The 72089-nt window shown below is 39.8% G+C and overlaps 1 long non-coding RNA gene across 1 annotated transcript; it reads left to right on the top strand.

The window, feature by feature from the left end:
• Window positions 1-16481: 16481 nt before the first annotated feature.
• Window positions 16482-54207, top strand: LOC148219854 (uncharacterized). Its single transcript, XR_015799208.1, has 3 exons — window positions 16482-16570; window positions 18169-18271; window positions 54149-54207. It is a non-coding gene; the product is annotated as an uncharacterized LOC148219854 (long non-coding RNA).
• Window positions 54208-72089: the final 17882 nt, after the last annotated feature.

Raw genomic sequence — 72089 nt, 5'->3', positions numbered from 1 at the left:
TGTTGCCATCACACAAATCAGTTGCAGATTAATGGAGTCAGGTCCCTGTCTGTAATAGGGAGAGATGAAAGGCCCAGTCAAATATAAAAGCAAGTTCTGAAGAGTTATTGTAAGTTTAAGCAGTATTTGAAAATGTTTTTCCAACCACAATACAAACTGTAATATGAACCTGGAATTGCTTAACTATATGGTGATTTGGCAATTCTATATATAATGGATTGACAAAGCTGAAAACATGGATAAACATAAAAGAGCACAGTCTATTGTTTAGAAGGTGAGACAGAGGTGAACATTTTCACTCCTATTATTTGCTTTGATGCTGAACTATGTCAGTAAAGTTGTCCAGGCCTCTGTTTCTCAGTGTAGTTCTCAGGTAATGGTATAATATAATGGTATGTATGTATGTATGTATGTATGTATTAATTATTACTGTAATTATTCTTGCTGTTTTTGCAGTAATATAGTTACTACTACTACTACTAACTGCTGATATTTGGCAACATGACCAAATAGAAAGTAGAATAAATTTTCTTTCATTTCTGGCACCTCTTGCCTGCTTTGCCTCCTTGGAAGAAGAGTTAAGGAGTAAAAATTTTTATGCATTTTCTGAATGTTTCCTGTAATCTCTGGAAAAAAGCAAAAATATAGGCAATTTTAAAGTACTGTTATGGCAATTCTTATCACTAACAGTGTAACAACATTTAAATGTAGGAGTGTATTCCCAACCATAAGCTGGTGAGTCACTTTTTATATGCCTCTCTGCTGGTTGCAGTGAGCTTGATGGTAGTGATCGGCTTTCCTGAAGACAATTAATGGATTAATCAAAAAGTAGTTCCAGAAAACACAGGAAAAATAGGGCTCCTGTGAATCCATGTCTGAAAGATGAGTTGTCTGAAGCCTTCTGAAACATAAATGCTGACCAAGGCTTTTCCTCTCTTTAGGATAGTCACATTATCTTTCACCCATCTGACTCTCAGAGGACAGACCATGGCTGAATAAAGCTGTAGCCACTGACTCATTGCTCGCTCCCCACTATTTTACTATCTCTTTACAGAAGATGCATGAAAGTGTTTTGAACTATGTCCTCTGCACGTTGGCTGAGACTGACAAGCAATGGCAAGGTAGCAGCGCTCAGAGGTACAAACAGGCAGACGAACAGAGGCACATAAAAGCACATTCCCTCAGGAAACAGGCTAAAACTGTTTCCTTGCCTTGTTTCTACCAATCCATCTGTCTTCACTGGCTTTGCTTTCTGTCTCATACTGCTTGTTTCAATAACCATTGAGAAGGATTATACTGAAAATAATAATGGGTTAGACAACAGTTCTAAGGATTTTAAAATTTTATTTATATGAACCCATTTTAGAAAGTAATTTGGGATCTCTTTGAATCTTATTTACCGGGAAAAAAGTCAGCTCAGGCTGAGTATTTCCAGACTGGCAAGAAAATGCTAGCCAGACCCTTTTCTTGTGAAAATGGAGACATTTCTGTGGCTGGTATTTGATTCAGCAATTTCACAGCAATGGGTCTAATGCAATTTATCTATGGTTTTAGAGCATCCAATTTCAGTCACTCCTAAAGAATGCCATCATGAGTTTATTACGCAGTAGATATGATTTTCTCTGTGAACACGAGAAAAGGAAACACTTGGCTAGAGAGAAAGTATAGGAAATTAGAATTAGTGTTAGAATCCACAGAATGATACATATAAATGCACAGACTTTATATTTCTATTTACATATATTTGGACTTTGTTGCTTAGTTTTTTACTATTGACTTGTGTTTGGGTTACTGGAATGATTACTGTTTGAATATGTGTACTTAATTGCTGATTTCTGGTAGAATGAGCAAAAAACCTTACTCATTAATATATAGTAGAGGTATGAGTGGTCTCAGAGTTAAGCACTTAGAAAGCCTAAGTTACCACATATGAGCTATTATTTGGGGAAACCCTACTTCTTTGATTATAACTAAATGTGGCATTTTGAACATGTGGAAGGCACAACAGACAGCAAAACCATCTCATTCTGTCCATAGGATTCTTGCAGAACTGCTTCTTGCATTTCTTTGCAGTGTGCAGAAACCAGACTTTTCCTTGGGTACCTCAACTTATTTTAAGGTGAACATGAGTACAGGTTTTTATTCATTTATAAACTCTTTCTTCTTAAATCTTGTCCTGCTGTTTAATATATGCTATACTTTGACTGAAATTGCCTAGTTGTTTTAATACTTATTGCTGATGTTATGCGAAGGAAAAGCAGCATTTTCTTAAGTCTGGCTGTACTTTACTGAGAATGCTGACCAACAAGACGAAGCACAAGAGCAGAGCTTTGAAGGAGCACTCCAAAGAGGTTAAAAGGGTGGATAAAACTGTGAGTTATAGATATGCGGCAACTGGCCTTAACCTGAAACCGTGTTAGGATGAGTGGTGTGTGTAGAATCACATCAGTTCCAGAACATGGAGTTCAAATCCATGATGCTTCAAAGCAATGGTTTCTATTTCAATGCAAATTTGACAATGATAGATGTTAATCACACTCCTTAACGAAGAACCAGAGGCATAAAAGTGAGTAGTGTGGCATATGAATCCCATAAAATAGAAAAGAACCACATGCAGTAGACATACTTAACTTCTCGGGAAACCAATCAACACCTCTAAAATGTGGCTACATGGTAGCATACAATACTTCAAAGTTAGCATAGTCTGCAGTGAAAACAAGAATCGGGTTTTACAAAAATGTCAATTATAACTGCAGGAAAAATAGAGCAGAATTAGTTGCTGAACTGAAATAGTTTTCTTGATAACAGAAATGTTAAGAAAATGAATTACTAGCTCTGAAAATCAGATTTTTTTTTTTTTCATTCACCATTCTTAAGTGGAAAAACTTAACATATCTGCTCTAACCCTGATCCTGAAAGGCTTTAATTTACTTGCCCAATTTCAGACATGAGTAGTCTGACTTCAGATGGAGGGTAGTCCTGCTGAGATCAATGGTGGTATTCACATATATAACGTTAAGGACATGCATGCATCTTTTCAGCACCCAGATCTCAAATGCCTACCAGAGAAATAAGCACACCTGGAAATAAATATCCATGTGCAAAGAGAATCTTTTTTCTGGACTGAGATGAGTATTCAGGAAATAGACACAATAGCTCATATGTGATACATTTTATCATTTCTGAAAAGCATAAATGGAATCACTTGTGAAAAGCGCAGGAAGATTACAGTGCAAGATTTAGGGAAATTGCAGTCCACGAGTTTCCCTCTCTCACCAATCACACGTTTGCTGGGATCATCAAAGTTTTCCCAAATGTCTTTGTGAGTGGGATTTTAGGTGAAGTTGAACATTTATAGGCTCAGAAATTTGTCCAAGGTTCTCATTTTATTTCAATACGAACTCACGTTACTTCTGTTGAAAATTCTACTGACAGTCTCATACATGTAATTTATGACATTTCCTATCAAGATGTTTAGCTAAATTAGAAACACTTGTGAAGAAGCCCGCTGCAGCCAGTTAAAGAGCATTTTTGTAGCAGAGGTGAGGGCTGTTGAGGCAACAAAGAAGGACTCAACTTACTTTTATTCCAATGGCTGTTGACCAAGCAATTGCAGCATAAACTGCTTACAGCTGTGGCTTTTGTTACGGTGACAAAGGACGTGTTTAAGGATAGACAGAAAGCTATGCTGTATGCTAGTTTACAATGGCCATGCAGTTTACACACCAAACAGCACAAAGCATGTTTCTGCAACTTACAGATTTCTTGGTGAAGTGGCACTGATTTGTTCTCTCTTCTTTGTATTTGTTTTACTGAGGTCTGTCTCTCCTGCTTTCCCACCTTAACACCTCGGTAATGCTTCCTAGCTCATAGATTTGGTTTTAGGCATGTGAGCACTTCTATTTAAAGAAGTAAAACTAATTAAAGATGCCCATAGGTTTGAAGGGCATTATGGCTTAGCTAGTGCAGGGAATATAGTTGACACCAAATGAGAGCATTTTAATTGCTAAAATTCATCGATCTGAATCCTTTAAAAAAATCAGACAGCTTATTCGTCTGTGCAAACCAGAGTTTTAACTCTCTGTTTTAATACAGTTGCCTTTTAGTTGGGTTCTGTACTTTCCTTCAGAGACGCAAAAATTTCACAAGAAAATATTATGAATGGGCTTCCTTGCAAAGTTGAATCATTGTCTGCCTTCAAGTTGTCCTTGCCTGGGTGCAGAAGCCAGCACATGAACACTCACCCCTTCATCCCTATTGTATTACCTGGGTGCACAATGGGACACAAGCCAAATTTATTTCATGTTTAGCTGTCTGCAACACAGCTCTCTGTTGTAAGTCAGTAGTCCACTCTGCCTTCATGGTTAGTAGATAAGCAGCTCCAGAATTTGCCTGTCTTCAGATGAGATTTACTGCCCTCTTGAGGTATTTATCTTTCTCCTCCAAGAACTGAAGTAGCTTAAAAGACCTTGTGCCCTTGTGTAGGAAGTTTGTATCAACAACAGCCAGCTGACATAACTTGTTGCACTAGGGAGCACAGGCTGCAATCCTCTGAAAACCTCACCATCTTCTGCAGAGACACTTTAGAGACTGTAGAAGAAACTGGCAAAATTAGCTGAAATTGGTTTGGATCACGCTGTTATGCTGTGGCTATATGGTATCTCCTTATGTCAGTGCTCTGCTGTATGGTAGGATGCTGCAATGAAATACCCAAGAAATGATTTATGGAACACAAGATTCATGTTTGTTCTTACATTGACAAGCGCTGCCTCTGAAGACTCCAAGTGCTAAGTCTTCTTGAAAATGCGCAACAATGAGTTGGAATAAATGGGCTCCTGGCAGAATTTTCTAACTTCATTTACCAATTTAATTTTTCCTCTAGCTGGTAAGATCTACTTCAGTCTGGATCCTATCTTGTACTCCACTGGATCACTAATCTGATAATGTTAGTTTGAATATCTTCTTATTGATGCTGCCTGGATTTATTCGGACAGCAGTGGATGCACTCAGGCCTTTGAAGGCCCCCAAAATTACACCCAAAAGTCTCAAAACAGTTTTGATAATCATGGCCACTGGGATGGTAGTAACCTGAGGGGATATAACTCGTCACGCCTTTCTGCAGAAGACTCTGTTGTCTCTGAGCCTTCTGCTTTTGACTTCCTTTTTGTTAGAGTTTGTTTCAAAGTTAATTTCCAGATTAGAAACATCATACTTTGATCCATGAAAACCTTTATTTCACAGAAGTAATTTAGTTTACTCCTTTTAGGTACAATCATACATGTCTGATCTTTGATATCAGGCAAGTTCTAGTCTATGTATATAGTACAGACTCTGCTTATGTAATTTTTTTCTATGAGAAAAATATATTAAAACTAACAGAAGAGATAAATTTTTGGTGAATAAAAATAAGAAAGAAATTGGTAAAAACCCCCTTGTATAATCCCTAATGACTACCTCTTAGAAAAAAATATACCTGCAGAAAACCATAGAGGAAAGATACTATGGGATAAAGATATCATGGGAATCTTACACTAATCAAAATCTTCTGTGACTACCTTATTAAGACACTTGCTTTAAGAACAACATATGGTAGAAGCTTCAAGGAGATAGACTCTTTAGCTCACCACCAACAAAAATGTAAAATGCTCCCAGTTCCTTCAAATAATAAAGTAATGCTTGCTTAGGGTGTTTCATTCACTAGCAAACATGGTGATTTGTGAAGCACAACTAATGTGTCCCTGGGAAGTTCCAGCATGAAATAAGACTAGGTGTGAAAGCCTGTCAGGGTCCAAAGAGATATGATTTAAGGGGAAGCACTCCCTGAAAATGTGAGGATGAGTGTTACTAACTTAATCCATATGATAATTTCTCCTCCCAAACATATGACAGAATATAGGGCAGAAATGCATGAGACAGACATTAGTCATTGTCCACAGGTCATATTTTTTCCATGAATTTATCAGCAAGGGTTGCCATGCTGTGTTTAAAACATTTGTAGAACAGATTAGTTTGCAAAGATGAAAAGTAAAGGAGCCACCCTATATTTACTTGCAGATGCACACACACTTGGAAAATTTAAAAGGACCTGTTTTATTACAAATGTATCTCTGCAGTCTTACACAGTAATAGAAATAACTGAAAGCTAGGTGTCTGGGCAGGTATAGAAGGGCAAGAATGTGGCTTTTTGCCACCAATGCTGTTATACGTATAAGTAGATGTATGATATAATTGTCTGAGGTTTCTCTTTTCCTTTTGTAGCATGAGTATTGTCAAAAGTAGAATGCTGTGGTTTTTTCTGGGTAATCCTAGATTTACTATTATCAGCACAAAACCATAATATATGCACTTACAAAATAATCTAATATTAGACTGTACAGAATACATCTCTACAAGCACAGGAAAAAAATACATCTTCCTTTCAACATGTAAACTTGGGAGAGAGCTAGATCTGGGGAGAGCTGTGGAATCATCTAGTTGATCCCTCTAAACTGTAAGGCCTAATTTTGGTAGTGGAAGGTATATGGGATATTATTAGTTCATGGCACAATTGAAAGAATACATCCTGCTTTTGGGACATAGTATGAGATGTGCCAGAGAAGCCTTTGCGTTGTAAGGTTGACTCTACACTACGGACAGAAGTACCTGAAAAAAGGGACAGAGGAGTGCCAGAGAGAGCCTTAACTCTTCTGTCTAAGTCCTTATCTGGTCCCTGCCACATCTGGTCTGTCTGACAGTAAAAGAGGTGACTTTTGAGCAAGTCTGACATAGTTCTGTCAAAGGTTGTTATGGTTGGAGGAGGCGGACCAGGAACACCCCTGCACGAACCCAGTGCCCCAGGACACCTGAGGGGATACGACTGTGCACGTAAAGGAGAAGTGCTTCTGTCAGCTGCTGCTCCAGCTAATGTGCCTTACCCAAGGCAAAGACACTAATCAGTTCCTTCAAGAAACACAGGTAGGCACTGGGACATCTTTATGCAAAGTGTCAAGTGACTTGTTCCTGTGTTCTAGCTAATATAAGCAGCTTGAATCTCAAAGAAAGCCTCTGAATAAGTCACAAATGCAACAGAAAAATTGCTCCTGGCTATAATAAGCCAATATCTTACATACTTTTAGAGTTAAAGCAAATTGGTATTACAGTAGATGAATTCCCTTAAAGTACAAGCCAGGAATTTCAAAGTAAATCTAACATCTTTCTGCTGCTATTCTTTCTCTTACAACCTGATAAAATGTGATTCACTGCAGTCTTCTTAAAAATATAGAAATAAAATTCAAGTAGTTACTGCATGTCAGAACTTAGGCCTTGCTGCTCTCTCCCTGCCTGAAATTTGATGTAATTCTAATCAAAAGAAGGCCTTTAAAGACCTTTCTGTGGTTAGTAGAAGAGGGAATAGCACCTTTGCAGTGCTGTTTCTATTTTTCCTCTGTATTGTTTTCTTTGATATTGAAAGTTTATTTGTTTTAAATTAAAGAACAAATGAAATAAAGTGTGCAGCACTGTATCAGCAATTTACAACCTCACAGAACACAATGCAAAGGACAATGGCTGCACAGAATCATCTGTATTTAAAAATATGCTATGCTGACAATATGTTTTTGCTGTTTTTACTGTGAAACAAGAACAGACAAAACATCTGCTTCCTCATCCACTGATGTTTCCTTGTTTTATATAGCCGAAATAATTTCACCAAAATAGTGAATTGAGCTGCTATGTTTCATCAAGCTGTAACTGTGCCACTTCTTATGATTTTGTGATTCAGTCTGAACACACGGATTGTGTATTGGTATGGGGAAAAAAATATACTTTTACTGGGGGAGAAAAAGCACTCTAGGACTTAGAAGAGTATTCACAATACATTGTAAAGGGTAAATGAAGGGTACATGTGGTAAGGTGGCTTTGATATTTGACTTCCGTTGAAAGTCACACATCTTGCAATTGTCTTCTGAATTGAGAAGCTGTAACAGTAAATAAAGCTGCTTCTCTCAGGCAACCACAGGTTGATTAGGTTCAAGTGTGATACAGAAAATATGCTAAAAATAATGTGTAGTGGCTTGATTCTGGCCAGATGCCAGGCACCCACCAAAGGCACTCACTCACTCCCCCCTGCAGCTGGACAGGAGAGAGAAAATTTAAAAAATGCTTCAATTTAACAATGGATTGCGATAACGGCAGGGAGAGATCCCTCATCAAATACCATCATGGGCAAAACTGGCTCTAATTAGAGGTATGAACTGAATTTATTACTCGCAAAATCAGAGCAAGATAATGAGAAAACACCTTCCCCCTGCCCCTCCCTCCTTCCCAGCTCTACCTCCTCCCCCAGTGGCACAGGGAGACAGGGAGTGGGGGTTATGGTCAGTCCATCACATGTTGTTAATGCCACTGCTCAGGGAGAGGAGTCCTTCCCCTGCTGCCCTGTGGGTCCCCTCCCATGGGAGACAGATCTCCATGAACTTCTCCAGTGTGAGTCCATGCCACGGGCACACAGTCCTCCCCAAACTGCTGCAGCCTGGCTCACTCTTCCACAGGGTGCAGTCCCCCAAGGACAGGCTGCTCCAGCCTGGGAGCACGGCCCCTCTCTCCATAGGTCTCCCATGGGGTTACAGCCTCCTCCCAGGCATCCACCTGCTCCAGCGTGGGCTCCTCCATGGGCTGCAGGTGGATCCCTGCATTCCCCATGGATCTCCATGGGCTGCACGGGAACCTTAGCAATCTGGAACATCTCCTGCTCCTCCTTCTTCACTGACCTCGGTGTCCACAGGGTTGCTCTTCTCACACGTTCTCACTCTGCTCTTCTCTGGCCGCAATTACAACTGTGCAATTATAACAGCTTTTGTCTTTCTTCTTAAATCTGTTATCACAGAAGCATTACCACCATTTCTAACTGGCCCAGCCTTGGTCAGAAGCACATCTGCCTTTGGAGCCACCAGGGATTAGCTTCTTATAGAATCCACCCCTGGAGCCCCCACCCCACCAAAAAAAGAAGTTATGCAAACTCAATTCACAATGGAAAATAATTTATAAAATCAAGAATCTGCAATGAGCTGCTCCTGAAATGGGACTATAAATGGCCGTGATATTTTGGAAATGTTAAATACAGTGGAAACGTGTCCTAGGAATCTAAAAGGAAAATTTTTCCCTGTGTATCATACTTGAACTGATACTTCTGCTAGTTACTAAAAAACACTGGATGGATGAAGGTGTTGTCTATGAGATTTGTTAATTTAAATTTCTTCTGATTTTGAAAGTACTTCAATTCCTCAGCTTTGCAATAAGTTGTGGGAATGAACTCTATAACATATTTGTGTGCTCTCTTTAAAATGACTTGGTTTTTTTTGCTCTAAACCTAGCTTGTCCCTGTGTTATGCAAAAAACAAACAAACAACCAAACAAAACCAACCCCAACCCCCCAATAATTTCTTCAAAATATTCCTGACATTTATTACCAGATCTGGGCCATCTCCTCCCTTGAGCCTTCCCTCCTTTTCACTGAGGAGTCTAAGTTCAGGTTTTTTTCATATGGAAGCTGTCCCATATCTTTGATCACACATGCTGCTCTTTTCAAGCTGTATATCTTGAGGCACAAATGGCCATTTAAACAAAAGGGCATCATCTCTGAGGGCTTCACTCCTCTCTGGCAGCAGGTGAATAACATCAAGTCACAAGAAACTGCTAATATGTTCCACCTTGGCTCTGACACAGCACTGATGGCTTTCTATTTCCCCCGGCATCTACATGCTGGACCAAATGAACAGTGTTTCTTGTGTGTGGTTAGTGTTTAAGGCCTCATTGTGTACATGGCCTTGAAAGATATATTTTTATAGGTAAGCACCTCATAAAATATTTTTCTGAAGACATTTATCAAGAGAGACTTTGAGGAACTGTAAAGGAAGGAGAAGGTGGGGGAAGCACAACATGTGCTTTTCAGCTGCCACAGGGTCCTGCAGCAGCAACCTTCATGTGAGAGGCGACACTTTGCACATTACAACAGGGAATCAAAAGATTTATACTCAGCACTCCATATATATGACTCTCCATGGCATAATTTTGAAAGGGTGATTATTGGTTTGACATGAGGGAATTTTTTTTACATTAAATGCTGAAAGTTCTCTATGTACGTAGCCATAATCACCTGATGCTGCTTTCTCTTACTGCATAGCTTTTAATAATAAATAATCATAATAATGATACTTAAGTTCTCCATAATTATCCCATTTGTTTTCCAAGAACCCCCGGGGCTGTTATTTATCACTTGATATGAATGCTTCCTGCCCCTCTTCCTCTGCTTACACATGCATATAAAAGAAGTGCAGACATATGGGAAGTGCCTTATTAATTTGATGGTAGCTCTGTTTATTATTATCTCCCTGAGCTGTGTTGATTGTAGTTCAGTTGTTGAGAAATTATAAAACCAGAAGCCATAGGTCCCCTGCCAGGTTTCTCCATGGGATCTCCCGTTTTCTGCCCCTAAAGGTACGTGTTCAAAAGCAGTGCACTGACTGTGGAAAAGATGTCAGGCAACATGTCTTAAATTCTTGTGTAAGTCAAGGGGTGAAACACTCATTGAGTTTAGACAGGGCCACTTAGTAAATATGTTCTCTACTCTTGAGTTTACATGGCAGCTTGGGCTAATGAGGGTCTCCCCCTCACGCACATAAAAGGTGGGAGGATGGGGAGAAGGATACAAAAACTAGACAAGGACTTACCACAGTTAAAGAGAAAGGTCTGATTGTGGGAGGTATTACAGCAAAACACCTGCAAAATCTAGTCTTTCTTCATATCTGGTTTCTGAAGAAAAGTTATCTTTTTCTGCTAATTTGAGGTGCACACAACAGAATAATTTCTCCTCTTGGCCTCCTCTCCCCATATTATTAATCTTACAGATGAACAAGCTGGTTTGGGGTGAAAAAAGACCTGGGCTGAACTACAGTTATTTTGTGAACTACTAGTTTCAGTAGGGTGTTTCTGTCCAAAATTTGAACTTTATGCTTTTTTTTTTCTGTCATCTTATTGTTCAAACTGTTCAAAAGGAAAGAAGTCAGCAGTTCTGAAATGCCACCTGAAAAATGAAGTGCAGAAGTACATGTGTGCAAGGATTTAAATTTTCCAGAAATTGACAACAGTAGATAAAAGCCTGTCCAGCTTCCTGCAGCTGCTTCTGTAAAAGACTCGGCTGGTAAAGGCAAGACTTAGAGAAGAAATGACATGTGCCCCAGCTGTGACCAGACTTTTCCTGAGTGAAGTTCTGGTTGTGCAAGACTCCTGCTGCTGTGGCCGTCATGCCCTCCCCCATCCATGCAGCCTGCAGAAAGGGTTACTTCTCAGCAAGCAGAAAGCAGTAAGAAGTCTTTTGAATTGCTTTCTCCCCGAGTCATTTTATTTAGTTCTTACAGTCTTTTTCCCTTGCCTTGACCCAGCCTAGCTCATTGGGGAAGATCAGCCTCACCTGACAGCAGCTGTCAAATAATTTTCCTTCTTCCTGTTTTCTTCATATAAATTAATCTAGATTTTAAATCACTGGCTTCTCTTGTTGAAAAACTCAGAGATTACTTTTTACGTAGTTCACTGGGACAAGCACAAATTACAAGGGAGTTATGACCTGTTGCTAGGGTTTTCCTCAGGTCAACAATCAATATTAGAAAAAGAGATAATGATAACATCAAATCTGAAAAGTCTTTTCTGTATACCAGAATGCAAATACAATTAAACACAAGCTTTCATTTCCTGCCACATTTTCCTTCTACGTACCATTCTGTTTGTGTATGTTTTTTCACTATATATATTTTTCCTTACTTTTTTCTTTTGCATCTCTACTTTTTCCCGTATCTTCTGCAGTTCACTCTGTACGTGTGCCTTTCTTGTAAAGTTACTCTGCCCTCCTCGTTTACGATCCTGTTAACCTTTTATCGTCCATCTGACAGTCCCCTCCATGAGTGTATCTTATCCAGTCATGGGGGAAGCTGTATGACAAGCGGCCGAGGTCACTCGGCTTGCTCGGCCTGGAGGACACCGAGGGACAACCTCACTGAAGTTACAACTTCCTTGTGAGGGGAAGAGCAGGAGCAGGGACGGATCTCCTCTCTGGTGAGTGATAAGACCTGATGGAATGCATTAGGGGGGTTCAAGCTGGATGTTGGGAAAAGGTTTTTCAGCCAGAAGGTGGCTGGGCAGCAGAGCAGCCTCCCCCGTGCAGTGGTCACAGCAGCAGCCTGACAGGGTTCAGGAAGCATTGAGCAATACTCTTGGGCACGTGTTGTGTTTCTTGGGGTGTCTTGTGCAGGGCCAGGAGTTGGATTTGATGATCTTTATCAATCCTTTCCTACTCAGGCTATTCTGTGATTCTATGACTTGCTTCTTTGCAGGTATGTTCTCTGCATTCAGAGATGAGAAGTTTTCTGGTGCAGATATTTTTAATTTCACTCTGCAAAACCATCTGAGTGGTGTTGGCATCAATATATGATTTGGTTGCAGGATCTTTCTTCTGCCTTCTGAGAAATTCGGGGAGAGAGCTAATAAGTCAAGCAATAGTGAAAATCCTATCTCAGACCACAGAAGTCCTGTGGTCCTCCAGGTTTTGGTAATTATCCCATGATCCTACAGGTAGGACTAATCCTCTGGGTAGAGGCTAGGAGCATTCTTTACATAAATCATACTCTTGCCTGCTCAGCTAGCGAGTGAGTTATGAGCAGTGCTGGCCCAAGCAAGTGCTTTTCAGGACAAGATGCTGAACGCAGAAGTCCCAGCAGATGGCTTTGGGTATCAGCTGACATAGCAGAGTTCAGATGATCCAGTGCTGTATGAGCCTCTTTAAACAAAAGCTCTAACCCAACAGCACGTGCTTGGAAGTGAATTTAAACCGAAGTGTTGAGCCTTGCTGTGTTCCCCTGCTGACTAAGTTTTGTAGCAGCTTGCAGGTAATAGAGAAACTGTTTCTTTTTTCCAGCTGGATCAGAGGCAACCGGGCTCAGAAATGGCAATGAATCTCTCCAACCACGTGCAAGTGTCCCTCCAGACTGCTGACTTGGTTCAGTATTTTGTTCCCTTAAAGAACAAAGCAGTGGGAACAGAAACTTTTACCGACACCAAACCGTCCTTAGTCTCAGACAGCATCACTTTGTCCTCAAGATCACAATAATGAGAGCATTCCTAAACCCACTGCCTCACTCCCACAACATCCACTTTCCTGCACTTATGGAAAGGTACCATGATATGTGAAAAAACATGAACTTTAAAAACAAGCTTTTAAAAACAAGCCTTTTTAAAAAATTCTATTTCTTTCTTTAAGTTCTGGAAAATTCACAAAGGTTATGAAGCAGAACTTTCCATGAATTCATGTGCCTCTGTATGAAATCTCATTTGCAGTTCTCTTTACTATGGTAGTGCTGTTGCTTTTGATACAATCACCAATTGTACAGACATGGTTTTCTAAGACTACTTTGCAAGAAGAAGTCATAACAAAAAAGATCATTCAGTTCCTAGTTTGTAGGTGATGACACTTTGTGTTCTGTTTTTTCTCCCATCTCATAACAATGTTAAGACCAGGTGAAAAGGAAATCATCTATACAAGAGAAGATATTTTCCTCAGCTGGACCACTTTGAGTTACTCGAAACTGACAGCAGTCTTCAATGATTATGAAAATAATTTTTTGCAATGAAAAACTATGTGTTTTGGCCTGTCTGACAGAGGTGAGGTGTGTCCAGTTCCTGAGGTCTTACCTGTGATACCCCGAGATTTGTAGAAGGCAGCCCTGGACTGAAGACTCACAAGCTGTTGATGTAATTGTCTGCAGAGAGGTGTAAGCTGCTGTGCTGTGACTTACATGCCCAGCCATACTGATTTTGGTTACACTGAGATACGCCAAAAGAAATAATGGAAAGTAGCCCAAAATTATAATTGCTTGTTTAAGAGATATTTCACACTGAAAATAGTCTGAGAGCACTAGTAGCCCTAGGTGCAGCTACGCGGTGTCCCACACTCCTGCTCCAGCAGAATACACCATGAACACTCCTTACCCTTGAGTATCTGCTACTGAAATCGCCAAGAGCAAGTGGCAAAGATTGATTCAAATCTTGGCTAGTAAAGCAAAGGGGTAGGGAACTCCTAATGGTTTGCTGCATTTCCTGAATTGACATATATTCTCTTATAGCCAGATTCAGACCATGTTTAAAGATTAAAGTTTTTCTATTGCTGGTGAAAGACCCCCTGAACCTCACATGATCTGCTGCAAGACTGGGATCTACCACACAAGAAGTCCTATGCTTTAACTAGATTGTGCTACAAGAGCAGGGTTGTACTTGAAGGTATCTGAAAGAATATTTTTCTACTGTTAAACAGAGCTGCTCTGCATGTAACAGAATAGTTCCATTTACACTATTTATATTCTGGCTCCTTTCTACATATATAGTACCTCCAATAAAATTTTTCCTTTTGCAAATTAGAAGCTTAGACTAATGTATTTTATAAACTGATTTTTTTTCTCTCACTAGAGTTTTATATTATTTCATTTAAAACCCTGAACATTTTGGCATTTAACTACATTTCTTTTGCAAAGGTTTAAAGCAGCAGCTTTGCTTACTGCCAGCATGACACAATGCAAAAACATATTGTTCCTTACAAAAAAGAGAGGAAATTTGACAAAGCACGAGAAGGAAAGAGGGAAGCCAGGACCTCTTCTCACTGGTCAGACCATCCTCGGACTCCTTCTGAGCCCTGTAGGGGGCTGGCAGGAAAGAATTTGTAGCCACAGGGACATGTTATCCAGAACCAAGGGTTGAACCTAATTGTAAGCAGATTTTGCCCGCCTTTTTTTGGATGAATGATAGCCCACTGGCATGTGACCTGGCTTGGCAATTTCCCTGCAGTGTCCAGGCTGCCATAAGGAGATACGTAATGTCTAGAGTGATAGGAAACTCTTTAGCACAGATGGTACAGAGCTGCCTCATAAAATGACTCACTGTGAATCCTTACAGAAATCTCAGCTATAAAAAGGATAATGGAAAAAGCACAAGAAAATGCAAAATGTCTTAAGAACAATTTGCTCCATCTCATGTCTTCCATTCGATGTACAAAAAAGACATATTCTACAACCAAAGCAACAACTTCTTTCCCTTCATTGTTTTTGACTGGGCAAGCAAAATCTGTAGGACAAAGTACTGGAATTGTGGAAATGGAAAGACTTGTCCTTCACGGAGAAGGTAAAGTGACAGCTGGCAAAGTTCTGACCATTACTTAGGGAAGAGAACTGATTTCTTGGGAAATGCTTTTTGCATGTAAGCTCTCCTTTCCGCTTTTCACTCCTCTAGTCCTCCCAATAGTGGGAGGAAACACTTAATTAGTAAAAGATGACACCTTCATTTTTTCCAAAAGAATTACAGGATGTTAGTTCAGAAATAGACTCTGAACCTCTCTGGGCGGAATTTGTCTGTAATGCTTGAAGTGATTACAAACATGTATTTTATAACACAGTGTCATATAAGTCACGTTTTCAATTCTTTCCTTCTTTACTTTGGATTCTCACACATTTTTCACTTGCTTTTCAGTATAACTTGTTGAGCATTTTTCAAGCATTTATTAAGGCAATCTCTCTGCAGCACAGAATTGTCTGTGACTTTTATTCAATTTACTGTGTTCAGTAAGGACAGGCAGTAACACAAGACCAGAAGTAACACAAGAATCAGAGAAGAGGGGAGCATTGAATATGCTTTTACCCTTTCTCCTCTTTCCACCATGGGAGATGATATCAGAACACTAAGTAAAAACATACGAGTCATTTTGAAAGAGAAAGTACTATCTACTTGCAGATTGCATGTGTTATTGTGATGGTGATACAGGGCACCCTGTATTCTTACGCTGGAGTTGCTATGTCAGCATTTTAATAGGATTTCACTGCAAATCCTCGAATTTCTTCCACTTACCTCACTTAAATTTGTGGAGCAGGTCCTGTGAGAATAGAACGTAATTTTATGTAAGAAATGAAACCCAAAATTCAGCTCCATGAACTCATTAAGCTCTCTCCAGTCTCTTGCCGGAGGAAGAAGGGTCAGAACAAATGTCTGGTCCTCCGAGCAGCTGCAAATTGTACAAGTATTTAGGATACTTAGTATCAGGAATCACAACAGGTCCAGTCAAAAACCAGGATTGCTTGGGCCTTTATAGACCATGAGTGGAAGGGTTTTGACAAATTGTCCTTTTAACTCACATCCACACCTGTTGCACTCCTTCCCCTGCTCAGCTTTACCTCCCTTACCCTCTCTCGACTGTCTCTCTCTGCTAGAGCATGTAGCACCACAGAGGAATAATGTAACTGTCCTTCAAGGACCACTGAACAACACTCCTTTCCCCCTCAGCTAACTCACAGTGCAAACATTGCAGATGTCAGCCTCAAGACAAAAATACTCCCCTCAGAACAAAGACTCATTCTCAAGATGAGCTTCTCCATCTGTACTGTCTGACTTTCTGTGTCCACATCTTCCTTAACCAGCCAGATGTTCCCAGACACTTCGTTCTGGAGTCCTGATACCAGAGCATCTGTGAAGAGCCTCTGTCAAGCTGCTTCCAGCTGGCCACCAGGTAAGGCACTGCTCTCACGCCATGCAGACAGATGGAAATGGAAGAGAAGGACCAGTACCTGTGACACTTATTGACTGATGGTGTCACTGTGCTATCTGCTTGCCGTCGGGTGCACGCACTGAATTTGTATCAGCCCAAGTGTCCTTTTTTGCCATTGAGTTCTATTGGGATGAGACAGCAAAAATGTTGAGATGTAAGCAAAGCAATAATGACCCTGCTTTGTTCTGTGAGGCTCATGTTGTGATACAGTAACAGATTTAAACTGAGCCCTACCTGCCTGCAATGAAGGAAATGATACAAGGGGCAGGTCCTTTGGGAGAGGGGACCCAAACACAGTCATCTGTCCGGAAACAGGGTAAAGTATGCAAAGGGCTCGGCTGTAATAGCAGGAATTTGAACAAGATTATCTCTCAGTGGTAGGATCTTCATTTTTTGAACGCTCTGGAGAAATACTTGTCTGACACATCAGAATTCAGCCTCATATTGACTCTCAAAGTTGTGATCTCTGCTGGCTAGTGTCGTTGACCTAACAGAGCAGAACAATTGCAGAATAGCACAAGGGGACGACTAGGAGTTTGTATTTTGAAGATGCAGATGGTTTGTAAACATATCTTCAATTTACTATCTAATATTTCCCCATGCAATTCGGTTGAGGTTCCCCCAAATTTCAGTCTGAGTCACAAAAATATATACAAGATGCCATTTATTCATAAAAAGGAAATTAATTCTGTGTTTGTATTTGATATGCAGTACATCTGCTACTCTGCATTTGCACCACAATGCTGAACACTTTATATGCAGGCTGTAAAAGGTTGACTCTGAGAAGTTATGGGGAGAATAGTCAGAAACACAACCCAGAATCTTTCTCTGCCATGATATAAAATAAACTATTTTCTGTCTGTATAAACAATTTCAATACAGAACCAAGCCCCAGGAATGTGGATCTGTGATGAAAATATATAATTCAATTTGAAGTGGAATATTTGGTGATAAAAGTACTCCCAGGAATAATATTTAAAGAAGGATTACATTCTTCCATACTTCAGTTACTTGTTTTCTTCTGGCAAAGTAGATAAACACACTTGGACATTTAACTCACTACATCAGAAATTGAGTTTTCCTAAGTATTTCTTCGTAAGCACACACATACTCACACAATTTAAAAAGCCATATGATTGTCTATAATTTTATCCAGATTTGTTAAACTCCAAGATCACTAAATTTTTCACTAAATATGAAAAAACCCACAGAATAAGTGAGATCTTAATTAGGTTTATTAATTAGCTGATATTTCTGCAGAGTCCTGTCAGCATTCAAAACTCTTTTGTATGTATGGCTTTATATTAGAATATCTTGGCAATAGCAAGTTTACAACTAAATTATGTAATAGACTTTTTATACGGTCTTGTAAACATTTTTTTCCTGAATGCTCCGTATAAGCAATGAGCACCCTGTGTTCCATGTTTCTGACACTTCTTAAAATTGTGGTCTTAAAAGGCTTCCACTAAAAAAGTGGAAGAAAAGCTCTCTTTTTTCCCCCCTTCAACCAACCAATGAATAGAACCACAAAAGAAGTTAATTTTCTTTTTTTCCTACAGAAATGGCTTATAAAGCTGCATTTTGCTGGTGGACAAAAATCACTGAACAAATTACAGTGAATTTCCTGCATTGGAATCCTTCAAACCATCTAAGGAAATCATGGTGAGTAACGGTGTAGATCTGTGCTCTTTCATGTGCTTCATTTCAAGTCCAGACTTTGTCTCAGTTGACATGGATGCAAGCTGCAAAGTTTGGATTCAGTTTTTTTAATGAGCCTTTTGAAAGTTCAGAAGTGTGCATAAATAAGTTGTTGGGTTTTTTTCCCCAGACTGTAACATGGGAAGGCTCCCACTGTGAGGTTTGGACCAAATCTGGAGGTTTGGTTTAGCTCTATTTTTGTTCCTAATGTACTAAGTTCACAGTGTTCACAGGCTGCCATAAACCGCCTCTGTTAAACATGCGCATTGCTAAAACATGCACAAGGCTTGGCTCAAGTTGTGTATCACCTAATGGAAGCCAGCACAACTGTGGGCTGGAAAGAACCCCTAGCTGCAGTATATGACCCAGTGAACACCTGGACTTGCTGGAAGTGACAATATAAATGGAATATTCATAGTGACCATGTCTAAGAATTGCTTAAACAATTAATTAAAGGACCTAGTTCAGGTAAGAACCTCTGAAATGCTTCTGGTGGTCCAGGAGGGACTGTGTCAGGCACCACTCAGCTTTTGAAAGAATTGATATTTCTGGCCGTGTTGTTTCAGAAGCAACACTAATTTTATAACTGAAAACAAGGCTCTCTCTTGAATGCTAATAAAATATCAGTTTTTCCAGCTGCCTTGAGTGCTCCATTTGCTGGCACTATGGCTGGAGCCACAAGGTGTTGTTTGCCCCAGTTGCTGCCTGCCACTACAGAGCAAGTGTGTTTTCAGACCACTCGTGTAGTTTTGAACTCTTTGGCTCCCAAGAGACCTCTCCATATAAGCCCCATTTTGCAAACAACTTCTTTCTTTTTGTTGCCTGTAATAACTGCTTCATTCCACTACCTTCCCTTTGAACACAAAGAGGTGAGGGCAGGGAATTGTAAATGTGATAGCAGAGATTTTGTTGTAAGTTTCTGGCCTGACTGGAAGTCCCCTTACACATGTGTCATTGTTCCACTTTGGAAGCTGGGATGTCTCTGGCAATGGACCGTCTAAACTGGTTTATGCTTCACATCGGCTATTACTAATTTAATTTTATTCCCTGGGAGAAGCTATGCTGTACACCATATCTGCCAGGACTTGTGTTGTGAAGATAAGGCGTTGCATGGGCTACCCTTCATGCGTCACATAAAGAGCTTTATATGCCAGCTATGGGAGGTTGGCTTAGGAGAGAATGAATTGAGAAAAGTCAAAAGTAAAGTATATTTTTTTTCCCTGCCATGCCATAAGATCAACTATTTTTTGCCTGTATAAACAATTTCATTTTAGAACCAGGACGTAGGAATGTAGACCTATGATGAAAATATATAATTCAATTTGAAGCTGAACATTTGGTGATAAAAGTATTCCCAGGAATAATATTTTAAAAAGGATTACATTCTTCTGTATCTTAGTTGCTTTCTTCCTCTGGCATAATAGAGTACATTTCACCCCAAACATCTCAGCTAATACTTGATGAAGTTTCTAAAATGGCCACCACATTATTGCCTTTACATAAAACAAATGCAAAGCTTAAGATTAGTAGCCTCCTCTGCCATGCAGGATCCAGAAGACTGCGGGCTTTGACAGTGCGGTAGCTCTAAACTAATTTGGGAGACAGCTGTTGACAACTGTGAAGTCTATTTCATCTGAATAGAAATGCTTAGAAATATCTTCGATTTCCTTTGTGGAAATAAGGAAAGAATCTCACCCATACCACAAATACTTTGAAACCACTAAGATTCATGTGAACGACAGTTGGAGATGATTATGTGCATGGTTAAGGAGGCTTCTGAGAGTATCAGAGCCTGTGCTTTGGGCAGGTCATGGGGTGGGAGAAATGTGAAGGGCTCTGCACTTGCCCTCTGGGGTGGTGGTGATCACAGAAAAGGGACGTGTGCTGTGTGCTTCTGTGCTCCCAGCGCCAGCCTGCAGTCCCCAGCATGCCCATGAGAGGAAGGTGACTCAGAGCTGTGCCAGCCCTGGCAAACCACCAGCCCCCTAGGTCTTTGGGTGTCTGCAGAGGAGCTGGCAGCCCCATGCTTTCAGCATGGTGGGAGTCTGAGGACAGGCTTGCACCCCTACCCATCCTGAGCTGCACCCAGGGCATCCTGGCAGAAGCTGAGAAGCTGGGAAAACTTACTAAGCAAAATCCCTCCGTGGAGAAGGCTTGGCCATGATTACAAATCTACAAAGGGCTTATGGAAAAGTCATCCTGAACTGTGTGGCTCTTCTGCCTGTTCATGATGATGGTTGAGAAAAGTAATTCTAAGACTTTTACATGCTCACTTTTAGTAAAAGGCACATTTTTGCAATACTACAGAATGTTAAACTGAGACTTCTCTGATATTTGGAGCTTTCTGGCATGGAGTCTTTTTGACATAAATTATACTTATCCCAAAACTCAAGAGGACCTCTGAGATTTTGAAGTTGCAACAATTGCAAACAAAACTTAAAGAAGGGGAAAATGTTCTGTCGGTGTCATTTCAGCTCTAAATGGTGCGATCTATTTCTCTTTGATACACAGTTCTTTTTGGTCTCAAAACAGATCTGGTAATATCAAAGAATTCCAGTGGACTATTTCAGTTATACAAGAAAATGAATTTTGATACATGACTTCTCAAAGGACTTTCAAATATACCGTGGCAGAATGACCTTCAAGGAAAGTCAGGCCCAATAAAAACACTCAAGACAGCTGCCATATCAACCTCTTTTCCTGGAATCCCAAGGTACTGCAAAAGCTTTCAGTACTAGGTGGTATTTGCTTTTCAGCCCAGCTTGAATTATTCTTATATTAAGTTTTATTGGATCTATATGTGGCTATTTTATGGCTCTTTAATGTTTATGATGTATTTATTATCATTCCTACATTTCCCCTGCAGCTCTACTGAAGTGGGACTATCTAAAGATTGTGGAGCTATTGGTTATTGTACCTTTAATTTACAGCCACTCCATATTTTACATTAGAAGAATTCAGCAGTATGACTGACATTAATTAACTCTCACCATGTCCATCTGAATTCACAGTACTATATAAAATGCAATTGAAATAGAGGCAAACTTAGTCCAGGAGCAGCCTGGATGACGAAACAGGTTTACGAGAGGGCCTGGGAAGCAACCTGCCTATGGCCAATCCCTGTTTCCAACACCAAGCTATAAATTGTGTCACTAAGTAGAATAAAAGCCTTGCTCCATTGCTCAAACAATTGCCACTCAGACTTAGAGGTGTAATAGTAAAACCCAGCCCCTTCTTGGTGAGGAGTGTTGGCTGGCAGCAGAGTGAGATGGAGTGCAGTTTGGCCTCAGAACCAGGTCCAGTCTAAGTGAGCAGGTAGTGTTGGGTGTGGCAGCTCTAGTGTTCCCTCTGCTGCTGCCCTGTGTCAGCATGGTTTGGCATCCATACTTACAAGAAGATATCCATGCCATCAATGCTGTCTTGGAGAGCCCTCCAGGCCTGAGTCCTTCTCATGCTTGTCACTTACTGTCTTCCTTTCTGTCCACCAACTCTGACCCTCCCCCGAGAGTCCAGTTGCTGTCTAATTTCAGTTCAAATTTTTTTGTCACTGAATCAGATACCAGCAACAATTTGCTCCTTTCCTTCTGTCCTACTAATCCTCCATCTCCATCTAATAGAAATAACTCATAGTAAGACCACAGGATGACAGGAAAAACTAGATGGGAAGGGATCTCAGGAGGTTCAACCTCAGCTTACAGTCTTCTCGAGTCTTTTGTGTCAAATTAATAATGCCAAACCATGGGACATAGTTTACATATGTAAAATAACAGAGTACTAAAGAGCACTGAAGAAACAATGGTAACTTTACCCCACCTCAGCAGGCTTCCACAGTGGGCTGATTTGGGCTGAGATAGTTAATTTTCCTCACAGTGGCTGGCATGGGGCTGTGTTTTGGATTTGTGCTGACCACAGGGTTGATAATACAGAGATGTTTTTGTTATTGCAGAGCAGGGCTTGCACAGAGCCAAGGCCTTTTCTGCTTTGGTGCTGCCACACTGGTGAGGGGACTGGGGGTGCTTGGGAGGTTGGGAGGAGACAGAGCCAGGACAGGTGACCCAAACTGACCAAAGGGATATTCCAGAGCATGTGGCACCCAGCTCAGTGTATAAAGTGGGGGAAAGAAGCAGGAAAAGGGGGGGGACATTTGTTGTGATGTCATTTGTCTTCTCAAGTCAATGTTACATGCGATGGGGCCCTGCTTTCCTAGAGAAGGCTGAGCACCTGCCAGCCCATGGGAAGCACTGAATTTATTCTTTGTTTTGTTTTGCTTGTGTGCACAGCCTTTACTTTCCTTATTAAACTGTTTCTTGGCCCACGAGTTTTCCAGCTTTCATCCATCTGATTGTCTCTCCAATACTAATGGTAGGGGATTGAGTCAATGACTGTGAGGTACTTGGTTGCTGGCTGGGTTTAAACCACAACACACAACAAAACCATTTTCCTAGATGCCTATTTAATTGAAGGATTGATGATTAATTTTTTGGGATATTTTTGCTAGTGTTTGGAAATAAGATTGTTCCGAATCTATGCCATTGTGTAAACTTCTGCATTGACACGTTGTCAGCCTTTATGACTCTCCATGGACTGGATCTCAAGCTCATAAAAGACTTGCTTTCTTCCATAATAGCCATGTGGGCACTATACCTGATTATAGCAGGGGGATTTCCTGCCCTTCAGCAACTAAAAATTAACAAAATTGGCAGAGGCCTTGAATGCCACATGAAGCTTGAACCAGACATGTTGAAAGGAGAAGATTTTCCTAGCACAGGAGTACTGTTTCCAAGGTGGCAGCTTTCTTGGATGACTCTGGAAGCTAGAGAGGGGGACCCTTATTCCTTTTCTTTTCCTGTCCTGTGATGTTTTCCTGTATTAAAGAGTTGCTTTTCTCCTGCAATGGTTATGTTGCACAGATGAGTGGCTCTCTGTGCTATCTGTAGGTCAAAACGTCATATGTGGTGCTTGGATGCTATTCTCCTATCTGTGGGAAAATATGCCTCCACATTGATAAACCAATAAACCAAAAGACCACTTTGTGATTAGATAACATATAAAGGACACTATGCTTGTGGGCTGATTGTAATATTTCTTTGTGAAACTTATTTGGATTATCTTCCCTCTAAACTTCTCCTCTCTTCCAAACACTTCCAAATCATCCCACAACAAAGGACCAGAGGTGTGCTCCAAGTTCAGACTCCTTGAGTTTCCTAATTTTCAGCCTATCAGTACTTTTTATGCTGTGGCACTGTAAACAAAGCTGATCTCGGAAACTAACTTCTTGATAAAAGCATATAATTCCAAAACCACTCAACAAAATACTCATCAGAAGGGATCTCTTGCTATTTCTCCCCACATGCAATCAATATATCACTTTAACTACAGTGCTTTTACCCTCTGTTTATCATCTCTTCTGAAGCCATGTGGAATACTCATCTTCTCTAATCCTTGTCTATAGTATTTCCAAAGTACTTTACAAGCTTGGAGTAATGGACTTTAATGCCTTGCAGCAGCTGAGCTGGTAGCATATATGATACCTTAAATGTAACAATCAAAGGAGCATGCAAGATTTTGGTATTTCCGCTGACTTGCAGATGTGCAGTATCCAGGTCCAAAAACAGTAATGTCAAGTTTAGACTAAAAGTGTTTAAAACAAAATAATGTCTCACTGCTCTGTGTCAACACTCATATAATGTGAGAGGATATTCTCTGATAGAGAGAGCACCAGTATTAAATATCTGTTATCTGAGCTCTATAGTAATTTCTTTTTTGTATGTTTGTCCATGAATAACCTAGCTCAAGATTTATGTAACAGAGTGTATTGTTTTATTAATCCAGAGCATGTGGTATTCTCCAGGTGCTAAGCTTTGATCTCCTTGTCCTTCTATGTATTAAGTTTTCTGGTTCTCATTGACACTGATGCTCTTGATTTAAGGTAATCCTCTTATTGTCGGGGACAGGAAAAACTGCAAGTGAACTCTGCAGTGAACCTGGAATCTTGTTCTTTTCTTTCGTCTCAGTTTTGATTGAATCTCCACTAAATTCAGTTCAGCAGAATCCAGCCACTGCTTTTAGGAGTAAAAGTATATCTTTCTGCAACATTTTATGGCATGGAATGTCGTTTATGGCACATTATATTACAGTTTGAAATGCTAGCATTCACTAACAAGAGGAGCTGTGGTTTTATATTAAAACAACTGAGCAATGTAAAAAACCTCTAGAAATCCAAGAAGGCAGTTTTCCTGTGGCTGGTAACAGAAGGAAAGAGTGTGACTACATGTGCAGTTGAAAGCATGGGGCAGGGGAAAGAACAGGACAGTGAAAAAAGCCCTGCTGGAGCAAGGCTCCTTCTAAATGTATGTTGGCATGTGGGGCGAGGGTAAGAGTGCCACACATTTAATTCTGAGGTACCACGGGAGGAGCAGCTGCTTCTCCTCAAGGCTTCTCTTGCAGCTTGCACTGACTCCCCATCTCTCACCTCTGCTCCACTGTTTTTTCTCATCTGCCTTGACAGTTTGTTTCACAGGCATATGCTGACTTGAGGCAACTTGGTTTTGGGAATGGGAGTTGCTGGGCCAGGGCTGTGTGGTGGGCTGGCATGGTCAGATCCCTACCCCACCTCAGCCCATATGCAGGCCTGACATGATGACAGAGAAATCTGCAACACTGTGAAATACAGGCTTTTCTTCAGGGCCCGTGGGGTGGTCAGGAAGGAATGTTCTGTGCTCTTAAATCAGGGATTGCAAGGTGGGTGGGGATATTTGCTAAAACATCTACATCACTTGAGATTTAGGATAGGATATGGATTCTTTGTAGAAGCCCAGGGCAGTACAGCTCAAAGGGGTCATCTAGCTCACTCCCATACTCCAGCCCAGCATAACTATGCCAACATCTCTTTTTTTGCAGAGCCCTTAGCGGGCTCCCCTATTGGGTATAAATCTTTCTCCACGGCAAAACTTCCCAACATTTTTTGCTATTGGCCTTAAAAACTTCTAATGTTTGACCTCATTCTTTCTTGCTGATAATGAGGATAATTTACTTTTTAAAATCTTATTGGACACGGGGAAGACTTTCTTTCCTTCTTTTTTTTCTGGCATCCTCAATGCAGCTGTTACTAGTGTCTCTCCCTGGTCTTCCCTTCTCCAGTCTAAACAATAAAACACTTTAGGATTTCCATGAATATGATTTTTGTCTAGTCATTCTCATGACTCCTTGAAGAAGAGGCCAAGCCTCTGCTGCACTACAGACTTACCAAAGTCACATGGAATAGAAGAATTCATTTGTGCATCCAGTAGATTACACTCCTGATTATCTATTTTGGTCGGGCAATCGAATTTTTTTCCCCTGGAACTAGTTCTTTTTGATATTTGCACTGCTTATGCACTGAAGGTACAACCCCCAGCCCTTTTGCAGTCCCTGCCAGGGCCTGCCCATCCCCTTTTGATGTAGATGATTATTATTCCACGGAAGACTTGCATCTGTCCTGGCTGAACTGGAGATACTTTCAATACTTTTTAAACTATTTGGGGCAGATAGCTTTCTCATTCAATTAATAAACAATGGAAAGTTGAGTAAAACAAGTTGTCAAAGAACCAGATGAGAATTCAAAGTGATCTTCAGAAACTGGAGGACAGGTCTGAAATAGACAAGACTGTGAATTGTTAAGATTTCTGCACCAGGGCTGCCAGCTGTGCAGAGGTGCTCCCTGCCCCTGGCCACTTGCTGTGCCCTGATGCTCCACCAGCTTGTCAGCCCCATGCTATAAAAGTGCAGCCTGGAATGAGTGGGAGCAGAAATCTTTGAGCACTTCCCAGTGCCTACAAAGGTCAGTTTCTTTGTGTCTCCTATCTCTTGACATTTGTATCAATGCTATGAGCGCTGGCCTAAGAAGAGAGATTTTAGCTACACTCTGAAATGTAGCTCCTGCCAGAGGAATCTGGGAGTAAAAAAGCTTAATCTGAGGACTCAGGAGGCAGCTGAAATAATTTATGGACAGGGTAGAATATACATAGCTTCAAAAATGTTGTTAGTTTTTGTAATATGCAAGGAGGGCTGTGTAGTGAAGCATGTGTACATGGAAATAGTACAAATATTTTGCCAGAATCCTTAGGGTATTGGGAAAAGATTTCCGTTCTACTAGTTGAATTGTCATGAGGGATTTTCAAGGGTCAAGTTCCATATTGCAAGGAGGATATGAAACTTTTAGGCCATTTATTGCATGGACATGTAAAGCAAAGATTGTGCATGCTTGGAGGTTGTAAAAACAATTGGCTCTTTTATGTTTGAAAAGAGGCTTTGTGTCATGGGCTGTATTGCATCACTGAATCTTAATCTCTTGAAAGGCATGATTGAGAAGGCGGTGCTGTGCATGCTGAAGGAGTATGGCAGGCTCATTAGAGGGTCTACAATGAACCCTCACAACAAGTGGCATAGTAGAAGCTGCACATCACGTGATTAGTGCAGATTGCAAAATATGAAACTCAGCAGTGAATATGATACATCTTTTTGGAGGGGCCCAGCACACTGAAAAAGAAAAAAAAAAAAAAAGCACAAATTCCTGGGGAGCCTTCCCTCATGTTACAATCACAGGGAATTTTGAATAGAAAATGTTTTGCCTGCCCAGCATATTCTTGCAATACTTTTGTATTATTCCCTAAACTTGGAGTCACTTCTTTGTTGTGAAGAAGTAGAACAGCACATGTTCTTCTCCTTCTTCAGGTGTAGGTTTGGAGGGACTCTCTGGAGACCTAGAAGCACATGCTTTTAAACACTGGAAAACTTAATGCGTTTATGCATTGTGTGGGGAGTATTGGTCCACAATACATTTGAACATGACACTGAGACACATATAAATGAGAAAAGAGAGTAAAAGCAGAGATGGATCACTGAAGTGTTTATAGTTCCTCTCGTGTTACCAAGATAGAGAAAAGAACACCACCATTTCATGCTTTTTAAGAGATCCAGATTTCAATAAGTTCTGCCAGGATCCTTCCCTTTCACTTTAATATTATCCTTGTAGATGTCTCAAAAGAGATTTTCTATTTAGAACGTTTTCTATTGTGTCTCTAAGTGGTAATCTCAACTGCAGTTCTGGTGTTCTCTCTGCCTAAGCTAATGTTGTATTTTCTACCTATTACAGCTTAGTAATATAGTATAATACATGACCTAAAGCTTCCTTACACACAAACCAGAAAGCTATTATTTTATTTCACAGCCACCCCAAATGCATGTAAAAATCATCTGGGAAAGGGGTTTCTAACGGTTGATAAATTAGCCAAAAAAATTGCACTGTATTTTACGATTAATAGGAAGACTTATGTACAAGAAAATCAGTAGCAACCAGACATCTGTATGCTACTGTACATTATATAAAAAATATTAGCTAATATTATCTACATGAGATAGCACATACAATGCTTTAGCATTTCCCTCTAATTTTCTATACCACAGCAAGGGTGAAGGAAACTTTATCTTTTCTTTCATTCTTTTCATGGAAGGCCTTAATAATCCTTTAAAACTGCACTTGCACTTGCAAAACAGCGAGTAATGCTTTGTAAAGCAGGTGACCTGTGTGTTGTTCTGCCCGGTTGTTGCCAATGCATTTTTCATATAAGAAAGGAGCAATTTCATTGAGCCGTGTTAGAGACAAAGAGTGAGATTCCTCAGGCTGATAAAGAGTGAAATGAGGAGTAAAGTGTCTAAATACAAATGTCTTACTCAGCAGCCCTATACTTCTGTTGGTGGATAGAATGCTATTAGTCTTGGATTCCCTTCATTACTCAGTCTGCAGCTTTAGCTACTCTGACATCTTTTTTATATTTCTTCTGCAGCAAAATGTTTTCCAGTTTTTACACCTTTTTTATCCTTCCCTGTGGATAAGCTGTCCTCTATCAAAGATTCAGCTATTCAGGTACATTTTATTTTGTGAAGTATTTTACTGCTTCTTCTTTCAGGCCACAGCTGAAGCTGAGATGATTTATTGCAATCAGTAATAGTCTGAATTGCCAGGGTTTGAAAGAATGGGAAAGCACATGGGGAAGAGGAAAAGTAGCAAATCCTACCCATGGCCAGCTTACCTTGTCTTAGCCTATTTCTTTAGGTTCTGGACAGTTAATATGCATTATATGTAATCCCTTATTAGATTTTTAGGTCTTCCCTAAAAATTGACATTTTATAGAAAAGAGAAGATCAAACAACCAGCAATTTAGAATAAATTCAAATTAAAGAGTGGTTCTGTCCAGAAAAAGGGACTGTAAAACTAGCACTTTTGAATTCCACAGACTCTTACTCACATTAAATTGTATAAACTTTTTACTGATGAAAATAAGCTTTTATTGTTTTTAACACCTTTGTCAGAAAAGTGATGCTGAGCAAACTGTGTTGTATTGTCTTGAACTTCTTCAGCAAAATAATGTATTTGTTAATATCTGCATAATTATTTGGAGCAATGAAACTTCACTGGTTCTACTGCAAGGGTATTTGATTCCAAGGTGTCACTGCTTTGCCAGCTGGTAACTTTCCTGGGTCTACAGCCCACCCAAAAGCTGATGGGTGAGCCTCAGCTAGTAATGGTCTAACAGTCTAAATGCTGAAGCCCGGGAGGAAAGTGCAGATTAGTGAAAACTGAGCCTGCAAACTACGAGTGTTTGGAGTAGAAATCAGTAAGAAACGACAGTACCTTGACATTCAGAAAATCCTTGAATGAGCAAAGTTATGGTTAGTGCCTAATACAAACATGGTTTGTTCTTTGCTACAGCAATCTCCGGCCTACTTGCAGGTTTCAACACTGCGGATTTTAACATGAGCAGTCATATAATTGCCAATAGAGCTATTTTCAGCAGTCCTGTAGGCAATTCAGACCTTCTGAAAGCCTTTCTGATCAAAGATGAAAACTTGCTTAGAAATATCCTTCGAGAAGGGAGCAGTAAAACAGGAAATATCCAACACAACAGTCAATTTCAGAGTCTCCAGAGGTGTCCTGAAAAAGAGGAACTACCCACTCTGGATGAGGTCAGACATACTGGAGTATGCAATGCTTCCTGCTGCTTCTTTGCTTGCTGTCTGCTACGTGGAAATAAACTGCAACTTTTTCAAACTTTTCACCTGGCATTAGTACTCCAAGTTCCATGTGTCCCTGGCAGAACAGGGTTGCCAGTGGCTCTTGTCCTCCCAGATTGGTGCAGAGGGTTTGGGAGCCCAAAACCTGCTAGCTGAAGCAGGGTAGGATGGTGATAATGTCCGGACAGTGGGTCACAGCGTCACTACACTCAATGCTTGTCAGGTGCCTGGGTATCACCTCCTGTATATTTCCTCCCTTATTCAAGAGCTGAGCTGCTCCTCCTCACTGTCATCCAGGTGGTCCTGGTAATAACAGGGACTTCTATTCAGCCCTTCCCCCTTTTTCTGAGGTGGGGAGTGAAGGTGTCAGCTGCCTTCACAGGTCTCTGTACCGCAACAGATTGGCTGGACGCTGCAGCTAGTAAAAACGTGATCCATTTCACACTGGCTTTTATGAAATACAAAGACATTATTCCCACCTTAAATGGGACTGAGATGATGAATTCATGATCTCTTTCAACAGATCTTCTTTTCTTTCATATCTTATCTTCCAGAATAACAAATCTTTGTTCCTAATTTACTCCAGTGCATCAGTAAAAATGGAAGAAACAAGAAACAAGAGTCATGCTTTGCTATAGTCTTCAGCCACATCCAGGCTTTGTGTTTCTTCACCTTTCATTTTCCATAGGCGGAAAGGAGAACCACATTCCTACCCTCCTGTAAACTAACTTGGCTATAAAGTAGTGAAGTAGATGTCAGCCAGTGACATCTGGTTTCGTCTCTGAATTGAAAGCTGGCCTCTGCAGCATGGTAATACTTTTCACAAGAGGCCAGAGGGGTGGGAAAATAAGAAACTTCTACAGGTTTGTCTTCTTTATTAAAACAAATGGATCACCAAATGAGTAGACAGTTCACAATTCATCAGGGAAAAATCAATACAGAGGAGGTTTTTCACTATAGTTTATTGGACAGAAAGCCTTATATGCTTAAATACCACAAGGACATGGGAAGCCAGGTACACCTCCAAATATTTCAAATAAAAGCAGCATTTTCTAAACACTGGCAGTGATTTTCTTTGTAAATAGGTTTAACCTTGGACCTTCTGTCATCTTGTATTTTTACACAGGAAATTAATTTTCTACATCCTCTGTGTGCATAGAGAAGACAGAAAGTCGAAAAACTCCATGGGATTTCCAAAAAAGCCTCCATATAAATTTTAAAATTAAACAGATGTTATATGATAACCATTAAATCTAAGCTATGGGTTCCGAGGTTATAAACTATACATAATGTTCTGAAGCAAGAGATGAAATAGATTTTTTTCATTTACTGAAGGTTTTCCAGATCAAAAAGATCAGGATTTAGATGAATCCATGTAGGCCTTGTGTTCCAACAAGAGTTTATAAACATCCAAAATAAGTAAATGCTCTCACAATAGCTAGTAAACACCCATGGGTAGAGATGTTCTGTGACTTTCCAGCTCTGCTGGGAATGCAGAGACATACTGCCAAGAGCTTGTCAGTTGAGATAACCATCCTTACTGGGCACTGGAGAGCATCCAAGGTGAGCTAAAGGGTCAGTAAAGGCTGTCTGCTTGCCTGATCACTTGCTGCATCCTTGACCCATGTCTGTAATTCCAGAAGAAACCCCCACATCTTATATTTTCTAGTTCAAAATTACTATTTTACATTACCACATTACTGGAAAAAGAATTGGAGATGGGATGAGAAATATCCTCCTGCAGAAGTCCTTCAATCTGCAAAGAAAAGAGGGGACAATAGCCAGGTCACACCAGTCTTCCCCTGCAACTGGAAAACTAGGCAGAGGTTACTAATGTCAGCCTAAGCATCACATAAATAGCAGAAGCCTTCACAGGACCACCTGACATTTTATGCCAGGCTCATATTTCTATTCACTGCAGATGAATCTCATATTGTTTCCACTGTCCTTCGAGAGGAATCCACTCTCCTTCATGGATCAAAAGCTCAGAGGATGTAAAAATGCATACATTCCATTCTGTTGGTGTTAGATTTTACCTCCAAATCATATATTTTGTCATTTCAGTGCTGTAGACTTTCTGTGGCCCAAAGAAGGGTGACTATCTTTTATCTTCCCAAATATGTCCCTGTTCAACCTCATTTTCCTCTTGATTTCCTCCATCTGGTTTTCATATGACCCTGAGCAGCTGTGCAAGGTGTGTATATATAGTCTTTTGCTTGTTTCATCTTTACTGAGATGCCTTTCTGCTGAATATCTGCTTAACATGATTTTTATTTGGATCTATTTCAGTTTTAATCTTACTTCTGGCCTTCAAGACAGGGCTGCTCTGTCAACCTATTGTTTTTAGCAGCTTCTGAATTTAAAGCAATTCAGTCAATGAAAAATTTAAAAAACCTTAACTCCATATGGTGCACAGTATTGAATAATTAATCCCATTAATTTTCCTCCCAAATGCCATTAATTTAAAGATTGTAGGGATGTCTGGGAAAGTAGGAGGACTATCTCTTTTGCATATTTCTTTCCTATTGGAAACATCAGGAAGTACATTGTGGTGTTTCTGCTTTCCCCGGAAAGGAAAAAAATACCAGGAACATTTAAGGGCTATGAAAACATACCACATTGCCCAAAAGCTCAGATTAAAAACTGCAGGATTCCACCACAACCTCTGAGGCTGCTCTCTGAATGCTCTAAAAGCCTAAAAGTGCTTCTCTTTCTGGAGGGGCTGCAGAAGCACTAATGGAAGAGCCAAAGTTGGCCTCCAGTTCAGGTTCATGGCTCACATGAATTATGGCATGGACTCTGTTCATACTTCCTAACTCCACCTCATGCCTTCCCTATCCTGTTTTCTTGATCTTTACCAAATCAGCACACAATAATTAAATCTGCATGATAATTTCTTATGACTGTTGTACTTTTTTTCCTTGAAAACCAATGTTTTCTAGGGATTCTTTTGTGTAATTCTAAGGAAAAGGGAAGTCCATAATCTTGTTTAGAAATATCCTATATACAGTGTGTTTTCTGGCATTTTATACCAAAGCTATTAATTTAATGCCGTTTTCCTCACCCTCCCACAGAGTTCTACTTTTTGGGATAAATGCCAGCACTTGGCACATACTGCATAGTTGATTGTGACTTGCTAGACTGACTTCTGCATTGGACAAGTACAGATGGATATAGGGGCTATTTTTAGGCAAGTCTTTCACAGAAAGAATTCATGGTTTAAGGATCAAGTTGGCTCTACATAGGTGCTGAGACATGGGGAATATATTGCTGTAGTGTCATTAGGTGGTGTTTTTTTGGTTTGTTTTTGGGTTATTTTTGCTTTGTTTGGTTTTGGTTTTGGTTTTTGTTTTGTTTTTCTTTGAAAGACCATTGAAATGCTTGAATGAGATGGAGGCAGAACAGAAGCTCAAGCTTGCATAGTTAGTGGGATGGAAAAATTGAAACAACATAGACAGAGAATGAAAAAATACCATGGTAAGAATTCTCTGCTTTTGGTTAGACATCTAGAGGTATCTTTTATGATGGTTTTGAGTTCATACATATACTTTGATGTGCACCGTGCATACTTTTATCTGATTAGTATTTCAAAAAAGAGATAAATTAGATCATTCTAGACACATCTGATTTTTTAAAGAGCTTCGGGAGAATTTATCTTCATTCAAAAGGATATAAGTTTAACTTTTCCTCTACTTTTTAAAAAAAATCACCTGATACCAATTAGAATTCCTTTACTGCTAGGCTGATTTATGGTACTGTAATACAGCACTGAAAATATGAAAGCAGAGAAGCAGTATTTCAAAATGCAGCATAAAATCAACAATAAAAATGTATATTTATAACCCAAAAAGTATGATTTCATCCTGGAGCATTACCAAGCTAATAGTAATATTAAGCATGATTTTAGTTGTACCATATTGTACTTATTAAACACTTCAGGGGACTTGTGAATAAATCAAATCACAGGATCATTTTTGGATATTTGAACATATTTTTAGATATTATAAAAATATGGAAAACTATCACAACTGGTTATCATTTGTTCATGTTTTCCAAAAAAGGTTTTAATCATAGACCTCATTGTTACATCTTTCAAGATACTCTGCTGATGCCTGCAGGCTGGAAGAGTAACTCCATTTAATAAATGCAGATTTAATATATTTTGGAGATAAAATTAAAGCAGAAAAAGTATGTGCAATAATATGAATTATACTCACAATCCCAGGTAATCTTGTTTGGTGTAGGGAGGATGTTTCAGAGGAAGGAAGAAAAATGGTTCAGTAATAAAGATGGGCTGTAACCAAAACCCTGGAGCCAAGCTCATGAGATACAATATGGAAAGCACGGATTCAAACTCATACTTTGCAGATCTATTGCAGGCTCAACTCTAGGCTTGAGGGATCAGCTTTTTCGTATGGAAGTGAACGAGTGAAGTAACAGAGCTTCCTATTATTCACTGCAACTCCTACTACCTGTAATACTACAAAGTTCAGAGGACCCAGGTAAAAATAGCATTTTACTGCGCTAGGTGCTGTACAAACAGTTAAAAAAAGGGTCCTGCTTTGAGAATGGCTCAGGATAGACAAGTAAGACGAATTGCTGGAATAGAAGCAGATATAAGTAAGTAAGAACACATTCTGTTACAAAGAAGCCAGTAGAAATTGAAGTCTGCAGATGACTGGAGTTTAGACATACCTTCAAAAACATTTTCTGGTCAACCCAGCTGTGTCTGCAATGAGCAATTGATTCAACAAATGAACAGGTGATTCCTATAGAAACTAGACCCTGTAAGTAATCTGGTGTTGCTTGAGCTCCACAGGGGCTATCTTTTTTATACTAGTTTACAATTATCAATACACATCACTTAAGAGCTTTGTCCCATGCCTTCTGCTTTCTTATTTGTGTGACAGCATGGTCCATTGGAAATGTACAGATGTAGCAGACAAAGTCCACCAAAGGGAGTTTTCAATGTTGACCTATTATGGGATGAGGCTATTACTCTGTAACAGTAATTTTGAAAGCTGTAGTTGTTCCTTCATAGTTTTCCTCATGTCTGATCTTGGCTTAAAAACAAAAGAAAATGTTCCTTTGATTTTGTTTTCCGTATATTAAACAAAACCACTGCCTTCAACCAGCTTTCTTTCCACCTTCAAAATAGTTTGTGCTACTATTTTTCAGAGTTTATGCTGAAACAGATTCCTTCATGGTGTGAACACCATGAAATGACAACTTTCAGGGTATAGTGAATTGTTGTGGTTCAGTTAAAAACCCTCGAAAATAAAGATTGTAATAGAATTACTGGTGCAGTCTTTATGATAGCAGCAGGAGCAAAGCTCTGTCGTAACTTTTTCTGGAAATAGGGCCACAATGATTTGTTCAGCAATCTGTTGTGATCTAATCATAAAGGTAAAAATGTTCCTGTCAAGTTTAACCCCAGATCCTCTTTAAGCCAGTGCATATTTTCAATACATACTATCAATAGACAAGCAGTATTTAGAAAACAATTTTTTGTTTTACAGTACCCTTGGTGGGGGGGAAGGCATCCTAATGACATTCTTTAGAAGCAGAAAGACAAGTAAAATACAAACAACTGTTGCAGTGTGATTTGAAGAAGGAAATAAAGCCATTACTGCCCTGACTGCAAGGGCCTGCACTGTCCTGCCAGTGTCCACTGAGCTGCTCCTCCTGGCTAAAAGAGCTGATGGGTTTGGTGGCCCTCCAGGACATTTTCACTGCAGATGCAGACACATTTGTGTATTGTGTTCTATGTGAGCTTGCTTTCCTCAGCTACATGCCATGAATAACCAGTGGTCTGGGAAACTGCAGACTGAAAGCAGCTAACCTAAGCTGTATGTTTCCTGCCCAGGGCTCTGTGGTGCAGAAACATGTCAGATAGCTCCGGGTCTCAAAGCAGTCAATGAAGTAAAAGGGACACACCGTAAAGTGTGAAAATAACAACTTAAAATCAGATTCTCTATCTACTTCTTCACAATCAGAACTGCACAGTGCAGACACACCCTGGCAGACCAAGTTAAGACAATGGGAACCAAAGAGAGACTGATAAGGCCCCTCAGAGAAAGGTAAGCTTAAAAACAAAGTAAATTTGTAATCCAAACCTGAAAAAATGTATGTGGGACAGTGTTTTCTTGACAAGAAGGTCTGTAAACCTTGTTGTGTCTCCCTTGCAAGCATGGGAAAATGAGAGGAGAGGCCTCAAGGTATCTAAACCCCCAAAGACCATGAAGACCACAGACTATAAATACACAGGAAATGACATGTTGGAACATTATGAAGAGACTGCATTTATAAAATGAAGGTAAAAAATTATCTGACTTTCAAAATAGTCACCCTTCTTAATGCCACTGCATCTCTGTTTCTTTTGCCTCTATCTATTACCTGTGTTTTCAATTCCAAGCTGCATTTTGACGGCAGATATTCATGTACTACAGAGGACCTCTTCTCCAAAGGAGTGAAAGATTACAGTCTTTTAACCTGGGGCTGGCCAGGACTGCTACTGTGAATGTGTGATTTGGGTGGCAGAGGTGTCCATTTTTCATCTGCTGTTCATCCATGACCTAAGAGACTCGTCTTTGCTCATTAACTGAGTCCAGCACATCTCTGCTGCCTTCCTCTACTGGCAGGAGCAGTGTGTGAAGATAATGAGGGCAAAATTGCCATGTCTTGTTTATTTCTTGAACCTTTATGACTCATGATAACGCAGGCTTATGAAAGGAATTATGTGCACTATCTCACCATAAAAAAAGTTCTGAGATATATATACATATATATACACTTTTACAATGGACTTGAGCAAAAACAAATGTTGAAGCATGCTGGCCAATAAAAATGGAAACACTGTTTTTTAAAAAAGAATATAGTAGGGTATTTTGATACAGTCCACAACATATCGTGTGAGGAGGCTAAACTCTTCTGGAAAGTTCTAGCTGAGCAGTTAGCTGGACCAAAACAAAACGGGTAGAAACTTAAGCCATATATTCCTGCAGCCGCTGCAGGATTGTACAAGGATCATCTTAACTAGTTACTTAAAAAGTGTGAGAGTGACTTTCAGACTAATGACAGAAACAACCTTTCATTGAATATTACTTTGCTTCTCTCATTTTTCCCTCCAATAAATCAATTGAAAGTAAAGCCCTGAGATTCACCCATGAGGGGAGGGACAGTGCATTTTTCCCAGAAATCTCTTCTGTAGAGTATGTTACTGGCAAGTAAATAAGCAAAAAACCTTGAAGAGGTGCATCTGTGCTGAGGAATGTGTGCTTGCCATAGCTTCTGATTTTGTTTAGTGCTAATTTGGAGACAGATGTCACTTTCATGGAAGCGTCTAAGGAATGGTGAACTTTCTGTGTGCGCATGTGTGTACTTATCTTTTTGTTTGATAGCATAAATAGAATATGTGAAGTCTGAATCTTAGCAAATATAAGCTACATTTGGACAAAGAGAATTCTTCATCTGCTCATTTGAAAAACTCTTGTTATTTTCCAGCCGAAGTGACTAGATCTTAAAGGTATTCACCTCAATGTCTTCCTTGGAATAAAGGGCTTAAAACTGAATAGGTGTGGCCTCACCAGTGCCAAGTACAGCAGGACAATCCCTGCCCTGCTCCTGCTGGCCACACTATTGCTGGAGCAGGCCAGGATGCCATTGGCCTTCTTGGCCACCTGGGCACTGCTGGCTCATGTTCAGCTGCTGTCACCAGCACCCCCAGGTCCTTTTCCTGAGGGCAGCTTTGCAGCCACTCTGCCCCAGCCTGTGGCACTGCCTGGGGTTGTTGTGACCCAAGGGCAGGACCCAGCACTGGCCTTGTTGAACCTCACACCACTGGCCTTGGGCCATGATCCAGCCTGCCCAGATTGCCTGAGCAAATTTCAAGAACCAGAGAGATACAACAGGAGAGGATTTTCTGGGGTTCCTACAGTGGGCTGAAGCTGGCCACACTGCTACCTGTCCAGAGCACAGCACTGTCTAGCCCAAGCAAGTAAATGCAAGTCACCATCCAGTGCTCTTCTCTCTAAGGGATTTATTGTCATCTGGCAGTGGACATTCTCCTCAAAGTCTCAGACCTTGGAGACATGATTAAACTAGAGTCTCAGCTTCCCTATAAAACAGAATATTTCTAGTTCTTGTGGGTGTTGAGAGGACGTTTGATAAGGAAAAACCCAATTTTGTCATTTTAACAAAATAAATATACTTTTTGTAATAGCTTAGAACTTTTGGGGCCCCAAAAGTTCTCTGTATGTCTGCATTGACAGTACTGTGAACTGCAAGCTATACATTCTCTGACCTGCTTTTACATCACACCTGAGAAGAGATGTAATTTTTGGTTTGAGGGGAAAAAAAATGAAAGAGTTTGTATTCTCAAAAGTCTTCTTGTACAGTCCCTTTTTGGAAGTACTCAACTTTCCATGAAGGCCTGTCATTGCACAGGACATCCCCAGCATTTTTATGCCTCCTGTTGTTTGCCCTAGCTACTACTACCTCTCTTTAGACATTTTATGGTACAGACTGAAATGTAATGGGGTTTATACCACAAACAGCATGAAGTGTCTGCTCTGTTTATGCTAGAAGGCTCCTGTTAACCTTTAATCCTCCTAAGTCTTTCTCAAAACATTGTGAAACAATCTATTTTTGCATTCTCCCCTGTTGCTTGATGCTGGTTAATATCATAAACAAATTTCACACAATTTGAGAAGCAATTAGAGCCTCTTGGGTCAGGGACAGCACTAAGGACACTGTCTCCACTTGTCCATCCTTTCCCAATAGCCAAAAGGGGTGATTCTAAATGGGGTGAATGACTTCTGGGGTGAAGCAGGCGCACATCTAATTTCAGGGAGAGCCACAGGTTTCCCAAATGCCATATGGGGTGAAGTCCCTCTCCAGCCTGGGAGTACTTCAGGAGGTGAAGGGATACAAACCCTCTGAGTGTCCCTCCCCTGCCGACCCTGACCCCATTAGGGGCTGACAGCTGTGAAAGACATAAGAAGCAATTAAAGCACACTGTATTAGTCACAAAGGCTGATGGGCCCTGCTCTCCAAAAAGTGCAGGTCTGCAAAAGAGATAAAACTAGGCACCTCGAGTGGTGTAACACCCGGCTCGGAGGCTTTGTGCAAGTCTATCCTCCTGGATCTACTTGAGGTTATTTATTTACTTTAAGTTCGTTTGAAAACTGGAAGCTTCAGGCTACTTACCCAATTAACCTTAGCACCTGTTTAGCTGGAAGTGCTTAGAGAGCAGTGTGAACAAGCTGTGGAAAGCTTTTTCACCTCTCTTTTTAGGTGGAGGAAACAGACAAAATATATTTCTGGAGCAAATATTATTCCAGCCCACTCTCAGGTCTGTGGTGCTGGGGTTTGTTCCTGATAATGATTTAAGTGGAAGCTCCTGCTAGCATCCGCCACTGCTATAGCAGAGACAATCATGATATCTAAATCAATAGATTGTAGTGAATGGCTGTTGTTTTAACTTTTGCCTGCTTCTGTTTTATTGCCTGATGGATTTTGGCTCTCAGTTTTCCTCTTCAGAGGCCTACAATCCGCACCAAATGTTTCACATTACTCAGTGTGAAAAACCTCCTATTCTTTCAGATTTTTTACAAGTTCATACATCCGTGGAAACCTGATATTTCATATTTCATTCTGCTTTGTGAATGTCATTGTGAGGGATGCTGGTTCACATGCAACAGGCCTCTTCTGTCTTTGATCAGCTTGACCGCAACTAATTGTAAATGGAGAACAAATGAAAGAAATATTTATAAATTTCATGGGAATTCAGGCAGGGCCTAAGCCTTTCCTAATGCCTCCATTCACAGTAAATGTTTATTGAATACTTTTAGTCTACTGTGTAGTTCAGTATTTATATAGTTATAAGTATAGTTAGGTTTTAGCTTGTTCTGAGTAGATCCAGTGAAAGAACTCTCTCACATCTTTAATTCTGTCTTCCTTCCTTCCGTTTTTGTCTTACTTTTCTTTTCCTTCCTAAAGCGCTCCTTTCCTTTGTCTTTACCTTATAAAACAGGCTGCTGGCCAAAGAGAGGAACACCACAGTTGTTGGGTTCCAGAGCCTACAGCTGTAAGAAGGGTAAGAAAGGGAAAAAAATGACCGTAAAATTTAAAACAAATTTTGAGTCACAAAGCTGAGTTGGGAAAAATCAAGTGAAAATGTTAAAGATTTGTCCAAAATAAAGTCATAAATGCCCTGAGCCAAGTGAAACAGCTGCTAGGTCATGCAGGCTAAATCTGAAAAGGCAACACAACAAAAAGACAAATATTGTGAAGCTAATAAGAAGCTGCCAGCATTCTTCTTTTTGCTTCTCATCTCTCACTCTTGTGCTCTTATAAATTTTCCCAGCTATAGCACAGTTTGCTTTTGCAAAGGAAAAAATCGCATAAAAAAAATCTTTCAGGTGCCCAATCCTACACGTATTTGGCTGTATCGCGGACATTGCAGAGTAGAATCAGCTCCTTTGGCCAGGGACTGGGAAATGCCCAGCTCGCAGAGCCTCATGTGTCATTTGTCACAGATGCCATAGATGCTGCTGGATCCACTTGCATGTGCTGCTGGCTGGCAGGCACAGTGGTGGCAGACACGGAGAGGGACAGGTGCTGGTCTGAGCTGGCGCGGCTTCGCTCAGGCAAATGGAGCCATGGAGTGAAACATGAGCTGTGCCGAGAGAGCAAAGCCACTTGTTTCAGCCTCTTTTGAGGGTCCGTGTCTTCTACTTGTCCATCAACACCTTTTTTAACTGCTTCATCCGTATGGAAAATAAGGAAGGAACAGAAAGCCCTAAGAAGACAGGGCAAGGAAGTGGGTGTGCAAGTGTGAAGCTTGACACCAGTGTAAGGCAAGCAGGAAGGCTGACTTTTATGTGGAGTGTAGGAAAGCAAGGATGTAATTTGTCCCTTTTAAACATGACTAGAAAAAAAGAAAAACTGCTCAGACCAGCTGTGAGGCTAGGAATTCATTACGATAATTTCACTTCTCTCCTGGAGCACATTCCTTCCGTTCTCCCACGTTTTTTAATATTTTTTTGTGTTTATATTTCTCATCTTTAAGCTCACCAAGGCCAAGAAAATGCCTCTTTTTCCTTTAGAGAGTACCTAACATTTGTGGGGAGATGGTGAAGAGGCTTGGAGCTTTGGAGCTTGTACAAACGTAAAAACCTGAATCTAAAATTATCAGAGGCGATGGATTTCTGAGAAAAAGTTCCTTTAATATTCCTTTGCAGTACCCCCATATTTGAGAAGAAAAACAGGGTGAGAAGTTGGAAGGAGATGAAACCCAGATAATGTGATGCTGAATTTTCATTGAATTTAGTCTCCTAGCCCTTTTTTTCCTCTTTGTGAAGGCAGTAACATCTTAAAAGCAGCTTTATGCTGTGATATGTAATCCAGTATGCTAGGTTTGTCTAATTCCTGAGCTCCTAGTGATGAATACACACTTCTGTCAGCTAAACACCACAAGAAGTTGTAAAAGTAAAACACTTGATAATCGGTGTTAAATTAAATCACAGGGCAGAGATGGAAGATGATTATGGTCTGGGCTTTAACTTCCTGCAAAGAGCTTGTCTAGTCTTTCACAAACAGAGTATATAAAACACTTACTTAACACGTAACTCGAGCTATGAAAATTGTGTTACAGTTAAGTGTTCTTATAGCCACGGGCTTTTTATCACAATTAGGAGAGCAGAGAAGAAAAGTGGGAGAGGAAAATGGGGACGGTTTAGGGAGGACCCTGCCCTCAGGTTAGCGAGTGCATGAATGGCACTGCAATGCAGAGGTGTGCAGGAGTGCCACCGACACAGGGCTGGCAGAGCCACCCCAGGCAGTCCCTGCTGGGACACCGCCTCCAGGCCACTCCTGCCTGCTGCACCACGCACCCTGCTCTGCTCTGCTCTCGCAGCTCCAACAGCTCTACTGCTCACCTGATGGGAGATGATACACAAATACACGTGAGGAGAAGGAAAATAATGTCTTTCATAAGACAGACACTTCTGTCTTCCTCGCATTGTTGTCATGACTTTTTCTAAACTATTTAGGCATCTTAGAAAAGCAGACATGAATAAGTAACTATGTTGTAAATTTCACTAGACAGCACATTCCCTGGCCAGCCTCCTAGCTATCACAACTAGGAAAAACATTCCCAGTACTGCTGCAAAGGTAGGGAAGAGGAATAGACTCAAAGGAAAATTAACTAAATGCTTGAAAATTACCCATATAGCTCATGCTAGTCTGAAAAAAAATGCATTTTACCTGTGTTTAAAATAAACTAGAAGTATGTGCATGCATGATCAGCTCATATCTTGTCAGGAAAAAAGTGGAGTCCACTTACAGAGAGACAGCTTTTTAAACCATCCTCATTTGATTGTTTGAGAATGTTACTCCACATCCTTCAGGAATGCATAATTTTTCCTGAACACTATTCTTCCTATTCCAAAGTCCTTGGACTTAAAACCTCTAGGATAGCTGGTGCAGGGAAGAAACCCCAAAATAATTTCTGACATTTCTGCACAGCAAAGCTCAGACAACTTGAAAGTTGTCTAATGGGCAATCACACAGGCAGGCAGCACATGAAAGGGACGGTCCTCAGGTGGGCATAGTGGAAAATTTTTGTTTCGAATTGATCATACTGAGGGAAGTTTGTGTTCTGGGGCACTTGGGAGACAACTAATTTCTTTCTTCTCATGTGTATTTTAAATATATTTACACTTATCTAATCTGTTGCAAAACTGGATAGAGGTAGTGTAGTGCAACCCCTGTAACTTCTCAAAGGTATGTGATGACTTAATTAGGAATAAAAAATATTTGTTATTTAACAGTGGATAGTCGTTATTCAACAGTGGATAAAACAGTAATCTTCCTCCCCTTGTAGCCCAGAGGTTACATTCTACATATTCTTTATCCTTCTCCAGGTTAAATGCTGATTTTCCCAACCAAACGTTATCAGTCTTTTGATGCAGTGAAAATATTTCCTCCTATTAAACACTGTAGGGCGAACCCTACCTTTTTCAGCAGCACATTATCTGTAAGTGATGGAAATAGCCAAAATCTAGTTAACTGACGATTGACAGACTGGCATGAACAAGACCTGCACCCTGATTTCCTACCAGACAGGAAGCTTACTGGCTTCTCTCAGCCTGCTTGACCACAAGTTTCTATAACAAACACAATAGCTGGCACACACTTGATATTGAGCAAGTGCCGTTTTATGTCGATACTCTTGTTCAATTTCCATACGTTGGCAGAAACAGATGGAACCGGATTTTCTTGCAATTGCTATGAGTCTAGGATAACAACTCCTAAATCTGCCTTGGAGTGAAAAGATACAATGCAATTATGCAAACATAGGGTAATGGCCTGGAGACTAAAATACAGAAATACAACTTAACATAAAGAAAAACTAAAACTGGTTCAGGATTTCTTGGTTAGGCTGCAGCGTATGAAGGAATCTCATGAAACTTGAAAATCTGTACAGAATATGAAATTAGTTAGGGGTAGAGTTGTGGTGCCCTAGTGTTTCACTAAGACTTTTAAATGAAAACTATTAGTTAAGCAAAGTCTGTGGCGCTTAAAGGTTAAAAATCCTTATTTTGTTTTCCAAGAAAGCTCTTTTATGCAAACTGCAACATCTGCTCCCACCTCTTTTGTTCTAACCCCATTATATTCTTTTTAGATCACAACATTGAAAACATCCAGAGTAGAAAATATGGTTTGAGGTGGATTTTTTTTTTTTTAGTTCTCAGCTCTCTGGCTCAGACTTTCAAAAGAGAATTATGTAGACTTAAGCCTAAAAGCCTTATTTATTGGAATGGGAATTTAAACAGAAAATAAAGGATTTTGTATCCAATTGATCAGCCAAAATGTTACTAAACTAAAGCTTAAGAGACTAGAAAACCCAGCAAGGGAACCTGGTATGATTATCAGTTTTAGCTACAAAAGGGTTAGCATAGAAACTGGAAAAGTATATTATCTTCAGGCTACATGAAAACAGATAAGGAACACATGTTGAGCCTGATCCAGCAAATGTTTTCGTACCTGCTTAAGAACCACAAACAGGTCACTTGAATGCATGAAGGACTCGAAGAGATGTGCTTTCAGCTCTAGCAGGAGCAGTGCAGGAATGTCCTGCTTTCCCTCCCACTGCTGTTCATTGCTCTCCCTGCACAGGGAGCTGGCAGCCCCATTCACTTGTGCGAGCAGGCAGTGTCCCTGCTCCTGCACCGAGGCAGCACGCAGTGAGCCAGCTTCACCCACCACTGCAGTGCTTTCAGAACAGTCGCTTAAGCACTAGTCATAAGGAATAGGGCAGGACTTGGGAATGACTAAGCATAGCCTGGATTCACACCAGCTCCAATTCTTAAGAAGAAAAAAATTATTTTCATGACAGAAGAATTATTATTTCTTCAAATAAGCTGCTGTTTGGAAGGCTTATTAGCTATATATTTTTTTTTTTAAATAGACTACATAGAAAAAAATGTAAATAACAAATAGCATGTACAGGACTTTTTACCCACACTTTTTGTTTTTTCCCAGTTGCCACAGTCATTTCTTAAATTGGATTCTTTCTTTAAATAATGATTCAGACATAAAGTATGATAGCTTACTCTTTAAATATATTTATGTAAAATTGTAACTGGGTTTTTGCCATTCTTTATGATTTGAAGACGTGAAACCCAAATATATTTCTTGCATGTAGAGGAATCATATATCCAGTAAATAAAATTTTATAGTGATTTATTAGACAGAAAAGAGGGAGAAAGATAGAAATAAGGATTTAGCACAATCATTTGCAGCAACACTTCTGTAGCGATCAAAGCCACAAAATTCAGAACCAGAATTAAGGCAGAAAGTCATTAGATAGGGTTTTGTTTCAGTCTGCTTTAGCAGTAGTGGCCAGGAGAATGATTTGAGTCTGGATGGCTCTATATGCAGTATTATGCTTCTGCTATGTTTGAGGCTATTATTACAACGGATCTTGGCTTTTAGCACTTCACTAAGCATAATACTTGTAATAACTAATAAATATATAACATAATAAATAATAACTTTACTGTAATTTCTGCCACAATATGACAAAGAGTTATGTTTGAAATGGAATGATGTTTTTCTGCAATGAAAAAGTCCATCTTTCTTAAAGAAGCAGTAAAAAACTCAGAATCGCCAGATTTTACCAGCTGTCTGGATTTGACAGATATGTATTGGTTCTGTTCTTCCCAGGACTCCAGGTGGGCTTGATTATATGTTTGCTGCCAGGTAACTGTATATTTACCTCCCAGTCTCTCTCTAATCACAACCCTGGATTTATCAATTTTCAAAAAATATTTATTAACTTGTACTTACTGTCTAGTTGACAGACATAATGTCGACTATATGATATGTGTTCTTGAAAAAATAAAATCCAATGCAGAAACCCAATAATTAGAGGCACTGAGATGTAGTGAAATTTATAGTTTACATTGAAAAAGCTTTTAGGGTAAAAACAAGAGACAAATAGCACTGTAACCAAAACTATCCCAATGATTTCAGGTGAAGAAAATAATTTAGCCTTATTCCTGTAAATAAATAAAAAGGTCGGATTTGACAAAGCCAAAGCTTCTGTCCAGTCTTGTCTAGTGTTAAAATCCGTAATTCAAAATTTGATTTTATCCCCTTTTAAAATTTTGCTGTGCTTCAGTTTTCTGAGAATAAAATGTGTTCCATACTGTCTGCCTCACGAGAAGCAGCTCCTGCTCTTTTTGAAACTCTTCTGTCCAGGAGTCTTCATATTAATTGAGAACACTACATGCACTATGGCATTCTTTAAGGAAGATCAGGGAAGGCAAGGATTGCTTAATGAGAAGAATAAATATTATTATTGCTCAATCTGAGCAGGAGATTGATGCCTGGTATCACATTCTCACTTAAGGTGAAGAGAGGCACGTTTTGCCTTGATCCCCAACTGCGGGAAGGAACTAAGGTCTAAACACACCTGAAAGTGAGATTAGAACACAAACAAGGTTAAATGTTGGGTTCCAACAGACAATTAAAGCTTATTTTTTTCATAAAAGAGGAAAAAGAAGGAAAGAGAAGTAGAAGAGTAGCAAAATGCCATGAATAACTACTAGAAACAGGAAAGGGGATAACACCATGGGTCCAGCGCTGGCCTACAGATGAGTAAAATCCGCATCGGGTGGATGGGTCTGTCCCTGGTGAAGTCCCTCCGAGAGCTCCCAGCAGAGCCAGGGCAGCAGAACCAGCAGAGTGGGACACAAAAAGACTCTCAGGAGCAGCCAGGACAGCACACAGCTTCACAGACAGCAAAGACTCCTACAACTTTTTAGTTTCGCAGCCCCTATGGCAGCTGGTGCGCCTGCTTTTAGAGTGTCTTCAGAGTGGCACTGTCACATCCACCTCGCAGCAGCAGCACCTCGGTGGAGAGCTTCAGCTTTGCTCACTTACACTTCATAGTCTCTCGTATCTATGTGAGGTTTGCCTGATGTATCAAAAATTTGATTGCCTGATTGGCTAATGTATCAAAAATTGGCTGCTTGCTCATCTGATGTATCAGATACAATATTCTTCCAAGGACCTGCAAATAGGGTACTTAATTTTCTAAAATAAAGCTCTTTCTAAAGTTTTTAGGAGAGGCAGTGAAAAACTTTACCTTGCAATCCTCTTCCAAGAGGAAATGGAGAAACATTCCTTACTTTTTACCCTATCACTACAGTAGTCAAGATCAAGCAGAGGAGAATTCTACTAGATTAGTACAATCAGTCAGCTGTGTTAGAACAAGCACCACCAAAAAATCATGGAGGGGGTTAGCTATTTGTGACTCTTCACTGAGAGGCAGAGAAGAAACCATTTGGCATCCAGACAACCTCCCAGAGGGGTTTCATGCCTATCGGTGCCTCGTGTTTGGGATGTCACAAAGAGGCTTCCAAAACTCGTAAAAGCTGAGGACTATCATCTGCTCCTACTCTTTCATGTAGGATTGAATGATGCCGTGACAAAGACATCATGAAATACCAAAAGCGACTTCATGTCACTTGGAAAGACCTTGAAAGAACCGGGAGCACATTTAAAATTCTCTTCTGTCCTCCTGGAAGGGACTGGAACTGAAGCAGAGTGAGATGAGTGGATAGGGAGGAGGACTGGCGGAGACTGGTGCCATGCTCAGGTATTCAGGTTCTATGACCAGGGATATGCCTTTGGGAATACTGACAGCAGATGGCGTGCACCTTGACAAGGTGGCGGGGCTTGTTAACAGGGCTTTAAACTAGATTCAGCATGGAGAGGAGATGCTCTGCTGGGTGTTACTTTCACTGAAGGAACTTTGAGTAACAGCACTGTAGGGAACAGCAGAGAAATACCTGTAAATCATCCCAAAGGAATTAGAGGGCTCTTCCCAGAAGATGAAAAGGTGGATAGCCCAGCTGTAGTGCCCCTACACCAATTCGTGCAGCACAGGTAACAAACCAGAGGAGTTGGAAACGGTGCAATTAGAAAACTATGACCTAATTGCTATCACAGAAACATGGGACATGAGTTACATGACTGGAGCACAGCAGCTGAGGGCCACAAGCTTTTCAGAAGAGATAGGCTGGGAAGGAGGGGTGTTGTGCTCAGTGTTAAAGATGGGTCAGATTGTGAAGAGCTGCCTTCAGAATCACACTGCAAAGCTGAATAGCCACAGGTGTATGGAATCTAATTGGACGCACTCCTGGATCCTGGCACAACTGGCTGATCTTGCCAAGTCACTCTCCATTCTTGCCAAACCACTCTCCATTGTATTTGAAAAGTCATGGTAGATAGGTGAAGTCACTGATGACTGCAAAAAGAGAAGCATCACTTCCAGTTTTAAAAAAAGAGAGAAAGAAAGATGTGGGGAACTACAGACCAGTGAGCCTCAGCTGTGTGCCTGGGAAAGGTTGGAATAGATCCCTCTCAGAGGTGTGCTGAGGCATGTAAAAAACAAAATGCACATCAGACAGTAGTGTGTGCTCACAGCCCAGAAATAAAACTTCCCAAATGTGTCAAAAGAAGATGAAGGGAGGTTATTCTACCCCTCAGCTCTGTCTTTGTGAGACCCCACCTGCAGGGCTGCACCCAGCTCTGGGGCCCCAGCACAAGAAAGACAGGGACCTGTTGGAGCAGTTCAAGGGAGGTCACGAAGACAAGCAAAGAGCTCCAGAACTTCTCCTACGAAGACAGGCTGAGGGACTCAGATGTTGTTCAGCTTGGAGAACAGAAAGCTTTGGGGGGACAATGTTGCACCTTTCAGTACCTAAAGAGGGCTTGTAAAAACGAGGGACTGGGACTTTTTCATATGGGCAGATAGTGACAGGATGTGGGGCAGTGGTTTTAAACAGAAAGATTTCAGATGTTTAGATTACATGTCAGGAAGAAATTCTTTACTCAGAAGATGGTGAAGCGCTAGAACAGGTTGCCCTGTTGAGAGGTTGTCAATACCCCATCCCTGAAAAGGCCAGGTTGGATGGGGCCTTAAGCCACCTGGTCTAGGGGGTGGCCCATGGCAGTGGGTTTGAAACTGAATGATCTTTAGGGTCCCTTTGAACCTTAACCATTCCATCATTCTATTAATCTGAGATTCTAAAAAAAAAAAATCTTTCCCTCTAGGAATAAATTACATGTATTCCCACTAAGAGAGTTGCACATCAGTGTGAAAAAAGATGAACCAGGATTTTATGAATGTATGGCTAGTGCTAGGATTCTTAAATTGATACTATTTCTAAGTAATTTTGCTTTAAGAAATGCTGCAAACCTGAATGGTTCCGTTTTAACTACTTAAGTTTAAAACTAATGTTTAAAACCTTCATATTTAATTGACAGCTTTTGGCTTTTCCAGTAATTATTTTATATATATTTTATAAAACATTCCAGAATCTTTAATTCTTAGATTGAAGTTCAATAAAAGATAATAACATGATTGTAAATAATAGAAGGTGGACTCATCAGCATTCTGTACAGTTTTATATTTTTACATGAAAATAAAAAAGAAGGGTAAAAATAATGAAATGTAAGAACTCAAAACAATTTCAAGGGAATGGAGACTATCAGCTTGCATTTAAAATTCTTGTTGATGTTTCAGTTTTATAATGGGCAACAAAAGCTGTATTTGAATGCACATGGTCTGCCTCAAAAGTGTCTATTTCCAATGTCACCTTGTATTTATCCCCATTTTGCTCCAAATTCACTAAGTGCCTGCTTAAAAATGCACCTCTGAATTCGTGAGCCAGGCTATCACCTGCTCTTGTGGATGAAGGTGGAGCAGTGAATAGAAACTGGTTTCTAAAACTGGAGGTGAAATCTAGAGATGCTGCCAAATATTCTGTCTCAATATTTAAGAAACTACACAGACAAGGTTGCTTTTGCAGGCAGTGATAGCTTAAAGCTCTGGGCTGGTTTCTGTAGCATGTGAATCTGTCTAAAAGCCATCAGAGTTTTACCAACCTCTTTGAAAATATGCTTTGGCAGCCCTTCTGATGATACACAATGGATAAGTTGGTGGCTAAGTGAAAGATAGTAAATTTAGGAAAAAGTGCCTATTATTGCAACAGTCTGTTGCAAAACAGTAAATTTAGAGCTTTTATATCAAGGAATAAGTCACTGGTATATTTTTAGCCCTCGGCCTTAATTTTATCCTTCCTTCTTTTTAGCAGTTTTTAGAATGAGAGAGGGGACAGAGATGACTTTCCAGCCTTCCAAATTCTCTCTCACTCTTGACTTCTGGACTCTGAAGACCTGACATCCTGGCTGCACGAGTTTTCCAATTAGATGGCCTCATACAGTACCAACCTTACCCACCCTGGCACATCTTGCCCTGAAACAATAGCCACAGCAAGCTCCTGCTAGAGCACACACAATTGGCATGAGACCACTACAAAAGGCTTCCTCCTTGCTACTGCCACCCTTATTCATGCCCTCTGTTCTTGCTTTTGCTGTTTGATCCCATAGGGTCCCTTAGGACTGCTACCAAACAGAACACCCCAGTTCATGTGAACCAGCAGGTTAAGTTCACCAGTAACATGCCCAAAATATGGAAGCATCAGGCATGTGCTGAATTTTAACCCCTTTATGATAAGTTCATAGGGGTTTCAATTACTGATGCACAGGGTGATGGCAGTATTTAAGGAGTATTTTCAAACAATTGCAATATACAGCTGCTTGGATCTGGGGCTTTAAGCTTGGTTACCAGACTCTCAGCTTTCCCCACTCCTATGTGACAATTTGGCCAGACCTGTGAACAGCCCATGGCAGCTCAGTTTTTTCCCTGAACAAGAGAAGGAAAAAAATTGGTACCACTTACGGGTGTCCCATCCCTGGAAGTGTTCAAGGCCAGGCTGGATGGAGCTCTGAGCAAGCTGGTCCTGTGAAAGGTGCCCTTGTCCACATCATGGTGGTTGTAACTGGATGGTCTCTAAGGCACACCTTCCAGCCCTGGCTATTCTATGATTCTATGATTCTATGGTTCTGTAGTTTTATGATTCTATGATTCCATGAAAACCCTGACTACCAGTGCTCTTACTAATGCAGCTCCATCTACATTAACAATCCCCTTGCTCAGACACTCTGAGTTATATACATATATATATCTATATTAACACTATAGATAAAGAAGTTTGTGGCATGTATTCCTTTTACAGCACTTCAACTAGGATTTAAAAATGTATTACCTGTGCTTAGAAAGTGTACTCAAATTGTGAAGTGGCAATTAGTTATCTTATGTTACTCCCATAGCAGGTAATATTCAGATTTTCAAGCAGATGTTTATGCATGTAGATAGCCCAGAGACAAAGCCCAGATACTGCTTTTATTTGGAAGTGTTTATACTGCAGGTATGAAAAAGTTCCTTTTGAAAGCAGCTCTGCCAGTGCTAATGTGAAAGTCAGTAGGCTGTCAAAAGCTGTAGTCATGAGTGACTGTGACAAGTTAGAACCTGCTTTACTCAGAGGACAAACTAACTCTTTCTTTCTTTCTTTCTTTCTTTCTTTCTTTCTTTCTTTCTTTCTTTCTTTCTTTCTTTCTTTCTTTCTTTCTCTCTCTCTCTCTTTCTTTCTTTCTTTCTTTCTTTCTTTCTTTCTTTCTCTCTCTTTCTTTCTTTCTTTCTTTCTTTCTTTCTTTCTTTCTTTCTTTCTTTCTTTCTTTCTTTCTTTCTTTCTTTCTTTCTTTCTTTCTTTCTTTCTCTTTCTTTCTTTCTTTCTTTCTTTCTTTCTTTCTTTCTTTCTTTCTTTCTTTCTCTCTTTTCTTTTCTTTCTTTCTTTTCTTTTCTTTCTTTTCTTTTCTTTCTTTCTTTCTTTCTTTCTTTCTTTCTTTCTTTCTTTCTTTCTTTCTTTCTTTCTTTCTTTCTTTCTTTCTTTCTTTCTTTCTTTCTTTTCTTTCTTTCTTTTTTTCTTTTCTTTTCTTTTCTTTTCTTTTCTTTTCTTTTCTTTTCTTTTCTTTTCTTTTCTTTTCTTTTCTTTTCTTTTCTTTTCTTTTCTTTTCTTTTCTTTTCTTTTCTTTTCTTTTCTTTTCTTTTCTTTTCTTTTCTTTTCTTTTCTTTTCTTTTCTTTTCTTTTCTTTTCTTTTCTTTCTTTTCTTTCTTTTCTTCTTTCTTTCTCTCTGTGTCCTCCCACACCATTTGTATGCATTTTCTTATACATCTGTGATCTTGAACTTCTAGCTGGAAGTACCCCACTTCCTTGGGGAGCTTGTTCCTGTATATGACTACACTCTCAGTGAAGATTTTTTAATATGTATCTGATATGTGGACTTCCCCTGGTGCAACTTTAAGGCATTTCTTCATGTCCTGTCACCAGACACTAGAACAAATACTTCCATCTCCCCTCCATGAGGATGTTTTAGACGGCAATGAAGTCTCCCCTCAGTCTCCTCTTTTCTAAGCTTTGTTGTTTTTGAAGATTCTTCTTCTCTCTGAACTTACATGGCCTGGCAGACTGGTGCAGATAAAGCTTTCCAGTTGCTGAAGCAAAGATCACACAGGAGAGTGATGTGGTTGCATTCAAATAATTGATTTTTTAGGCCAAATAACCCACCAGTGCTTCACATGAATCAGTTGTGATCAGCTTTTGACAGAGAACATGAGTAAGGCTCAACACCTTGCTCTTGAACCTGTTATTAGGAGTTTACCCACTCCATTCTGCCCTCCCTGTTTTCTCCAGAATGTCCTAATTTCAGAATAATTACTCTGCTCAGAAAGAGGAGTCACTATTCCAGACTAATATACAAGGAATGCACATTGGGTAAATATTCTGAAATAACCCAACTAGGCTGGGCTCTGTTAGAGTGAAATAAACATTCTACAATAGGCCTGGTTGGATTCTCTCACAGGCAAGCTTACAGAAATGTGTTTCTCACTTGAAAGAATTTTCCCAACATAATATTTAATGATGACATGCTTTTGCATGCAAGTATGGTCCTGTTACTGAATGGGCTGAATATTTTTGGTGGACTTGTTTTGTATTACAATGATGAAGCATAAAAGAAATAAATCTGTATTTTACGTGCTCATACCTTCCTTCCATTTCTGCCCCTGACATTTACTATAGTCTTACAAATTCCGGATTAAGCTTTCATCAAGTACTGCCAATGATCTGAACCATGAGATGTCACAGATTATGGTTTCAAAAAACAGAATCAAGTAAATACATTCGGGGGCCTCCTGGTGCTCCTAGCTAGACTATTCTTTATCCTAATGCATTGATAAATGCCAGATAAATAAATCCCCTTCTCTCACACAGGAATAATAATGGAGTCATTTATAATAGCCTTGTATGTTAGCAATAGACAGGAACAAGGAAGATGGTTTTCTGCAGAATGACTTGACCTGAAAGTATTATCCTTCAGTCAAACAGGTTAACCAGAAGATCCCAAGCCTTTACTTAAACTGGCAGAGAAAAAGGTATGCTTAATCCATGTTGCACTTTTCACATTGATTCCACTGACTAGACATGCCTCCTAAATGCTCTCTAACACCGTAGCCCATGACATACCACACTTAACAAGGCTCTAACAGCATTTCCACTGTAACAGAACTAAAACACATGGCTTGTAACATAACTTTGAAACTTACAGCGCTTGTGAGTTTGGACATGGTGCAAGGGTAAGCAACATGTGGTAACCACTCATCATGACCAAATGAGCAGAAAAGCCTCATCTTGACATGGCTTATTATGTCTCAAAGCTGTAAATGTAATTGTTGGGTGAAAATAAATTCACTGTTATTACTAGGTACATTTTTTAAACATACGTTTATAACCTGCACTTCTCGCAGGTTTTCTCTCAGGGTAACTGACATGAGGTCAGATAATTTGGCAATGTATTAACATCCAACAATAATTCTATAGATGGTAACATAGAATAACAAAAGGTGGGGCCGAAAATGTGTAACTAATGCATCAGGTATTCAAGTGGAATCAGGTTTGCAACATGTTACAAAACAATTTGATCAGTGAGAAATGTAGCACATTTTGTTTTGACCATTTATATTGATTTAGAAATCTGTAATCCTAATTTTAGTGATTTCTTGCTTACTTCTTCCTCTAGTTCATAACATTCTCAGTATTATAGTGCACGTGATGTTTTGCTCTCAGAAATGATAAGTGAGCTGGGACCTGATCTTTCTCCTGCTAACTTCATTGGAAAGAAGAAAATGCCAAAACATTTCCTAATCCTAGGAACATCAGGAGTGTAAGAGTCCAAGTACCTGCTTCCCACTGCCTGTAAAACTTCCGTGGTGGAAATTAACATTGCTGTCCAAAAGGGTAACATGTAGAGGTATTTAGCACTCATAAAATCATCCACTTTCATACCCACTTTAATAAGTGGCTGTGATTTACATATGAAATATATCTGTAATAAATTTCCACATAGGGTTTTTTCCCCTCCAGAAGCATGCAAAACTTTTTAGTTCCACACTGTGTGCTCCTATTCTGATCCTCCACCTGGCTGTGGTCCTTTTTATGTGGGAACATTAAACTAATTTTACTTGGAATGTACAATGGTTTCTCAAGATGATGCACCTGATACTAAAAAGCAGTTCACAAGACTTCTTAGGAAGACAGATTGCTCCCCAGAGACTCCTTCTGCTTTGTATTACAGCTCATAGCCTTGCTTTTAGCTCCAGCTCATCTTTGACAGCCTTCTGCTTCACATTTGGCATCCTTGTGACATCTACAAAATGACTTGGGGGTCAAGAAGTCAACTGGCTTCCTCATATGCTTCTGCCATTACTAGTGACTGCTCAGGGCGTGCGGGAGGGGAGCTGAGGGCTGCGGTCTGTGTGTGTGTGAAAGACGGGGAAGGAGCGACGGGGCAGACTGAGATGTGAGGATGACACGGGGAAAGATTGGTTTAAAGTTTTCTTTCTACCCAAGTTTGTGATGATTTCCACCCAGACACAGCCCTCCTTTGTTCGGGAGCGGCTGAAGGTTGCTGCAGGTTTCTTGTTTGACCATACGATGCCCGTAATTCGATGATTTTTGCCACACTTGAAACATTTGTTTCTTGGCACCAGCAGATTGAAGGCTTTTTCAGATACATAATATTCTTGTGAGTCAGTGCAAGGCCAGTTCCTGGAGAGCAGCTACAGAAGTGCATTAAGGTATTTTATTTGCTAGCCACCAAGAACCTTTATGTACAGGAGCTGGAAATAGGATGTCTGAAATATGAGTCTGGAGAAAGCTTGGCATGAAACATTTCACTTAATGAAAAGGATTTAAAGAAATATGAAGGCATTATATTTGCTATTAAAATATATGGTAAAATACTGTTTTGCAGTGTCCTGCATGTAAGCTGTAACTCCAACTGAATCCTGAATGTTTAGGAGCCAAACTGAATCTAAATCTCCAGTTTATGCTGTGGTGAGTATCTCAGATTAAAGTAAATCCACATTATCCTGCTTGTCGTAGCTGGGATGTTTTGGGTTATGAATGCAGCCATACAAACAGGGTTTGAAAGAGATTTAAAACAAGTTGATGAATAGAACACTCAAAAAGCCATGCTATCAGATACAATCTGATTAGAAATGTATACATTGCTGACATGCAGAAAACAGCTTCTACTGTCTGGCATAGCAGAAACAAGTGCTGAGGTTCTTTCAGATGCATCAAAACAAATGTCATATAAAGTTAATAGTAATTTAAGTTAGTGTGGGCTCCTGACAAATTCACGTCATAAATGTATGTCCTAACACTTCAAGTTATTTTTATCTCTGTTAGTAGAAGTACTGCTGCTTAGCCTGTGCCCTCAATGGGTGGTTGCTGTGAGCATTAGGAAACACAAGCATTCGACCATAATTTAGTATGCATTAATGTTCTGCTGCAGAGCTTAAAAATAAAGCAAAATATTTTCTTATCTCAAACAACAGAAACAAAGGTTGTGAACAGATGTGTTTATTGAGAAATTTATTTGAGGGCTTTATTTCTTTCTTTCTTTATTTATTTATTTATTTTTGCTTCAGGCAGGTATGAATTAAATCCTATGCACACTAGAAATTCAACAAAGCTTGTACTCCCCTTCAGTGTCTCTGTCGCACTAGTGTCAGGTCTTTAATCAAAACTGGTTAAATCACACTTCATGTAGTAACGATTAGTATAAAGTCATGATTTCTGCATCTAAGAACTTTCAAACTTCTGCAGACACTGTGATTGAGTGGTTGGGAGGTTTTTCCATAGCTCAGAACATTTGCAAAATATTTGTACAAGTCCAAGTATCAGACTCAAATTCAATACAGACGTGCAAATAAAAAATATGGCCGTCATGTAAAAAAGGAGTAAGTGATTGGCAAACCAACATAGATTTATGAAGAGCAGAATCATGCTTAATTTAACAGGTTTCATTATAGGACAAATGGACTGGATTTGTAGATAAAAAAAGAGCAATGGGTGTAATTTTTCTTGCTTATTTTGATAAAGCTTACAGTAATGCCTTTCACAATGTTCTTATGCCCAAACTGGGACATTACATCCAGAGTGGGAGGACTGCTGGATTTAAGGTTTGTGCTCAAGGGGTTGTGCTCTATCCAGAGGGGGGTAATAATAGGATACTGCAGGGTGTCTCCTGGGATGAATCATTGCTGTCGACATTGCTACCAGTGGTGATGCTAAGGAGAGGATAAAGCACTCATGTACATTTGCAGTGGATAGAGTACTTTGTGTGTTTGTGTGAGAAAAGCTGGGAGGAAGAGCCTGATGGAACCTCATGAAATCCAGCATGGGTAGTGACTAAGCTGTGCCCTGGGAAGACAGAAATCTTCAGGGAGGCGGTCTGGGGCTGGCAGGGCCAGGGAGCACCTCTGGGGTGTGGTACTGAGTTCTGGCAGGCAGTGAGCTGAGCTGGGTCAGCTGCATCCCTGAGCAACAGCAGGGGCTAGCAGCACCTATTGTGGTGAGCAGGACACATCCCCAAGAGCCAGGGAAGAACAGGGACTGTCCTTTTTGCTTAGTACATATCAGACCTTATCTGGTCACTGCATTTGATTGTGGGCCTCCATCAGAGGGAGGATATTCAGCTGGGAAGAGGGATAGTTTCAGGGCATACAAAAGCATAACTAGAACTGATGAAAAGGAATAAAAAAGAATGTAGTTGAGCTGTTCACAGTGGTGTGTGGTGGGAGGGTGAGAAGAAGCAGCAGCACAGGCTGAAGAACCAGAATCTCAGCCTGGAGACAAGGAGGAGCCTTTACCCACAAGGAGAGACCAGCAGTGGAGCTGAAGTCCAGGGAGTTCAAGCTGTCTCAATTCTTAAGGTTTCAAGTGCTAGCTTACAAAGCTCTGAGCAGCCCAATCAGAGCTGACTCTGCTCTGGATAGCTGTTAGATCTACCAGCATGTTCAAAAGCATCACTTTGAAAAGTTCCATAAGTTCAATAGATCCTCTTCCTTGCACAGGAGAGAATGAGGAGGAGTCAGCTTCCTTTACTGGAACAAGGAGGGGCTGGTTACTGCTTTGCTGCAGGCACTGAAATACCAGAGCCCTGATGATTTCTTAAGAGGTCACTTGACAATTTTCCATGGCATCCTGTAGTTCAAACTGAGGGTTACTTTCAGCAGGTATTCGAGCAAGCATGGCCCAAAACTTCATCTCATTTAATGACCTCTCATCAGGAGAAAGTTGAAGACCTGGTGTGACATTGCTCCCATCAGACAGACTTATGCTACTATTCTTCATGAAGCCACCAAAGGCACAAGAACTGAAGGAAAAGGTTCAAGGATGGAGATCTGGTACCTTCCTCTGCTTGCCATAGCAATGGTGAACTGTAATCCAGATTTTGGATGCTATCAAAGACAAACGGTTTTCAATGCTTCTTTAAGAATGTTTGGCACTGGAATAGGAATAGGAAGACCATGAATGGTCTGAGCTGTGAATTATTCTTCCTAGCAGAGTAATAATCTGTTCATTAAGGTTTATACCACAGTAATATATATTCCCTTGTGAGCTGACATCATGACACTACCTACAATCAGGGGAAAAATTAAACTTGAGGCATCATGAAAGTAAAACATGTCATGGGGCCAAGAGCATTTACTTGCCCAGGACTGTTAATAGTGAGCTAGCAAGGATGGACATACTGAAGTAGGCATTTCTAGAGACTGATCATCCTCTTAGAATTTGAAACATATAAGGCAAATTCATATCTCCAGGTGTGGATAAAAGCTAGGGGTGCTTAAACCCTGAGTTTAAGCTGTGTTCAAAATTAGTTCAAAGCTGGTAGAACAAGGTTTTGCTACTTCACAGCGTTAAAAATAAAGTAAAAATATTATTCTAGGATGTAAAAGATATATATAAGTAAAATCCATATCTGTGAAAAATAATTGTGGAAAGAATGATCTATAACCACATATTTCAGAGAAAAATCAGAAAAATGAAGAGAAGGTCTCAGCTGGGGTCTGACTTTGTGGTTTCCAGGCTTTTTAAAATTATTTTTTAAAATTTTAATTTAAAGCTGTAGGTCCTTTCCTTTCCTTTCCTTTCCTTTCCTTTCCTTTCCTTTCCTTTCCTTTCCTTTCCTTTCCTTTCCTTTCCTTTCCTTTCCTTTCCTTTCCTTTCCTTTCCTTTCCTTTCCTTTCCTTTCCTTTCCTTTCCTTTCCTTTCCTTTCCTTTCCTTTCCTTTCCTTTCCTTTCCTTTCCTTTCCTTTCCTTTCCTTTCCTTTCCTTCTTCTTTCTTTCCCCTGCTAAGAAATCCTAGGTTTTAATTGGAACACATGCTGTTTAAAGTCAAGCGTAGTTCTCACCATAATAAGCAGAAATGCTTCCACTATGATAGATCAGATCAGGGAAAAGTAGGAAAGTCACTCCATTCAGCCTTAAAAGAAGTCTCCTGATCCTCAGAAAAAGAATCAGACTAAAGCTCATTCTGTATAAATAGCAAAAACAAAGACTTCTTTTCTTTTTACAAAATGAAAATATGGCATTCATGGAAATTTGAGTATCACTGACAACTGCTAAAATGCAGTGGGTCTGCTGTTTTATTAGGCAGGATGATTCACTGATTTTTAGATTAAACACTTAACAAGAAGTTGAATAACATAAGACAGACTTCAAAAATAAAACATGCTTTCTTGTTGGTGAGTCACTTGCACAACTGGCAGGAATTTTCTTTCTCTTAATGAATTTGTTCTTTGTCACCTGCTGACACATCTGACTGTTATATATAGAAAAATTCAGAAGGAAAGCAGTATGCCCCAGCACTTGTGTATCATCACAATTTGTATGTGAGCTGGGGAGGGAAAATAAAAAAACAGCTGAACGTTGGAGCTCAGTGTAAAGTGGAAGATATTGGAATTAGTTTGTAAGAAAAAGTACTCCTTGCAGAAGATGAATTTGTGCTGTTATTACCGAAATAACTGTGGAAAATGCTTCACATAAAGTCAATGCCATTTGAGAATCCTAACTTTACATAAACTTTTTATATAGCCAACCAAATCAGTTTCTAGTGGGTAAATTCTCTGTAATGTAAATTGTATGTCAACAGGCAGATGTCTGAAGTAATGAAAGCACTCTGGTTACATATGTATTGCAGTTATAATAAATAAGAGTGATAAAATTTTGTTATCATGTGCCAAACTCATATTTTAGTTCAGGTTTCCAACAAAAAGTGTGTGGAAATAATCAAACCCTAAGAATATTTAATTTTTACAATAAGTTTAGTTCAATAAAACAGCTTACAAGTGATCTCTGCAAGAAGAGATATTTACTACATGTTGATGCTGAACAAATATTTAATACAGAACTCGTCACACATTCATGAAAATGGCATCCACCCTTCCTCAGTTGTTTTGTCATTATTTAATTATTACGTGTTACCTTACAATCTTTACAGAAAACCCACTTTGTTGCTTTTTAAAAATGTTGCATTAGAGCAGATGGGTGTGACTGAGATTTAAATTTGTGTCTCGGTAAGGTTTACATTAGCTTTTATTAGTAGCCACATGCAGTTGTGATGGAAAAACTGGAATCCAGCCCTGGCCGTATGTTAGCACAAAATGCAAACCTTACCTTAGTAATGAAGGAGACATGGGCCTGCTCAAAGCTTTGGTTCCTCCAAGAGAGTGAGGCTTTAGGGAGAAAATAAGTCCTCCTAGACCTTATCTTGTACAGTTTTTGCCTCTTACCTTTCTACCTCATTGTAGAGACTGAAGAATGATGGAAGGGTCTCTCAGCCTCTTGGGAACCACTTTATTATGGCATCATCTCCCCATTAGCTTAGTTTATCAGAGCGTGGTACTAATAACATCAAGATGGTGGGTTTGATCCCCACATGGGCCATTCATGGAAGAGTTGGACTTGATGGTCCCTGTGGGTCCCTTCCAACTCAGAGTATCGTGTGACTCTGTGATTCTTGTGCCCTTCAGGCATTTGCCCCTTGGAGCATGGCAAAAATGACACACCTCACATGTCCACAGCAAGCTGCCCACTCTGCTTTCCCTGAAGCTAGTGGGGATTTGCAGTGATAACAGCAGCCCTGGTGCAGCTGACTCCAATTTAAACTCTGAAGAGAGTATGGCAACCACTCTTCACTGGAGATTCATCCCAGGAACAGCATTGTCCCCTTGTCTGCAAGTATCGCCTGGTCTTAAAACTGTGTCAGACTGAGATGATCAAACTGTTTCATGCAGGGTGATAGATTTCTTGCAAGGCGTAGAATCATTAAAAAGAATTTTTGACCAATGTCTTCATGTTAAAACATTTATAATGACAGCTCTTATGACATTTCAAATCCTAAGATCAGTTGAATGTTCATCTTTATTGCAGTACTTTCTGTCATCAGATATCTCAGTCAACAAATATTCCCTATGCAGTGATTGACATCTAAAAGGCACATAAAGCATGGGCATGAAAATACTTCCAGGAGACAACTATATGTGTCACAAGCAGTCCTCATTACAAAAAACAACCCATGAGAATTGTATTCTTGCAAAGGATGCTGAAATTTTGTAATGCTGTTAGTAACTCTCCAATATTTTTGTAGTAAAGAAGAAAGACACATTGAGAAAGAAATAGGTGATGGGCTTCTTGTTGAAAATTCTTCCAGAAATACCTCTCTGGTGGGCCATCTCATCCATCTCCTCGCCTCAAAAGGCTGAGGAAGAGACTGGCTTGCTAACTAACTGAATTGCTCCAAGGGGGGAGGTTTAGTTACAGTTTAAAAAGAAAGCAAATATTTCTTTGGTGAGGCAGGTTTGGATCTCTTGACTCTTTAAAATTGCTTCCTCCCTTGACTGCTATACTTGTAATTCACTGTATCATTTTCCATTCTTAATCTAAACATAATAACCCATCTTTCAGCCACAAATAATAATCCAAAAAACACACCAGCCTCACCTCACCCTGGGATGGGAAGCAGCAAGCTAGTACAAGAAAGAGTGACTCTCTTGTCTCCTACCCTGACTATGCAGGTAAATTCTGCCTACAGTTATAAACTTTGCATGATTCAAACCTTAGAGCTGTCAGCCAAAGCCCACTGAAGTGTGTTCAAACTACGAATTTTATGTACAACTCGGTATCCTTACTAGACTTAGGGTGAGACTTGAACCTATTCCCTGGGATATCATTTGACTGCTGTTGTTGGGGGCTATAATTTCACAGGGGTGTCTCAAAATTTCAGCACAGTAACCCAAAACTCTTAACCTCAATTCAGCCTTGAACCTGATCCCCAACCTAAGCCTAATCCAAAGCAGCAATTCAGCATAGCCTCTTTGACCTACCACTGATTACAGGCCTTTCTGATGGGAGCCTCTCCACTCCCTCTCCTCCTTTTTAACACATCCACAGGCGCACTCTCCCTCCCTATATCACCCTTGGCCGCTAACAAAAAAAGTCAAAGGCAGCTGGGGAAGGTATGCAACTCTGTCAAAGCCCTTGTGAACCAGCATTTAAGAAGATTTTATTCATTCTCTGGAAAAAGAGCATGTTACAGGGAAAATATATTGCAAGGGAAGAATATGTTGCAGGGGGAAAAAATAATGTTAGACTTCATTGTTTCTCTTCATTTTTGGAGCGCTTTAAACTGGTGGTTTTGGAGTGTCTTTAATTGTTCTTGAATGCCTGTAGAAATGTCCCTTAGCTTATAGACACCCCAAAATTTATCCTTTTTTACACAGAAAAGACTGGGATAGCACCTTGAAAACAAATCAATAAACAAGGTCTTTTCCTTTTGCAGAATTCTTACAAGTTGCTAATGGGAGCCTGATGAACCAGACAACTTCTTAACCTGGTGGTAAATTGTTTGTCAGTTTAGATCTGCTTCCTGAGTTACCTTCTACCTCAATTCTGGTGAATTTTAAATAGGGTGTGTATAATAATTTTGGAACCACATATCAAAATTTGAGGTAAAATTTTATGTAAGAGAATTAAAGTACTCATTCTCTCTGTCTATCCTGTACTATTATAAAAAAACCAAAACCCTGAATCTAATGGAGCACTTTCTTGAAGTCTTAATATAAAATTTCTGGGGGAAAAAAAGCTTAATTTAAAAACCTTTTGGCTTTTAAGGTATGTGATATGCATACACAAAAGTAGACTAGCTTACTGTTTGAAGAATTGTGATGACAACACAAATAACAAAGATACATTGAAAATGCAGTAAGCTAATTGTACTGACTGATAGAGTATATTTAGCAATATCCCTTGTACATCAGAGTGCAGCATTGCCTTGTCACTTGGCATTAAACACTCCGTCTCAAGGATGATCAAAATTATTTCTTTACTGAAGGTTTCGACCAAGGATAAAACAAACCGAAACACCTTCAGCCTACAGGTATGAGAGGTAAATCACACAGTAAAGCAGGGAACTGCCTAGCCACACTCTCTTCCAGGGAAGTTATTCTGAATTCTAGGTCTGGGCAGGCCTTCCTGCGTGGCTGACAGGGCACACAGGGGCCAGCCTGCAGACCCCACTCCTGCAGATCTGCTGTGACTGGAGGCAGAACACATGACCTAGTTTTCTAACATCGGTGATCCTGACCTGTTCTTAAAATCACGCACACCTCTATTTTAATCAAATAGAAATTAGCACTCCCACATCCTAATTTCTGTATGGATAAGCTTCCCAGCTTCAATAAGCCCTAGTTCTTTATGAAGTGCTGTATTTGGCTCCTCGCTGCTGCTGTAAAGATACATTGAGCTGCCCTGTAATTTAGTGCACTGCAACTCTGACTGAAGGAAGCTGGCTCACACTTTGTGTTGCTACATTACAAGAAATCATAAACACAGCATGAGCTGGACCTTGTGAGTACAGTTTTTTGTGTATCCCTGTTAGGATATTAAGTATATGGAACAGAATTTAAGAGTTTTGTTGTGGTTTAAAAAAGTCTAAAAAATAACTGCTAGGAAACAAGCTTAACCCGTTTAAGGAACCCGTTTAAGTCGATGCAAATGCTTTGGATATTGAGCAGTCATCAGACTAAGCAGTAGGAGACTTATGTGACTGCATGTTCATCATGTGGTAAAATCTGGACTCTGTGCTACTGTATTTAGGATGAGCAATTATCACAGTCACAGTAATAGCAAGTAGTACCCAGTGTGGTTCAAAGAACTCTCCACTAGTAATGGGTGGAGAGCTCCAGTCCTCTCAAGTTACCAGAGATGGCAGTAGCTCTCACTCCCACTAGCTCAAAAACCTAATGGAAATCGAGCAGGTTTGTTGGATTTCCACAGAATCATAGTGAGGATGATGAGGAATGCAGTATTTCAGCTGTTCCAAGGGGGAGAAGAGCTTAATTTCAGTCTAGAGTCATGTGGATTCAAACGATGTGAAATCAATACAGAGCATTTCCTCAGGTGGTCCTGCTCTCTAAGTGATTTTATCCTGGCCCTTTGATTTCTGTCATGTTCCCACTGCTTTGTTCTTCCCCATATCCTGCCTCCTGCCTTCCTTTCCACAGGGCAGCCATGCTACCCAAGGGAAGAGGTCTGGCACAGGAATCCCTTAATCACATTCCTCAAGGATATCCCGTTCAGCCAGAGCACATCCATTCCCAAAGGATGTGCCCTGTAGATTGGGCCAGCAGTTATCACCGCTGGTATCATCATCCTGTTAAGGAAGTGTGATTTGGTTGCTGGGCTATCAGTGAGCTTAGGACGTGTTCTGAACTTGCCTGCCAGGTTGGGTGCCCCACAAAGTCAGTGGCCAGATGCTACTCTGGCTCGCCTAGGACAGAGCTGGCAGACAGATGCTGAGCACAAGTGGCCCAGGGAAGCAGGTTAGTAGAGGCCAGTATTCATTTTTCTGGAGCTCGGAATGGAGACATTCAGGTGGAGTTTTCTTCATCTCAAGGAGCAAACGTGGTTTGTGTTGGTATTTTGAACTGTAGTAGATAATGTCACTTAATTGCAATTTTTAGCAAACAATCTCACTCCCTGTGGATGTGAGCCTGATTTCTTCTCTTTTTTGCTTTGCTAGTGCATTCATACATTTTCTTCTTTATTTCTTTTTTTTCCTTCATTTTATGTGTACACAATTTGGGGTAAAAATTGAGTTTAATTCTCTCCACTGCAATAAATGCACACAGAAGCCCTGAGAGTCATAAAACTCCAGCACAGGGAAAAAAAACCCACCAAAACATAAAATAATACACACAAGAGAAGTTAAAAAACCCAAGCTATTTCTGGACCTGGTGAGCTCTTGTGTTGAAGCCAGTTGCAAAACCATGAGAGCACAGGTGCACGCCACATGACCAGGTGATAATAAAGCAACTCTAGAATGTGATCTTGAGGAGTCTGATGATGCTTTGTCTCTGTAATACATCCATCCCAAGGTGCACTTTGACATCTGTTTCATATTTAGGTTTTTTTTTCTTTTATACTAGTAGCTTTAAGGGAAGCCAAGCAGATGAATATCTACATTTAAGAAACCATATGTTAACAAGGGGCTGTGAGGTGACATGATAAGGTTGGTGAGGCACATTCACCATATACAAAATTACTGAGCAGTGTAAGAGGTTTATAAACAGATGGGAACTCACGAGCCATTGCAAGAAGAAAATCTCTCTTGCAGGTTACCCTCCGGCCAGTCCTGGGGGTTTGGCAGGCTGACTTGTGAGATAACTTTATTAGTCACGGAAGAGCTGGAGTTAGACAAACTCCCTGCAATACTAGTAAAAGCCAGAACCATATTTTTCACCGTGAAAGAGAGCACTAAGCAAAAGGGACACCTGCTAACTGCTATCTTACTGCTCCACTTGACAGAAGTCATGCTGAAAGGAAGAGGAGTCAGGAGTGCAATGACTTTCCTTGCTAGGAAATATTTGCTGTATCCACAGTAAAAGCCAAGTACCAGAGAAGAACAGAGCAGTTGTGGAGGCTCACTTTTGAAGTAAGTCAGAGATAGGAGTGACTGATTTCTCACAGAAGAGAAACCTCTCTCGGGAACGTTGGTTTGGACAGTCTGATATGGTAATTTCTGAAATGTGAAAAAACCATCTACTTCCATAAGTTTTACGAAACCCTTCTGTTCCAAAAGGCTTCTCTTGTTCCTTGCTCTGAGCAATAAAATTGTGCCTAATATCTTTCATTTGGCGGGCAGTCTTGATTTTAAGTCACTTGCTTCTCCATTATGGTGATATGTACCCGGTTTTGTTCAAATCTTGCAATGTCCCCATGAACGCAAAACATTAATGCAACTTTGCTTAATGTTACATTGCAGATTAGGTTGTACTCAGCTCATCACGGCATAATACTCGTGGTGTGATCTGCTGCTGCATGAAGAAAACAGGGCAGTCATTTGAGCAACATGATCTGTTAAATGAATAACTCCACCGACTAAGGTATTAGTCTGTTTAAGAGGGTTTTTTTTCTATTTTCTTTTATTTTTTTCAGGTGATGTGGAAAGATTTTAAATATGGCTCTGGTGTTATATTAGATGTACTAATATTTGGACAGGAAAACACTTATTCTTTGTGTATGTTTGTCAGGTGACATATTTCTACAAATAATATCTCAGGTCTTCTGAATGGCATGCAAGAATTTCATATTGACCATTCATGAGTCCCCTAGTGAGACTAAAGAATTCTCAACCTCTCATCCCTTGTCCTGCATTAAGCAAAGTAGGCTGCTGTGTTTAAAAAAATCCTTCAAATTAAAATGAAAATTATCCAGTCAGAAGATTTGGCTGTAATCTGGTGCCAAAAAAAAGGTTTCAAGCACGTTACAATAATAAAAAAACTACATTTTAATGGCTCAAAAATAAACAAAGAACTAAAAAAGAACTGACTGTTTACAGATGGTTGGCAGAAGTAAATTGATTTGAGTTCTTTATAAAAGACATTAGAATTACCACAAATGTATCAGCTTTTTGAAAAAGAAAACATGATAAGCAGCAGTACAGATGGCAAGACCTGTTCATTTATTGCTTACCCTTCCAGAAGGAAATAAAAATATCAAACACAGAGGAAAATATATGACAACTGTGTCAATTACGTGCCCAGCCACAGAGAAATTGTAGCTATTCTGAAATATGTATTACCCTCACAGCCCTGACTAAAATACTTTGCAATGATGTCTTCCTCTACACACCCAGATTTGAGATAATTTCTCCAGTAATCTTCATTTAAAAAAATTCTCCTTTGTATCTGAGTTTCTTATTGGGATTATGTAGTTGTGGACCATGCAACAGTGATTCTGTGGGTAATTGACAAGGAATTCAAAATTTCACTGAAAAATAACTTAAAAAATTTTAATAGTGACTTTGAGCTGAGAGTTTTCATCAAAATTTATTAGGTTTTGTGATAAGATGTTTCTCAGGCTCAGGAAAATATTTTTAATTAAGACCTCCAAGAAGAATGACCCATTCTAGAGTCTTAGAAAAGCACTTAGGAGTCAATTTTCTTTCCAACCGTGGGCTTCATTGGCCATGAGACTATTGGTCCATTTAGGATGAATAAAAGGAAGTGGATATGGAGGAGACCAACTGTAACATCAGGTCTAGTCCTCCAGTGTGATGCACAGCTACACACTACAGGCCAAATTTAGAAAACACAAGGTTTCTTTCACAATGTTATTATCCACATTGATCCACAATATTATTTTTAATATGTGGCAATAAAACAAGAAGTTGTAGTAGCTGGTGAAAGCCACAACTGAAATGATCTACAGAGAGAAAGCAACAAAGGTCCCAGTCTGCAATTATGATTGTATTGTTATTGAATCTGCTACATTTAACATAGTTAATATTTGTTGGGTCAAAGGAAGTTTGGCCTCTGTATTACAAATGTTTAGCATATGTAAGTGATTAAACTAGTTTTGATAAATTGTCTCCTAAGTTACTAAGGGTTACTCAAGTAACCTAAGTTACCTAAGTTACTTAGGGTCTCCTAAGTAACTCCTAAATTACTGTGGCGCATCTAAAATTTTACCTTAACTCTAGCTCATTCTGATGCACCTTTTTTTAATCAAATACCTGTTTCAGTACACCACCTTAAATCTGCCAAGCTGAGTCATAAGTGCACCCACTTTATTTCAAAGATATTAAGAATGTTAGCAAACTTTCAGACAAAATGGGGCTGAGTTTGAATTTTGTAATGAAACCCAAAACCAGTCAGGTTTCTCTTGGTTTTGTGTTTCATTGCAAGAAACTCTAAGATGAGTACAGCCCAGAGTGCATACATTCATGATCAGCAGTAAATGTGCAGGGAAAGAAACAGTAGAACGAACATCAGATTTTTCTCTGCAGTCAGCAATGTCTGGAAAGCTGCCCTGCTTCATTGCAATGCAGATTTGCAGACTTTGGCCTAAAAAAGATCTGTTGGCGAAGTTTGATACTGAAAAGTAATCTTCTTCAGGAAATGAGTACCAAAGAGTTGTTATACCACGTAATAAGAAAGAAACAATAAAGATCCCTGGCAAGAAAGTAGTTCTGGGTTGATGGACAACAGTCATTATAAACTGGGCTTTCAAATAAAAATACCTTCATCCTTTTAAAAGGGTTTCTGTATTTTAAATATGGACATTCACATTTCAGACTGGAGAGCTTCCAAGTGACCTCCTGACTTTAAAGGTTAAGCGCTATGAGAGAACAATTGCAGACACTCAGAATGAGAAGGAAAATATGATTTTATAGCTGGAACAGACTACAGAGTATCTCTTCTAACATTTCAAATTTGAATTAAAGAAGTAACTATTGGGAATGGTTCAAAATAAGCCAAGGCTAGAGAACTGAATGAATCCGCTCTTTATATTGTTTCACAAACACTATTGCCCCAGTCACTCCATTTAAAGACAGTATGTAAGGGCTTGTCCATACTAAGTGTCTGATGTTGGTGACAAAATTTCAAATACATGAAAAGCTGTGGCAATAGTTCTGGTGGTGAAGTAATCTGGTCAGCTATGACAAGATCTGTGTGAAAATTAATCACAATAAAAGGCAAGAATCCCAAGAAAAATAATCAATTCAGACACTACTTCTCCCTTGCTGGGCCACTGAATTTTGGCCCTCATTTAAACTTTGTTAAGGCCTTGTCTTCTCCATTTCTGTTTATATTATCATTGGCTTAATACAGGAAAGTGCTCTCTGCCCCTAGATTAATGGTTGTCACATTTGTAAGAGATATGAAGAAGATTTGTACAGAGCTGCAAGGGGACTGAACAGAGCTGAAGATGTTCTTATGGTCCTTCAAGATTCAGGAAAAGACAGGAGAAGGCAGGAGAATGTTACCTCCTGCTTCTCTCTTATCTCAGAAACTGTCAAAACACCTCTTTTCAAATTATGTTGCTTTTACTAGGTGATCACCTGCACTGTGTGTATAGGAAAAATATGAGCCCCTTTTTCTGATGGGTCCTTCTACCTGAAAATTTGTGCACCCTTTTAGTGGAGAGATATTCTTCAGGAAGGTCTGCTGGTGGGAACTGATATGGAATTGAAACATTAGAAGTCCATGTCTATAGATAACTACAGTAATGAAAATGGGACTGACTACAGTCGTCTTCACTAGCTTACACATTGTGTTAACATTTTCAGTGTAACTAAATAATAAAAAAATTGATTAAGTTTAAAATTAAAGATGAAAACTCTTCTTAGCACCACCTATGCAGAAAAGATTTGGTCTAATTTGACGTTTATAATGGAAAATTCTCTTGATAGCATAAGTGGACCAAAAGCAAAGTATGAAGTTCCATCATCCTAGCTGAGGCAGTTTTGAGCATCTGGAAACTGTTGTCAACCAGATTTTAAAAGAAAGCTGAGTAACAAAGGGGTTTGAGTTCCCGAGGGATTTAATGACATAAACATACACTAAGTAGCTTTTCCCCCTAGAGCTGACGCTTTGTTTGCATGCATGTGTGAGTGTGTGCAATCAGTGTGATGGAAACACAGCAGGGACAATTTCTTGCTCCTGTACAAGCTTCTAGGTTTTGGCTTAACAATTTTATTTTTTGCTGGGATTATTTGTAGTGCATTTCGTGTTTTAGTATTTTTCATAAAACTTATCAATGAAAAGGTACTATACTGTAGTTTACTTTGAATTTTATTTGCAACATGAATTAGTCAAGGAAGAGATGGCATGCATCCTATAGGATGATGCACTACACTAAATGTCTGTTGAGGAAACACAGTTCCAGTTGGCTAAAATTGGTTCTGAATCTATGAAACAAATCTTACAATCACTGCTACCTGGATGAAAAACAGACCCAGCATGATGAAGAAACTAGACCTTATGGGGGAATGAATATGCCAGATTCTTCTGGTATTAAGCAGCACTTTGAACTGGTTGAGGTGCGTAAGTCAGAAGTTGAGGTTCTTATGCAAGACTCAAAGAACCAATCACAATTTTCATTTGCTTTTCCAGTGTATTTTGCTTCACAATGGAAATCAGAGCCATTACTTGATGTCTCTGTGGGCCAAAGCAGCATAAAATCTAATCTTCCCATAAGCAAAAGAAGTGATTAGACATGATTATGTTAAAATTTTAGAAAAAAACGTATCATAGCCCAAATACACCCATCTTCTGTTGTGCTTGCCAGATATCCTTTGCCAGATATTTTTTTTTGAGAGAAACATGATCATAAATGATCATTCTTGCAATATCATAATTAGGGTGTTTGTAAAAATAATATAATTTTTGGTAAGTATTATTATATATCTGGAGATATAAATCTATCCAGATACATTACTGATAGCTGAAGTTTTGCAAGCATATTTTGAATACAGGTTCCACATTTGTTCATTATGCTATGGGAGGAGTGGAAATGATCCATATCTTAGAAAAATTAGAGACATAATTTAGTGTTTATAGAAATACTCTAACTCAGAAAATGTGTGACTCTTTGTAGAACTGCTGTGTTAAAAGCAGTTCGGTCACCAACATAGCCAAATCACACCTGGTGTATAAGTTTGCTGTTTTAGGAGAGTTGAGCATACTACAATGAAGGGCACAACCTGAGTGTCTTTCCCAGGGAGCCCAAACTCCCTTTTGATCACGTGTGGTCTTGTGAACAACAGTTCTGTAGGGTCTGACAGAGAAGTACGCAGAAACAGAGACTTATCAGTCATTTGTCTTGCAGTTTCTCTTTTTCTATGGTATGATCCATCTGAAACAACCGAAAGAGATAAGCCAATTTATTACATGTATCCTGGGCTTGAATCTCCACAAAAGACTTTCATTTTTTATATTCAGACATTATCTACACCTCTTACGTGTTTTCCACCTTCACTAAAGTGTTTCTGTGATCAGTGACATACAGTGCAAAAGAAGGGTTTGGGTTTTTTACTGCATCACTCGTGAAAATATGAAAAATGTAAGAAATGGAAAGGTTTTCTCAGTTCTGTTAGCTGCTTCCCACCTGGTGCGATGTGGGATGGCAGACAGCTAGAGGAAACATGCAGATGGCATAAGAAACGCATATTTAAAATTCTGTCCAGCTGCACCACGTTGTCTGGTTATCAAGGGAATTGTGAAGATTATAGGGGAATTCTGAGCACAGATTTTTCTTGATTGCAGAAAGAAACTGCTGCAAACATTCAAATGTAAATAAACTACAACTTTTAGTCACAAATAAGATATTAAATATTCCTGGAGGTGTAAAGAAGTGGCTTGGCCTGTTCCAAGCCTGCTGCTGGACAGCTGCAGTGCAATTAACCACGAGCCCCTCCGAAGTTTGAGCTGAGTCTTACGGATTTTGTTGTTTCACCTCCATCTGCCAAGTAATTCTTCAGTAAGCTGACATCACACATATCATCTTTCCTTGCAAGAACACATTGTATGCTTTGCGTCTTACAGGCTTTTTTCTCAATGCTTCTCTCCTAACAGGAAAAAATAAATGGTCCTTTACAGGTACTTTTGTGAGACTAAGCTGGTATGTTTGGGAAAGGAAGGTGACATCAGATGCTGTACCAAGGTTTCTGGATGTGACATCATGGTCTGAAATACACAATAGGAGGTAAAAATCTGTTATTTACACAGTGGTGTCAAGCCTTTAGTTTCCACAAAAAAATGCAGCAACTTAACTATCCGTGGTGTTTGACAAATTTTTTCTGATGCTGTCATCAGTTCAAGGATTTATAATCTTACACTTCTAACTTTTTTTCAGTTATTAAAATTACATTCATATTATGATTGTACCTTTTGGAATCCAGGAAAAGCATCCCACTGCATCAAAAAAGGGCACATTGGAGGTACAAAAAAGTAGTACAAAGATCCTCATTTTGTTTTCCATCCTGTGGCTCCTTTCATAAATCATAGCCTTAAAATGAGTGAAGTACATAGTGATGTTTAAAGCAAAAAAAGAAAAAAAATCAGTCCTCATATCCTACTCCGTTAGCATCAGATTGTAGTTAGTTGTCCTTCTATACTTGCTTCATGTAAACTCACATATACATAAAGATACACACATTAGTTGTTTTTTTTTTTACTTGCTAGAAGAGGCATTATGTGACAGACTGAAAGTAACATTTTAAATGCTGTGGAGGAATTATAATGAGAATCGGATAGTTTTTGGCACACCCCAAAATGTTTGTGATTATTTCAGCCTCATAAAAGTTGCCAAAGTCTATGAAAACGGCTTTTGTTGTCCTGGTATGGTGTGGTGGAGAGGTCCCAGATTTCCTATGAATCTGAGTGATTGGAGCAATGCAGCTGGCTGTGTTAGGTGACACATACCAGGACTTTGAACTACCTATAAAAAATAGGTCTCATTTAGCATGTAGTATTAGGCATTTGGCATGCAAAAACGCAAGGCTTCCCCTTGCCTTCAGCTAGTCACTGGGAGCAAGCTGAGCTCTCCCACACAGAAGGGAGGTCTGGAGTGCAGGCATGCTGCCGGCTGGAGGGAAGGCTGGGAGGGAGGCACCAGCATGCTGGAGGGAGAGCTGCAGCCCATTTGAGACCCTGTCATAAATCTGTTCCAGGAGTGGGGAACAAACAGTGAAGAATGAGCAAGTGTGTCACATAATGATTATAGATTTGGGGGCCTGTGTCTCAGCCATGAGACAGTCACCATCTAAAGAGAAGAAGCCTTTTCCCTGCATGGTGGGCTTCTTCTGGAGATTTCCCTCAATCCATGTTTTAATGACTCTCTAGAATTTAACCACCTTGGTGGACAATGCCCACCAGACCATCCTAACACAAGATTTGTGGTGTTAAGGGATGCTGTCCTGCAACCGATATGCAACATACACCTTCTTCCCTTTCTACCACATTGAACCATCTCAAGGCATTTGTTGTTTTGTCATCTCTTTTGATGCTTGTCAAAGTAGATTTGGGGATAAGCCACTGATTTTACTTCAGAACAGCTCTGTGATAGATGTTCCTTATTGCAACTGAAGAACATCAGAAAAGAAGAGGCAAAATCTGTTTTTATTTAAATTAACTCTATTTCCTTTCCCAGGATTTCATTTATGCATGGATTTTGACCCAGATTTCTTCTTAGCCGTTCACTGACGGGTTATATGGCATAAGAAGTCTTAAGAAAGTAATCGTCTCTCCTTAGGTAACTTTGCAGGAAAAAAAACCCAACTATGCAATGCCAGCCCTTCAGAAATGTTTAAAACATTTTTGATACAAACACAGAATTTCCACCCTGTACAGGGTTTCTGGGTGACATTTTGTCATAAACCCACAGCTGAGTGTTAGCTAGGATGTTAGCTAGGAAGTATTTTCCTCAGCACTCCCTATGTAAGGCTATGTTCTAATTCTGCCTAATTGCTGATGGTCCTTAATTGGTCGTAATCTCTGTGAAAAGGTTCTTACTGTGAAATGGTTCTTACTGAAGTTTTTCTCCTCTTCCTTGAT

Source organism: Sturnus vulgaris, chromosome Z, assembly GCF_052056855.1.
Source record: "Sturnus vulgaris isolate bStuVul1 chromosome Z, bStuVul1.hap1, whole genome shotgun sequence".
Lineage (NCBI taxonomy): Eukaryota > Metazoa > Chordata > Aves > Passeriformes > Sturnidae > Sturnus > Sturnus vulgaris.
The sequence above is the reverse complement of the archived record's forward strand: the minus strand, read 5'-3'. Positions and strand labels throughout refer to the sequence as shown.